A 55,278-nucleotide genomic window follows, 5' to 3' on the forward strand; every position below is an offset into this window, starting at 1 on the left:
CTTCTCGTCGCTCTTCCTAAAGATGAAGAAGAAGAAGTCGCGGCGGGTCATGTTCCCCAGTGGAGGGGGGCGCAGGGCCCCCGTCGTACAGGAACACAGCCGAGCAAAGATCTGCCTCTTCCTCCTCTGCACCATCCTCTTCTTCCAGGTAATGAGTGAATGTGTATGTGTGTGAGAGAGGTTCATCTTACATTTTAGTCATTTAGCAGACACTCTTATCCAGAGCGACTTACAGTTAGTGAGTGCATGCTATTTTTTTTATACTGGCCCCCCGTGGGAATCGAACCCGCAACCCTGGCGTTGCAAGCGCCATGCTCTACCAACTGAGCTACAGGAGGCCCGTTCATCATCATCCTCCTCTCTGTCAGTGTTTGTCTCATATTGTGTACTTTCTATCCTCCCTCACGCCAGGTGTATAATGCCATAGAGAACCTTGACGACCACGTCCTGAAGTATGACCTGGGGGGATTAGAGAAGACTCTGTGTAGGGAGGTGTTTGGCCAGCAGGGGGCGATGGATGCTCTGTTAGCCCAGCTCAGAGACTACCTCTCTACGTATGTCCACAGTAAACCCCTGGTCCTCTCCTTACACGGACCCATTGGCGTGGGGAAGAGCCACGTAGGACGACTCCTGGCTGGGCACTTCCGCTCGGTGGTGGGGGAGCCCCTGGTTCTACAGTACTTTGTGTTGCACCACTGCCCCCTGGAGGACGACGCCTGGCGCTGCGCCCGAGCCCTGTCGATCTTAGTGTCGGAGATAGCGCTGAGAGCAGAGGAGGAGGAGAAAATTCCTCTATTCATCTTTGACGAAGCAGAGCACCTTTACCCAGAGCTTCTTGATGCACTGAGTGACCTGGTCCGCTCAAACCGCTCCAACGAATACCTGAACGCAGTCTACCTGTTCCTTAGCAACCAAGGACACACCCACATCACCATGCACCTGCTGTACAACTCCTCCAGCGACTCCATGATGACCGCATCTGCACACCACGGCAAACTCGTCAAGGAGCTGAATCCGTTGTTGCGCAACACTCTGGTGAAGCTCCACCCACTGTGGGCGGAAGCTGAACTCTTACCAATGACCCTGCTGGAGAAAGGTCACGTGATGGAGTGCTTCCTGGATGAGATGACAAGGGAGGGGTTCTACCCGGACCGTACCAACGTTGAGAGGCTGGCGGGGGAGATAGAGTATTACCCTGTGGTAGGGGGCCGCGTGTACGCCCGGACAGGTTGTAAACAGGTGGTAGCTAGGGTCAACCTGCTATGAGAGACTTTGAACTGCAGGGGAATGTTGTGAATAGATGAGAGAGACATGTCTTCTGAGAAAAGACAGTTCTGGACAGTCAGTGGTGTTCCAAAAACTATTCGGGTCCATAGCCTTTGGTGTATCTTATGATCCATCAAGCAAACAAAGCCAACGTTGCTAGCCAGAACCATCATTGAAAAAACAAAAAAGTGTATGTCTGAAAATGAGGAGTATCTCCATGATGAAGGCTAATCATGTCTGATAATCATATTTTTTCTACATTCTGTAACTAAAACCTCCTAAACGAGCCCCTTGGTTACTGGATGAATAGATAATTACCATGTTGGTGAGGTTTGGATAATATCCTAGCCTGCAGAGTGAAGAGTCACAATCAGGAGTTGTAATGGTGAAACACCGCTGTGCCCATTCTCCCACGATGCTGTTAGTCAAACTACTGTCGGTAATCCACAGACCCACTCCCAATAGAGGATGAGAGAAGTGATTGGACCAGTGATTGGACCAAATGAGTCTGGCTGTGGCAATGATAACTGCAGGGCCAAGAGCAGCTCAGGAAAATGTGATGCAGTATTTTACATATTTGTAGTCCCTATCACAACTATTCTTACTTCAGTGTTAACAGACCATGAAAATATGCTCATGTCTTCTGAGAAACAAAAGACATGACATCATCAAGTCAATGTGTTTATTTATTAGAATTCCATTACTTGAGGTTGGAAAAAATTTGGTACTGTATCCAAACACACAAAATGAAAGAGATTCAGAATTATAATTCCAACAAATGGAAAGAAAACAAATATAAATAGATACCTGGTTAATGACTTGGTAAAGGAAAGGGGGACAGTTGAGTTCTACACAACGGCCTCTGACATGATCCCTTCAAGTGTTTTCTGACCATAGGAGTGTTGAAACTCAGAGGAGAATATGCATAATATGTACAGAGAGTGGGAATGACAGGGAGTGTTGATTGGCTCCCGACGGGACCAATGACAGCCAGGAAGGGGTGTAGGTCCAAAGCAACAACAACATTCTAGAATTGCGCCAAGATTCTCATTTTAGAACAGGCGCAAGATTCTCATTTTAGAACAGACTAAACGGAATCCCTGAACAGAAATTCTAACTTCGGAGTCGCTCAAAATCCTCTCAAATGGCATCATGTCAACGTCCCTCTTCATTTGACCACAGATCTTAACTAGATAGATGAAAGCAACACTGTAGAAATGCCACCTATTCTAACCTACTGGAAGATTCCACTATATTATTTTCACCTACCAGCTGGCATATACAGAAGCGTGGCAACAGAGCAAAGGAGAGGAAAATATTTTAGAGTTTTGGAACATAGAATGTAAAACTGCATTCAGCTGACAATACTCCTAACAGGTCCTTCGCTAAAATCTTCCTCAAACTCTTCTGCAGACTCCTCTATTGTTCAGTGCAGTTACAGTAACAGCAGACAGTAGTGGTGGTGAAATGGTTGATTCCGTCAAGGTTGGGCTCAATTAAATCTCAGTTCAGTCAAATTAGGAATTGAAATAGAAATTGGCTGAAATGAGATAGGTCTTACTCCAACCCTGTTTCTTCTGGCTTTAACCTGTCTCTTTCCACCCAGCCTGACCAAAACCAACTCAACGGTTTATGTCCGTGATATGAAAACATACAATTGAAGTCGTACATAATATCCAAAATCACTAAAACATCATAAATCACACCTGGTTTAACTGATACCATGGTCCACGACTGACAACAGCACAACAACAACAGTTGATACTTAAACCAATACAAAAGAAAGACAGACACTATTTTTTTACCAAGAGAACACTGGGCTTCAAATGCTTCCATTCTTACTAAGCCTTCTGTTCTACTCCCGATATTCATTCAGACATGTTTACAATGAATGACGAAGGGGAATATATACGTACATAAGCATACATGAGCTACAAGTTTACCAAAGACTACTCCGCCAACCTCCTACTGTGATATAACAAATAGTGACTCTTCAGTTACCAGTAAGGTGATAAAACTTAGCCACAGCGTTCCTGTACAACGTCAGTTAAAGGGGAGGTATCCATCTTCTGTGCCTGCCTTTCCCCTCTAAGACTGAAACACTTCCTTTAAAACAAGATGAACAGTAGTGGTATCTAACTATCTAAACCAGAGGACTAGAATATAACGGCCATGACATTACAGAATGTCTCTCTCGCCCTCTCTCAGTATTCATTCAGGTTATTTAGTTACTTTAGTCATGACGGACATGGCTGCCACGGGTTTGACTATTCCTGCCAAAACACTTAATGTGTGTTTTTCTGTGTGTGTGTGTGTAAAGGGGCTCCGGTGTGTGTGACAGAGAGGTGCAGGAATGGAGAGGCTACATGACGATGGTTTTGGATAAGGGCTGTGGTAGGATGTGGTTGGGAATGGGGGGGGTGATTGGTTCTGGGCTCTTCTCTTGGTTGGTGGGTCTTGTTCCTGCTCTATGCCTCCAGCTCGAAGCCCAGGCCAACCTTGTGACCGCCAGTGTTGAAGTTCTTCCCATCGATCAGGGCTGACAGAGTCACCTTCACACCTACACGCACAGAGGAGAATAATATTACTGGAGATGTAAAACACTACAGCTAGACCTAACATGATGGTTGTGCTTAGATCACAATATTGTCTGTTGTGATAGTTACTCACCTGGCCTGAGGCTCTGGGTGTAACCGACTCCAATCAGGCTGGCGTTGTTCACTTTGGCCTGCAGGGGGAGACACAGTTAGAGACAGCCAGAGAACGTGTGTTAGCGTGTAAATCTGAATGAATTGTAAAGGGCTGGCTGAAGTCCCGCCAGGGTGAAGGGCTGAAGTCCCGCCAGGGTGAAGGGCTGAAGTCCCGCCAGGGTGAAGGGCTGAAGTCCCGCCAGGGTGAAGGGCTGAAGTCCCGCCAGGGTGAAGGGCTGAAGTCCCGCCAGGGTGAAGGGCTGAAGTCCCGCCAGGGTGAAGGGCTGAAGTCCCGCCAGGGTGAAGGGCTGAAGTCCCGCCAGGGTGAAGGGCTGAAGTCCCGCCAGGGTGAAGGGCTGAAGTCCCGCCAGGGTGAAGGGCTGAAGTCCCGCCAGGGTGAAGGGCTGAAGTCCCGCCAGGGTGAAGGGCTGAAGTCCCGCCAGGGTGAAGGGCTGAAGTCCCGCCAGGGTAAAGGGCTGAAGTCCCGCCAGGGTAAAGGGCTGAAGTCCCGCCAGGGTAAAGGGCTGAAGTCCCGCCAGGGTGAAGGGCTGAAGTCCCGCCAGGGTGAAGGGCTGAAGTCCCGCCAGGGTGAAGGGCTGAAGTCCCGCTAGGGTAAAGGGCTGAAGTCCCGCTAGGGTAAAGGGCTGAAGTCCCGCCAGGGTAAAGGGCTGAAGTCCCGCTAGGGTAAAGGGCTGAAGTCCCGCTAGGGTAAAGGGCTGAAGTCCCGCTAGGGTAAAGGGCTGAAGTCCCGCTAGGGTAAAGGGCTGAAGTCCCGCTAGGGTAAAGTGTGTAAATGGAACGTGTGTGTAAACGTAAGTGTGTGTGTGTTACTCACAGACAGGGAAGCGTCTTTGTCCAGAGCGTATTTGGCTGCGATGCCGAAGCGTGTGTTGTTGCTGCCGGCCGTCCAGGCCAGAGTGACCGCCGTCTCCAGCTGGTCATCCACCTTCTGGTAGATAGAACCTCCAAACTCAGTCCCATCGTTACTGAGAGAGGAGAGAGAGTGGTTAACAGTTACAGACTTGCCCAAATCAACCCCTAGTTCATACTCCTAGACACCTTCTGGTGGGTGGAACCCCCTAACCTCTGTTCCGTCGTTACTGAAAGAGAGAGGGGGCAACAGAAACTCCTCCCTACTCTAACCTCTATACCATTACTACTGAGAGAGACACAGGGCAACGGCGGCCACGGTTCCCAAACTTTACCATCCAACACATTTCAACATATCTGATGACTCACTCAAAAACAAAACCAGTGTTTCTAGCCAAGATCCACTGCATTGAGATACTCACACATTGGTGTGGAGCTGGAAGTCTCCAGCCTTGTATCCCAGGGCGAAGTTGTTCTGGGCCAGTTTGGACTTGGCCGTGTCAAAGGCCATCTGGTACCCGGCCAGCCAGCCCTCATAGCCCACCACTGCGGCTGCGTGGATGATGGGACCCTCGAAGTCGACGTCACAGCCCACATTAAGGAAGTCACGCTTGTAGCCAGTCTTCAGCTTGCCACTCTTTTTGCTGAGGACAGATGGAGAAGAGACAGGAAAATTTGACATCCAACAAATATCCTTTCATATCTGATCCTTGATATTCCAAAAAAGGAAAGGTGATAACATATTCAATAAATAAATCCTAAATAATTTCATATTTTTTTTGTCAAAAGGAATAACTTGGTATGTAGTTAGTTAACAGTTTGATGTCCCTCTCTCACCCTGTGTTTGGTACGAAGGATGTGTCCAGAGCCACCTTGAGTCCCTGAGCAAGCTGGTCCTCCACAGTGACTTCTGTAGCCAGGGTGTTGTCAGTGTTCCACTTCTGGTTGAAGCTCAGGCCCAGCTCCTTCATCTTGTACTTGGTCTCCAGGTTACCAGCTGCCTTCCCCGTGTCTGTGTTACTGGAACCTGACGTGTTGAACTCCTAAGGGGGAGAGAAGAGAGGGAGGGAGAGAGTGAGAGAAAAAGAGAGAGTGGGAAAATGTGCGAGGCAAGAGATGGTGTGTGGCGGAGAGAAAGTTGTGGTCAAATAGTTTGAAAAGACTGAGGGAGTGAGTAAGAGGGAGAGAGAGAGGGATCTAGAAGAGCAGATTAGTGAAAAGGGCAGTTTTTTGCTGACTGCAGAAGAGGACACCCTGAATGATTAATGAACTATGTGAGAAGAAACATAGAAAACAGATTACAGGTAAGAGAGGATGAAAAGGTGCGGAGAAAGTGAGGGATGCAAGGTAAGGAGGGTGGAAAGGTGGGTAGGAGGAAGGATAGACAGAAACACTAGCAGATATATACACTGTATATACAAAAGTATGTGGACACCCCTTCAAATTAGTGGATCCGGCTATTTCAGCCATACCCGTTGCTGACAGGTGTATAAAATCGAGCACACAGCCATGCAATCTCAAAAGACAAACATTGGCAGTAGAATGGCCCATACTGAAGAGCTCAGTGACTTTCAACATGGCACTGTCATAGGATGCCACCTTTCCAACAAGTCAGTTTGTCAGATTTCTGCCCTACTAGAGCTGCCCCCGTCAAATAAGTGCTGTTATTATGAAGTGGAAACATCTAGGAGCAACAACGGCTCAGCCGCGAAGTGGTAGGCCACACAAGTACACAGAATGGGACCGGCGAGTGCTGAAGCGCGTAGTGCGCAAAAATAGTGTGTTCTCGGTTGCAACACTCACTACCGAGTTCCAAACGGTCTCTGGAAGCAACGTCAGCACAATAACTGTTCGTCGGGAGCTTAATGAAATGAGTTTCCATGGCTGAGCAGCCGCACACAAGCCTAAAATCACCATGTGCAATGCCAAGCGTTGGCTGGAGTGGTGAAAAGCTCGCCACCATTGGACTCTGGAGCAGTGGAAACGCATTCTCTGGAGTGATGAATCACGCTTCACCATCTGGCCGTCCGGTGGACGAATCTGGGTTTGGCTGATGCCAGGAGAACGCTACCTTCCCCAATGCATAGTGCCAACTGTAAAGTTTGGTGGAGGAGGAATAATGGTCTGGGGCTGTTTTTCATGGTTCGGGCTAGGCCCCTTAGTTCCAATGAAGGGAAATCTTTACGCTACAGCATACAATGACATTCTAGAAGATTCTGTGCTTCCAACTTTGTGTCAACAGTTTGGGGTAGGCCCTTTCCTGTTTCAGCATGACAATGGCCCCGTGCACAAAGCGCGGTCCATACAGAAATGGTTTGTTGAGATCGGTGTGGAAAAAACTTGACTGGCCTGCACAGAACCCTGACCTCAACCCCATCGAACACCTTTGGGATGAATTGGAACGCCGACTGCGAGCCAGTCCTAATCGCCCAAAATCAGTGCCCAACCTCACTAATGCTTGTGGCTGAATGGAAGCAAGTCCCCACAGCAATGTTCCAACAACTAATGGAAAGCCTTCCAAGAAGAGTGGAGGCTGTAATAGCAGCAAAGAGGGGATCAACTCCATATTAATGCCCATGATTTTGCAATGAGATGTTCGACGAGCAGGTGTCCACATACTTTTGGTCATGTAGTGTAGGTGCAGCAAAGCAGTGAGTGGCACAGTCAGTGGTTGAAGCTGGACAAAGAAATGGATGACAAAATTAAATTAGTTGAAGAGACAAGAATTAAAACATTATTTGGACCACAACATTGATGAAAATGTTATCACTGACACCAGTGAATTCAGATAGACAATGAAATGTGTGGTCCTCTGTAGCTCAGCTGGTAGAGCACGGCGCTTGTAACGCCAAGGTAGTGGGTTCGATCCCCGGGACCACCCATACACAAAAAAAAATGTATGCACGCATGACTGTAAGTCGCTTTGGATAAAAGCGTCTGCTAAATGGCATATTTTTATTTTTTATTTAAATGGATGTGAAATACATGTAAATTAGTTGGACGGAGACAAAAATGTTAAATAATTATAATATTCACTGGACAGTGATGAAGATGCAAACAGACTAACAGTACCATCCGCTGGATATAAGATTTAACAGTGAAATCAGAGTCTGTCGCTGCATCTTCCAGCACGTATCATGTTGTACATACAGAGACATCAGCACACTGTGGGAGGGAGTCTTACCATCTACAATAGAGAGCAGTCCAGGACGCAGCGGGGAGGCAGGGGGACATAGCAGGGGTTAGGATAGGCAGATATGGAGACAAACAGGCCCCCCCCACACACACACACAGTCTTACACACACACACACACACACACACACATACATACACACAGTCTTACACACACACACGGCCTGTCATATCTCTTTATCCTGAAGCATAAAGCCAAGCAGAGCCAGTAACATCACCTAGCAACCTGTGAACCTTAGAGCTCAGAATTACAGACAGTTAGAAGGGTCGTTATTACTGTACTATAGAGAGAGGGAGATAAGTTATTCATAAAATTACAGTCACAGAATCACAATCTACTTTTTCCTCAGAGAAAGAAAAATATATTCTACTAAGATGTTCTACTAAGCAAGAATTAATGTTCATGATTGATTATCATTAACATTAACAGAGAGAAATTGCAACCGAGGCAGAGCAGGTGGGAACGTGGAGGAGGGGGGAGAGAGAGGGAAGTACAAAGCGGGAGGACAGAAACAGAAGACTCACCACTCCGCTCTGAGACTTGGTCTTCAGGTCCAGCTTCACGATGCCGAAGCCTTGAGGGTTAAACAAGAGTTTGACGAGCTACGGGTACATTTGAGCAGACTCGTAGAGTCATAAAACAATGACAATTGGTTTATGATGCATTGAGTTACATCATCATCAGGGATGTGCATCTTTCCCTTTCAAGACGATTCGATACGTTTCTAGATACATGGGCTCCAACACGATAGAGGAACAATACGCTTTAGTTTGAAACGATTCAGTACGACTTCGGTTCCATGCGATTCGATGCACTAACATTTGTTGCATTTTATTTTTTTAAATTTTTTTGTTGCATAAACACACATTTACCCCACATTGGTAACACTTTATTTGAAGGGTCCATAATAAACCATTTATATAAAGCATTTATAAATTGGGTGTTCACCATTTATTAATCATTACTCCCACATTAATAAACAATTGACTAATCATTAGTAAAGTATTTTTGCAGTCCCTAATCTGAAGTGAGTGGTATTTATACTTTATATATGTTTTGAGTGACCAGTATAATTTCTCACAAAAAGATGAATGCTATTGGTAGACATTCCTGCAGTACCTGGTAAAAGAACAAATCACACAACACAGGATGTTTAAGGAAATATATATAAACGTGTGAATAACTAGCTTACTAACATTTACACATGTGAGTAATGATAAATAAATGGTGAGCAAACGGTTTGTAAATACCTTATAAATGCATTATAAATGGTCCATTATGGACCCTTAAAATAAAGTGTTAGCCATTAACTTTCCATTCTAAATTATATTCTGCTGCTGATGGAGCTCATAAAATGGACCTCTGAGCTCGATCTGTCTGAGCTGACTTCTGTGTGTGTGTGTAAATTATGCATGTCTATGATGTATGTCTATCAAATCAAATTTTATTTGTCACATGCGCCTAATACAACAGGTATAGATAGACCTTACCGTGAAATGATGTATGTAGTGTGTGTGTGTGTAAATTATGTATGTCTATGGTGTATGTACTATGGAGGCACCTGAGCTGAGCCATAAGGGAGACTCGACATCTACCACTATCAGATTGGGGGGGGGGGGGAGGGGGGGGGGCAATGTAGCATGTTTTTTGTCCCCTCACTTTGGTTCTGAAATCACAATCACCCACTAACGAACTTGTCATTTTTGCAGATTACGTGTTTGAGCTAGTAAAATCAATATACATTTGCTGACATTGCCAATGAATATATAGCATAACTTTGGATTTCACCCCCATCTCATTATCAAATGGTTTTGACTGTTTGGAAGTTTAGTGATCTTCTTTTCTCCTACCGCTTTGTCCATGCAGTGCAGTGGGGGGGGGGGGGGGGGGGGGGGGGGGTTGTTGGTATTAATTCGTGTCACATATCAGTTTGCAAACAATGTAAAAACAAATTTATTGAGTGAATAAAGCTGCATACAAACATGGTCTCTTTTTGCTTTCTTGAGTAAGGCAGCTCCAAAATGCAGGTGTTTCAGCCTAGCTCAGTGCTTTCTGTGGTGGAGGGGCAGCCAGATGAAAATACAGAGCGTAGGCGTTGGTAATCTTCTCTAGTTGCGCCGTGATTGGCTCAGTGTTCTGTCACTCATGGGGACACTATGAATTTACAGGGAGAGCTAGGCAGTTCAAGCCCCCTTGGGTGCTGCTATAGATTTACATTAGAAGTGCCTATCCAAGAAGGCTCAAGGTCATTGGCCACAGATAAAATGACATCAAATCACATTATATCTACCATAGCTTTGATTGGACTGATCATGTCAACATCATACTTTCAAAATCTTAGCTAGCAAGCAGTCATCATTAATCACGTCAACAATCTACTGGCAAATCCTTTTCAATCCTTGTCCTATGAAGAGAAATGATAGATAAAACGTATCGGTGCTCATTGGCCATAAACATTACACAACAAGACGGAAATCGCAAATTCAACAATGAGTGGTTTGGAAGGAATCCATGGCTAACTGCAAGCTTTGCAAAGCAATCCCTATTTTGCTTCCCCTGCCTGCTATTCGGTGGAGAGGGTGTGTGGTCCAAGTCTGGGTTTAAGGATTTAAAACATTGTCTGAAAAGGTCTCTTTTCCAAGCTTAAAAATATAAACATTCACACGCAACACCATGGGCCAGAAAAGGTTGAATACATTGGCCATGCTGTCAATCCAGCATGACTTCAGTGAGTTCAAGACAACTGGGAAGTCTGAAAAAAACGAGCTCCGACTGGGAAAATACGTTTTGAAAGGTCATCTAACTCGTAACTCCAAGTCAGAACTCGGGCCTTTATTTTAATTTTAATTCCCCCACCCCCAGAGTTCCCAGTTGTCTTGAAAGCAACATAAACCCAGAGAATGCCAGACTTTGATGACAAAATGTGCCCACAAGAAGGACTTCAAGTGAGCACAGTACAACAACAGTGAGCCTGTTTTAGAGAAATGTCATCGAATATTGTCAGAGCTTTCTTTGCCCCTTCATTTATCCTACAGTTCTGACTTGGTGTACAGGAAGAATACTGTAGAACGGCTCGGTTGGGTTGTGTTTCGGAGGACGCACGACTCTCGACCTTCGCCTCTCCCGTGTCCGTACGGGAGTTGCAGCGATGGGACAAGACTGTAACTACCAATTGGAAACCACGAAATTGGGGAGAAAAAGGGGGTAAAATTCAAAAAAAGAAAAACTGCCCATGTTCTGAATTCTGTCGCTATCCATTTCAAAAGTGTTGAACAAATAGTTATTGACTACATCCATCTTAGCTCGCTCATTAATGTCTTAATCGAAATTACGGATTGCCTCTTATCCGCTCATCGTTCCCTTATGCCATAGTTTGTCCATCTCAATTGTTATAGGCCTTTTGCTTATATAGGTCCATCTCATTCATCCTTTTAAGCAATGTTGGAATGATTTCATTGTTTTGCTTACTTTGTGTATTATAATTAGCTCATGTGCTTTTCTTGACGAGGAGGACATACTATATAAATGTTGTTGGGTCTGTAACCATGTTTGCCAGTGACAGTCTCTTCCAATTCAAATATATTTTTTTTCAACAAAAGGTTCAGTAATTACCCATGTAATACGGGCTGCGTCCGTAACGGGTCCGCGGTCAAACGACCACCCCTCATCACTGTCAAGCGCTCCCTAAAACACTTTAGCGAGCAGGCCTTCCTAATTGACCTGACCCAGGTATCCTGGATGGATATCGATCTCATTCCGTCAGTAGAGGATGCCTGGTTGTTCTTTAAAAGTGCTTTCCTCTCCATCTTAAATAAGCATGCCCCATTCAAAAAATTCAAAAGTAAGAACAGATATAGCCCCTGGTTCTCCTCAGACTTGACTGCCCTTGACCAGCACAAAAACATCCTGTGGCGTACTGCATTAGCATCAAATAGCCTCCGCGATATGCAACTTTTCAGGGAAGTTAGGAACCAATTTACACAAGCAGTTAGGAAAGCAAAGGCTAGCTTTTTCAAACAGAAATGTGCATCCTGTAGCACTAACTCCAAAAAGTGTTGGGACACTAAAGTCCATGGAGAATAAGAGCACCTCCTCCCAGCTGCCCACTGCACTGAGGCTAGGAAACACTATCACCACCGATAAATCTACAATAATCGAGAATTTCAACAAGCATTTTGTTACGGCTGGCCATGCTTTCCACCTGGCTACCACTACCCCGGCCACCAGCTCTGCACTCTCCGCTGCAACTTGCCCATGCCCCCCCCCACCCCCGCTTCTCCTTCACACAAATTCAGACAGCTGATGTTCTGAAAGCGCTGCAAAATCTGGACCCCTACAAATCATCTGGGCTAGACAATCTGGACCCTTTCTTTCTAAAATTAGCCGCCGAAATTGTCGCAACCCCTATTACTAGCCTGTTCAACCTCTCTTTCGTAACGTCTGAGATCCCCAGAGATTGGAAAGCTGCCGCGGTCATCCCCCTCTTCAAAGGGGGTGACACTCTAGATCCAAACTGTTACAGACCTATATCCATCCTGCCCTGCCTTTCGAAAGCCAAGTTAACAAACAGATCACCGACCATTTCGAATCCCACCGTACCTTCTGGCAGTCTCTATGGGGGTGCCACAAGGTTCAATTCTCGGGCCGACTCTTTTCTCTGTGTATATCAATGATGTCGCTCTTGCTGCTGGTGACTCTCAGATCCACCTCTACGCAGACGACACCATTTTGTATACATCTGGCCCTTCATTGGACACTGTGTTAACAAACCTCAAACCAGTTTCAATGCCATACAACACTCCTTCCGTAGCCTCCAACTCCGTCGCCAAACCCACTGGCTCCAGGTCATCTATAAATCACTGCTTGGCAAATCCCTGTCTTATCTTAGCTCACTGGTCACCATAGCAACACCCACCCCTAGTCTGCGCTCCAGCAGGTATATCTCACTGGTCATCCCCAAAGCCAACACCTCCTTTGGCCGCCATTCCTTCCAGTTCTCTGCTGCCAATGACTGGAACGAACTGCAAAAATCTCTGAAGCTGGAGACTCTTATCTCCCTCACTAACTTTAAGCGTCAGTTGTCAGAACAGCTTACCGATCACTGCACCTGCACGCAGCCATTCTGAAATTAGCCCATCCAACTACCTCATCCCCATATTGTTATTTATTTTGCACCCCAGTATCTCTATTTGCACATCATCTTTTGCACATCTATCATTCCAGTGTTAATACGAAATTGTAACTATTTTGCACTATGGCCTATTTATTGCCTTACCTCCATAATTTACAACATTCGCACACACTGTATATATATTTTCTGTTGTATTTTTTACTTTATGTTTTGTTTACCCCATATGTAACTCTGTGTTGTTGTTTTTAATCGCACTGCTTTGCTTTATCTTGGCCAGGTCGCAGTTGTAAATTAGAACTTGTTCTCAACTGGCTTACCTGGTTAAATAACGGTGAAATAAATAAAAAATTCCAGTTGATATTGCGAGGGTTGTTTTGTTTGCACAACGCGCTGTCTGTGCGTCAGTATATTGTATATAAAAGTGGATCCTCATGATTTTATTTTCCTTCCTTTTTAGACCACATGGGCCTAATAAGATACTTCAAATGGTAGGCTAACACAGTTACATGCTTAGTTCGACACTCAAGGAGAAGATGCATTAGGTGTCACAAAATATTAGGTATTTTCGGAAGGTAGAACGTAATATGAGCAAATATTTTGTGAATTAGCGATTCGTAACGTTTTAATTGATTTTCTGACCGATGCATGCTACGTTTTTATCCGTTTGGGGTCCGTGGACCAATGCAATCGCATCTTTAAAAAATGTCAATCAGGGACAAATGCATATCGGTGAATCGTTACATCCCTATTTGCTTTGCTTTCTAACAGTCCATAACCTCGCCAGCCAAGTGCAACTTAACATTTTTATGTATCACATTGGCTGATTCCCAGGTGACTTTGGTGTTTCAAATTCTAGCACGACCAGGCTATAAACAGTAACTTCATCTGTTATTTCATGCTTTGGCTAACTCCTCTGACTGTCATTCATTGTCATGTGTGGAATTTTGGCTTCTCCTAGGTAACCTAACTGTTCAGGTGGGCAAATGGTTTTACTATTTCGTAACCTATCATAGCCCTTGCTGAAGATATTTTAGTTAGTAACTTACCATAGCCCTTGCTGAAGATATCCTTGGCAGCCTTGCCCAGGTCTGAGTATGAAGGAGGAACAGCCATTGCACCTGGAGAGGAGGAGACAAGACAGGAAAGTCAACACATGCAAGCCATATACAGTTGCGGCCAAATATATTGGCTCCCTTGCACTTTTAAATAATTCCCTATTTCTTCTCTTATAAATGGAGAGAAAAAAAACGTCTCCTTACCGTGTTATTGGATTTTCAACATTGCAGAACCATTTTTATTTTTGTAAACTTAAGTTTACAATTTGAATTGAGAAAATAAAGACAAATGGCGTGGACAAAGTTATCGGCAGCCCATAGCTAGTACTTACACAGCCTTTGGCCAAGATAACTGCCAACAAATGTTTATTGTAGCCATCAATGAGCTTGCTGCACGTTTCTACTGGCAATTTGGCCCACTTTTTAGCAGCAAACTGCTCTAATTCTTCAATGTTTGAGGGGTGCCCTCCACCAACTGCTGTTGTTTTCAGCTCTCGCCGTAGGTTATGGATGTGATTCAGATCTGGATCGTCGCTGGCCACTCCAGAACAGTCCAGTGATATTTCTTGAACCATTTCAAGATGCTTTTGATGTATTTTTTGGGGTTATTAACTTGCTGGAAGACCCACAACCATCAACAGAGAGACAGTTTTTAGACACTGGGTTGAACATTGCACTCCAAAATACCTTGATAATCTGCTGGTTTCATGTCTTGCACACATTCAATGCCCCCAGTATCAGAGGTAGCAAAGCAACCCAAAAGCAAAATCCAATAACATTGTGTGGTGATCAAAGTTTTAGAAGAAATAGGGAATTATTTAAAAGTGCAAGGGAGCCAATATATTTGGCCGCAACTGTATGTCCCACTGCAATGCTTGACTCAGTGTGTGATGTTCTAGAATGTTGCATACAGCTGACATGATTTCCTCAGGACTGATTTGGAAGTTCTCACTAGAAATCTCAGAACTGTTAATTTCACAAAGCAGTCCAGAAGGACTGCAGTGAGCCAGTGACTGTTCTGCAGTGTTACTTTCCTGCAGCAGCCATTTTTCCCTAGTGAATCATCAGTGTAGAATAGATGCTCTGTCACATATCCTTGGCAACCAGAGTGCTGGGAGGCTGGGTACCTAGGTCATGTGACTGGTTTCCCAGTGAGTGAGCTCAGCTAGAGAACAGATTGTTTCTTCTTGGCAGGAAGCCACCTAGGCCTACACCAGCATCACACACAGTACTGGATTAGCCTATAGCTTTGATTGACCTACATAACCGTAAGGAGATGCTTTACATGCCATTCTAGGCAAGTTTCCAAACCTATCATCTCAAGGATAAACTGAAGTCAGAGGTGACATGTATTTTCTTGACTGCGGACAACAGGAGCTTGCAGAACAGGCTGCAGTATTTGCAAACCTAGGCCCTTGTGAGTTGACAGGAGTGGGCACAGGCACATATTGTAACACAATATTTGCAGTTATCACAATACCAAACTAAGAAAACAAGTTGCTAGTTGATTTTTACATAGAATTTTCTATTTTGAGTTACCTTGAAATGTCACAAAGCCTAAATATGTCAGGTTAGTAATAATAGATAGCTAGCTAGATGCATCTAATAATTAATACAAGTGTAATGTTATGCCATCATCCTTCCAACTAGCTAACAGTAGGACACTGGTTAATCCACTTGGCTGATTTGGGTGATTATCTCCCAATTTCAGCACGCAACGACAGCTAACGTTAGCTACGCTACTTATCTTAGCTAGATGAAAACACATTTTTCTGGATGAGTCTGTCTTGAAGGTGAGGGTCATAGCTATCAGTTACCAAGGTGAGGGTCATAACTATAAGATAACACCACCAGCACAAATAAAAGTACCTAGCTGGCTAGCTAGATAATAAATTTCAACAACTACATTTTCATTGTTCTATTGTTTGCAAGACGAGTGGCGGGCGAACATGTTTTGTGCACCGTCTATTTCTGGCAAAGGACGGCAGATGGGACAGTTTAGGAGAGTCAGAGTGGTGGTGGTTAGCCAGGTTAGCCAAACTGGCTAACGTTAGCCAGCTGAAATGTTGGATAGCGTACATAACGTTACATCTGCATGATGCGTTGGGATGACTGGCATCAGTAAGAGTTAATATAAGCCAAAAACGACAAATTGTACTATATATAACAGTTAAGAACTTAATTTGATAAATATTGCAGCTAGTTAGCCACATCCAAATTACGAAGCTAACGTTAGCTAGTTATCAGTAGCTAACAGTGGGAAAACCATGGTACACGCCCCCTATTTATTTGGAGAAAAAAAAACTGTTAGTCCTTTAAAACGTTAAATAAATAGTTTAATATCGTTAATTGCAACAAAACTCTACTTTGGATTAGACAGCACTTTGCCAAACAACATTATGTAATATTTGCTAGCTAGCAAGTGAACCACATTAGCTTCAACAGATGGACATTGGAATAGGCCCTTGTAGCGAGCTACCTAACATTAGCTAGTTGCCCAGTTGGTGCAGTGGCTAACCTTGGACAACCGCGCTAACTAGTGACATTTATTGTCAATTATTCATCCATGCGATGAATAGCATTATAAAAAATAAACATTCATGTTTGATATTAGCTACATCAACAGTAGATTGTTCATAGCTACCGATTTTATGTTGGGAGGCGAGATGGATATCTGCAAAGCGTCTGAGCACTGTTCCTTCTTCACCCTGTCAAAACTAGCGTACGTTAGCGCTCTCACAACTAGCATCTGCCGGCCTGGCAAAGGTAGGGCACAGTGAAGGAGACACAAGGAGCATGCGCAATTCACAGGGGCGACCGTATGAATGACTGCAGCAATATGCAATTTACCTACCGGTACATAATACACATTTGTTTAATTAATTCCAGCATTTTCTAATACAGTAGTAGATTCAATTAACTGACTGTAAATTGCATCTCAAATGGCAGGCCTTGGAACTCTGTGGCTCTTTTAGCAATTTACAGTCAGTTTGCTGCCTAGCGTACAATTTGTAACATCATTATATTTGGACGAATAGCATTTTTTAGTGGCAAATGATAAGATGAGAAAGATAAGTCATCATCACTGTACTATGAGCAAAATACGTTGGGCTGAAAAACGTTGGAAAGAGAATTGTGCTCACTGGGATAGGAAATGGGGAATGTAATGCTTACATAGGCCCCAATGGCTGTGTTAGTGTTAAAACTATAATTTGTGTGAGGGGCACGGTGGTGAAAAATGACAACAGCAATTGTGTTTACACCTGCACTTTAGGCCAGTGGCCACCCTAAGAAAGTTTACAGTAGGATGTTTGGAGAGGCAGCGTTGGGAGCTATTTTTACTGTCTGGTTGGGAGAACAAGAAGGGCCACCTGGGGCCCGTATGAATAACACTAGTCTACTGGCGGATATGTTACTTTAGAGGAGTCTGCAGTGTTTTGCAGTGCTTTGTTCTTTCTGAATATGTGTTATTCTGTATGTGACTTTAGAGGGGTCTGCAGTGCTTTGTTCTTTCTGAATATGTGTTATTCTGAACTAGGGGGCTAATAAAAGTCGGTGATTGAAAGTCCCGTTCCACCTTAAATCGGATTTGCGTTTGTGAAAAATATGGCGCTTTTATGAGGGTGAAAACCCAGCGCCCCGCCCTGAAAACACTGGCCACTATGGGCCGATACACTAGCCTACTGGCAATGGAGGAGTGAGGAAACTTCGCCTGTCAAAAGTGCAGAGGCAACATTACCTTTTGTACTGTGCCAAGTCCAATGATCAACACGGCCTTTGTAAGTGATCGCATAGCAATTCGTGCACAGAGCAGTAGAGTGCACGGAGGCTGACGATCGGGAGAGAGAACTAGTGTTGTCGTAGAATAGAACAAGTTCTAGGTTGTTTTTGGGGGGGCGATTGTTTCCAATATGTCCGGGAATCCCACATTTGTGAGTCCCTTCCACAGACCCCGCTGTTTGGCCGCCGCCGCGCCAGCAGGGAAAGCCAAACTCACCCACCCGGGCAAAGCCATTCTAGCAGGTAAGGATGAAGTCATTCATCTTTCCTTGTGTAGGCTACTGATACATTGTATCATAATTTCATACAGAGTTCATTCTACCGCCTTGCTACATTGTTACATTGCAAGTCATTGTCACTGTGACAATGCAGGGTATTCTACAGGGTTTTCCTGTTACTTTTGTCGAGTGGCAGTCTGTTACATTGTAGCAATATATTTAAACACAAGTGCCTGCCTATAGTGCTTGCTATGGGAGTGGTGAAGTGAGCTTTGTTAGTGTAGTGAGTTATTTGAGAGTCTACTAATCTATTCAGACCTTTTTTCTTCATTTAATCATGAACTACATGTCAATCAGTTGCTAGGGAGTAAGTAGCCCATTCATAGACGCTAACCACCTTTAGCGTCTATTCATGAAGGTATCTTCGAGAGTAAGGCTGATCACAATATAGAAACCCATTTCATGTGCTGTTCTTGACAGGGTGCTGCAATATGATAATTATTGAATGCATATGAGACTTAAGGAATACAATACAGTTTTTAATTGTTTGGAAATAAAACCTAAAATAAGAGTCTCCCATGTCTAAGCCTGGATTGTCTTTAAACTGTAGTAACCCCGAAGTGTTCAGTGCACTCCTCCTCACTTCGACTATGGTTCTGGCTGCATCTGTTCAACTGCTACTATCAATATGCCCTTTGAGCCTTTACTTCAAAGTGTGTGAGTGGTCTGTCTGTTCAAATCAAGGACACATGCTCTGCTCTGGCCGAAAGTTCCAGGGTGTGTAGAGTTAATTAGATGCATGTTGTGGTCAATTTCTCTGATAATTACTGACCCCATGATCCTACTGAAGCCCCCTCTCCTCAGTCCAGCAGAGCTTGGTTAACATGGCTTATGAATGGAAGTTAGGCAGGCTTTCCTCTCGCAGCAATGGGGGCTGAGTGGAGTGTGCCGAACACTAAAGTAACAGAGTTGTAGAATCTGGCAAACAGGGTTTGAGACACAAAAAATTTGCAAAGTTCCAATCTAGGAAAGGATTTGTTAGTATTTTATAGAACACTTGGTGCCAACACAGATAATGGTTGGCTGTTCTATCCCCTTGCTCAGAGTATACAGTAAACCTGGCTATGGCCTTGTGTTGCACAGCTGTGTAGAGATTTGTAGGCATAGTAAGGCTTATCAAGGTTTACATGCAAATCAAGTCAAAGTTTATTGGTTGCGTACACAATTTTTTGCAGGCGTTATCGCAGGGGCAGCAAAATACTTACGTATGCTTATGCAGCCTGAGGAGGAAGGTCCTTGGATGGAAACCTTGCTGCACATGCATCAGATAGAAAAATCAAGGAACCCTTGAATGCAGGTGCACTACTTGTTTTGTCTCTTTTAGGACAATACATGCTATAGCATAACTGAAGGCATTCATGGGTGATAACTGAGGGCATACATTCGTGCCTAACTGCCTATATTGCTTCTGTATCTTGGATGCAGAAACAATACTCCAAACCGCAGCTCCATATTACTTGTCAAAGATGGAGAACTGATACTATATACTCATTGTTGGGGTGGGATTGGTGTGAGGGTGTGGGGGTCTGTGTTTGGCTTTTGACCACTTCTTAGGACTCCTCATGTCTTACTCATTGTTAGCAAAACATTTCGCCCAAATCGGATGTTAGGTACTATAATCATTCACTATTAAACTACCGTTCAAAAGTTTGGGATCACTTAGAAATGTCCTTGTTTTCCATGAAAACATACATGAAATAAGTTTGAAATGGAAATATAGCAAAATGTATAGGAAATGTAGTCATTGACAAGGTTAGAAATAATGATTTTTAATTGAAATTATTGTGTCCTTCAAACTTAGCTTTTGTCAAAGAATCCTCCATTTGCAGCATTGCAGACCTTTGGCATTCTAGTTGTCATTTTGTTGAGGTAATCTGAAGAGATTTCACCCCATGCTTCCTGAAGCACCTCCCACAAGTTGGATTGGCTTGATGGGCACTTCTTACGTACCATACGGTCAAGCTGCTCACACAACAGCTCAATAGGGTTGAGATCCGGTGACTGTACTGGCCACTCCATTATAGACAGAATACCAGCTGACTGCTTCTTCCCTAAATAGTTCTTGCATAGTTTGGAGCTGTGCTTTGGGTCATTGTCCTGTTGTAGGAGGAAATTGGCTCCAATCAAGCACCGTCCACAGGGTATGGCATGGCGTTGCAAAATTGAGTGATAGCCTTCCTTCTTCAAGATCCCTTTTACCCTGTACAAATCTCCGACTTTACCACCACCAAAGCACCCCCAGACCATCACATTGCCTCCACCATGCTTGACAGATGGCATCAAGCACTCCTCCAGCATCTTTTCATTTGGTCTGCGTCTCACAAATGTTCTTCTTTGTGATCCGAACACCTCAAACTTCGATTCGTCTGTCCATAACACTTTTTTTCCAATCTTCCTCTGTCCAGTGTCTGTGTTATTTTGCCCATCTTCATCTTTTCTTTTTATTGGCCAGACTGAGATATGGCTTTTTCTTTGCAACTCTGCCTAGAAGGTCAGCATCCCGAAGTCGCCTCTTCACTGTTGACGTTGAGACTGGTGTTTTGCGGGTACTATTTAATGAAGCTGCCAGTTGAGGACCTGTGAGGTATCTGTTTCTCAAACTAGACACTCTAATGTATTTGTCCTCTTGCTCAGTTGTGCCCTGGGGCCTCCCACTCCTCTTTCTATTCTGGTTAGAGCCAGTTTACGCTGTTCTGTGAAGGGAGTAGTACACAGCGTTGTACGAGATCTTCAGTTTCTTGGCAATTTCTCGCATGGAATAGCCTTCATTTCTCAGAACAAGAATAGACTGACGAGTTTCAGAAGAAAGTTATTTGTTTCTGGTCATTTTGAGTCTGTAATCGAACCCACAATTGCTGATGCTCCAGATACTCAACTAGTCTCAAGAAGGCCAGTTTTATTGCTTCTTTAATCAGCACAACAGTTTTCAGCTGTGCTAACATAATTGCAAAAGGGTTTTCTAATGATCAATTAGCCTTTTAAAATTATAAACCTGGATTAGCAAACACAACGTGCCATTGGAACACAGGACTGATGGTTGCTGATAACGGGCCTCTGTACGCCTATGTAGATATTCCATTAAAAATCTGCCGTTTCCAGCTACAATAGCCATTTACAACATTAACAATGTCTACACTGTATTTCTGATCAATTTGATGTTATTTTAATGGACCAAAAAATTGATTTTCTTTCGAAAACAAGGACATTTCTAAGTGACCCCAAACTTTTTAACAGTAGTGTATATGAATCCTATAAATTAAAATTGCCAATTTGGGTGCAATCAATTAGCTTAATTTTTCAGAGATCAAATTATATTTCAACAAAATAATGTTTCCAGAATGCATATCTTATCTGTTTCTGACTACAGAAATGATTTCAGAACAAGTGAACACTGACCCTTTCCAATGCCTTGATAGACTGGAAATATCACTCTCTACTTTAGGTGATAGAAATAATTTGTCTGTCTCAGTTCTCTGGCACATTTTTCAGGCCTGTTTTTTTTTTTAGGTCTGTCTATCAGTCAGTCAACTACTATGCTTTCACCTGGAGTGAAACGTGAGCTATAGGGGCCCACTCATTTTAACACAGGATAGATGAGAGCAATATGATGGAAGTCTTCCAGGAAGTGCTTTCACAGTCAAACCGAATGAAGGAAAGTAAATGAAAGGAAGCCATCTTTACACTACCAGTGATATTCACCCAATAATGTGAGTGCTTGACAGGGGGCTGGGGTCTGCAGTGCAGTACAGTGCTGTGTTCCTAAATCCATGAGCCATGATGACACAGCATAAACTCCACACACTTCTGCAGTTCAGAGAGCACACACAGCACACGTGCAGTTGGATTACAACATCCTTTCACCAGACCAGCTCAGACCAGGGCCAGGGGCGCATGCTGAAGGTAGGGCTGTCCTGCGATTTTCTACTTTTTTATTTTTAGTGCACTTTTTGCACTTGATTACCCCCAAAGAATGCAAAGCACTCTGAGACCCAGTAAAAAGTGCCATTAATATAAATCAATTAATTGGGAATGTTGTTGATCATAACTATGGCACTTAACACCCTCATCTACCCAGATGACGTTATTTCTGGCTATGCAGTATTTTGGCTTGCTCCTTATCTTTAACTCCGGGCCCTTCTTTCTCAACATAGAGCATTGTAGGTCAGTTCTAAAATCAACTCATATTGAAGGTTCATTGTTGCACAATCAATTATTTGAGCGTGTTTTGCTTGCTCGGATGTTTCCCTCCCACCAGAGACCGGTCAGCAAAGCCGTCTAACTATCAGCCAAGAGATGATTACAATCTCAGTAGTCAGACCTGACAAACTGGTTGTCTTTCTCATATCCTGTTTTGAGGAAACGGTTAGACACGTCTAATTATAAATATCTAACTTTATGACGGAAGGTGCTGGGCACTGGGTAGAATTTCTAGCCTACTGTGTAATAACAAGATAATGAGCCTGTGTGTGTTTGTGGAGATTGAAGTGTTGCATGTCCATTCCTGTGTGGGACTGACTGCCCTGCATGTCTGTGTGTTGAGGTGAAATGCATGCTGGAGCCCAGAGCCTCAACAAATGTCTCTTTCAGAAGCAGCAGCATGTGGTTGAGGTTTAGGTTCAACCAGGACGTTTCCCCCACACACACACACAGGTCTAGGGTCAGCTTTCCCCACTCCAAATCTAACAGATTTTTCCATGGTGAGTGTTTAGCCTAGTTACAGCTGGTTAGAGATCAGTGGTTGAGAATGCTAAATTATCACATAACTTTTAGTTTGCTACCAGCAACAAACTCTATACGTCTGTGATGACTCTGTGTCAGTTTGTGTAGCTCTATCTCTGTGAGAGTGTGGTCGCGGTCCCCTGCTCAGACGTTGCATGCATCAAATCAAATTGTATTGGTCGCGTACACATATTTAGCAGATTTTTATCGCGTCTGTAGCTAAATGCTAATGTTCCTAGCCCCAACAGTGCAGTAATATCTGACGATACAAAACAATACAAGCAAATCCCCAAAAATACAAAATAAAGGAATTAAGAAATATATAAATATTAGAATGAGCAAGGTCAATCCGGAATATAAATATATATGTATATAATGGTTTGTATAGACATTATTGGCAGTAAATGAATAGAACAGGTGTGTACAGCAGTAGTTATATATGATAGACCTTGACTAGAATACAGTATATACATATGAAGTGGGTAAAACAGTATGTAAACGGTGTTTAATGACTATATACAGTACCAGTCAAAAGTTTGGACACACCTACTCATTCCAGGGTTTTTCTTTATTTTTACTATTTTCTACATTGTAGAATAACAGTGAAGATATCAAAACTATGAAATAACACATATAGAGGTGTGTTGGGTCATTGTCCTGTTGAAAAACAAATGATAGTCCCACTAAGCCCAAACCAGATGTGATGGCGTATCGCTGCAGAATGCTGTGGTAGCCATGCTGGTTAAGTGTGCCTTGAATTCTAAATAAATCACAGACAGTGTCACCAGCAAAGCACCCCCACACCATAACACCACCTCCTCCATGCTTTAGGGTGGGAACTACACATGCGGAGATCATCCGTTCACCCACACCGCGTCTCACAAAGACACGGCAGTTGGAACCAAAAATCTCCAATTTGGATACCAGACCAAAGGAGCATTTTCCACCGGTCTAATGTCCATTGCTCGTGTTTCTTGGCCCAAGAAGGTATCTTCTTCTTATTGGTGTCCTTTAGTAGTGGTTTCTTTGCAGCAATTCGACCATGAATGCCTGATTCACACAGTCCCCTCTGAACAGTTGATGTTGAGATGTGTCTGTTACTTGAACTCTGTGAAGCATTTATTTGGGCTGCAATTTCTGAGGCTAGTAACTAATGAACTCATCCTCTGCAGCAGAGGTAACTCTGGGTCTTCCATTCCTGTGGCAGTCCTCATGAGAGCCAGTTTCATCATAACGCTTGATGGTTTTTGCGACTGCACTTGAAATGTTCCATATTGACTGACCATCATGTCTTAAAGTAATGATGGACTGTCGTTTCTCTTTGCTTATTTGAGCTGTTCTTGCCATAATATGGACTTGGTCTTTTACCAAATAGGGCTATCTTCTGTATACCCCCCCCCTACCTTGTCACAACACAACTGATTGGCTCAAATGCATTAAGAAGGAAATAAATTCCACAAATTAACTTTTAAGAAGGCACACCTGTTAATTGAAATGCATTCCAGGTGACTACCTCATGAAGCTGGTTGAGAGAATGCCAAGACTGTGGAAAGCTGTCATCAAGGCAAAGGGTGGCTATTTGAAGAATCTCAAATATAAAATATATTTTGATTTGTTTAACACCTTTTTGGTTACTACATGATTCCATATGTGTTTTTTCATAGTTTTGATGTCTTCACTATTATTCTACAATGTAAAAATAAAGAAAAACCCTTGAATGAGTAGGTGTGTCCAAACTTTTGACTGGTAGTGTACAGGGTAGAGTACCAGGTGGTAGCCGGCTAGTAACAGTGACTAAAGTTCAGGGCACTGTACTGGGCGGAAGCTGGCTAGTGGTGACTATTTAACAGTCTGATGGCCTGGAGATAGAAGCTGTCTCTCAGTCCCTGCTTTGATGCACCTGTACTGTCTCCGCCTTCCAGATGGTAGCGGGGTGAACAGGCCGTGGTTCGGGTGGCTGAGATCCTTGATGATCTTCTTGGCCTTCCTATGACACCTTGTGCTGTAGATGTCCTGGAGGGCAGGCATTGTGCCCCCTGTTGATGCGTTGGGCTGACCGGAACACCCTCTGGAGAGCCCTGCAGTTGCGGACGGTGCAGTTGCCATACCAGGCGGTGATACAGCCCGACAGGATGCTCTCAATGGTGCATCTGTAGAAGTTTGTGAGGGTCTTAGGGCAAAGCCATATTTCTTCAGCCTCCTGAGGTAGAAGAAGCGCTGTTGCTGGTTGTGTGCCACGTCATCGACTGTGCCGTGGGCTCCAGATTGCTATAACATACAGTATGATGTGGTTAGCTGATATGTAAAATACCTATCCAGGCATTGTAAGATCTGGCATGCGTCACTAACGCCTGGGCAGAAGAACCTATGTGTGTACTACTTTCTCTGTTCCAGCAGTCACACCGGTTTCCACTAGTTACCACAGACACAAATTCAATATTGGCTATATTGTAAACATTTATGAAAACAAAAATGAGCTTTTTGGCTTTAATTTAAGGTTAGGGTTAGACATAAGGTTAGCAGTCTGGTTAAGGTTATTTTTAGGTTTAAAATCACATTTTAAGAAGAGAAATTGTAGAAATAGGCGGGGGTTATGACTTTGTGGCTGTGGTAACTAGTGAGGACCAGTCACGCCCCCACTGATCAGGAACAGCACAGAGGGGAGTATCCTATGGGCAGAATCCCAGCTCAACCAATCAGACCTTCTTTCTGTTTGCCATTCAACTGCAGATGTGTGGAGCTACTGCTGTTAAGGTGGAACCAGGAGGTTACTAATAAAAAGTCCTCATACACTGTTGATCTTTTTTAATTGTTCAGTTATTGAAACACTTTGATATAACTTTGATTCTTTATAATATTTGTACATATTTTATTTGTGAATGTAGTAATAACACATGCTATACATAAAAGGATGGCATCCACTCAGCTAGCAGAGAAGACCCATACAGTGCCTTCAGAAAGTATTCACACCCGTTTACTTTTTCTACATTTTGTTGTTACAGACTGAATTTAAAATAGATTACATTTAGTTTTTTTGTCACTGGCCTACACACAACACCCAATAATGTCAAAGGTGAAGTATGTTTTTCAAATGTTTACTAAATAATCCAAAATGAAAAGCTGAAATGTCTTGAGTCAATAAGTATTCAACCCCTTTGTTATGGCAAGCCTAAAGTTCAGGGGTAAAACAATTCTTAAAAAGTCACATAATAAGTTGCATGGACTCACTCTGTGCAATAATAGTGTTTACATGATTTTTGAATGACTACCTCATCTCTGTACCCCACACATACAATTATCTATCTGTAAGGTCCCTCAGTCGAGCAGTGAATTTCAAACACAGATTCAATCACAAAGACCATGGAGGTTTTGCAATGCCTTGCAAAGAAGGGCACCTATTGGTAGATGGGTAAAAAAATAAAACAGACATTGAATATCCCTTTGAGCATGGTGAAGTTATTAATTACACTTTGGGTGGTGTATCAGTACACCCACTCACTACAGAAATACAGGCGTCCTTCCTAACTCAGTTGCGGAGAGGAAGGAAAACCGCTCAGGGATTTCACCATGAGGCCAATGGTGACTTTAAAACAGTTAAGAGTTTAATGGCTGTGATATGAGAAAAGTGAGGATGGATCAACAACATTGTAGTTACTCCACAATATTAACCTAATTGACAGAGTGAAAAGAGATGAAGCCTGTACAGAATGCCATTTGACTTGAAGAATTTGGAAAATAATAATGGGAAATGTTGCACAATCCAGGTGTGGAAAGCTCTTAGAGACTTACCCAGAAAGACTCACAGCTGTAAAAGCTGTCAAAGGTGCTTCTATAAAAGTATTGACTCAGGGGTGTGAATACTTACGTAAATTAAATATTTATCTATTTCATTTTCAATACATTTGCAAAAATGTCTAAAAACATGTTTTCACTTTGTCATTATGGGGTATTGTGTGTAGATGGGTGAGAAAAAAATTATTTCATTGATTTTGAATTCAGGCTGTAACACAACAAAATGTGGAATAAGTCAAGGGATATTAATACTTTCTGGAGGCACTGTACCTTTAACTTAAAACTTGTCTGTTGTTTCAGATTCAGCATGGGGTATAGTGATCAGACCAAACAACACTCTTTCTCTGTCTCTCCCTCTCTCTCCAGGTGGTATTGCTGGAGGAATAGAGATCTGTATTACATTCCCTACAGAGTATGTGAAGACTCAGCTGCAGCTGGATGAGAAGGCCAACCCTCCCAGATATAAAGGCATTGGTGGGTATCTGTTCCAACAGTTTCTCCCAAACAGGAAAGGGAATTATTTGGTTTATTTGACATTATTTCCTATATTGTTACCAGTAATAGCTATAACACATTGAAACAGAGGTAGCTGTTTGCAGTAGGCCTTACAGTAGGCCTTACATGGCAGAATAATGAAAAGCCTTGAGCCAGGGATCTGTACTAAATGGGTCTACACTAGGTCTACACTTTCCTGAGCTGTGTGTGTGTGTGTGTGTGTGTGTGTGTGTGTGCCTAGCTGTGTTATCTGTGTGTTTAGAGTCATGTGGACTTTGGCCTGGAGTCGCTCTGAAACAACATGTTTGTCAGTCAGTACTGAGAGTTCAGCTCATGCACTGTTAACTGTAGCTGCTGCAAGTTGACATTTATTGTCATGAGTTTTACCCTGGAGGCAGAACTGATCGGCTTCTGCTAGATGGGCCAGCTTCAAAGTCAAAATTGGCTAAATCGTAAAAGTTAATGGGGAAAAAATTGCGTTTTGGTCTTAATTTAAAGTTAGGTTAGCAGTGTGGTTAAGGTTAAGTTTAAAATCAGATTTTCTGACTTTGTGGCTGTGCCAGCTAGTGACTACTCTGCAGAGCTGCCTCCAGTACACGAGTCATCCCAATAAATGCCAACCTGCTTCGCTGCTAGCACCATGACTGTCACTAACACTTTCCTATACCCATGCATTACTTTTTGTTAATACTATTGAATGTTCCACATGTAACGTGCACAAAACACCTCAAGCTGAGTTGAAATATCTGCAGTTGACTGTGTATGTTTGTCCTTTCTCACCCTGATTCTCTCCCTCTTCCTTTCCCTCCCTGTAGTTGACTGTGTGAAGCAGACGGTAGACGGTCATGGGGTGAGGGGTCTGTACAGAGGGCTCAGCTCACTGCTCTATGGCTCCATACCCAAAGCAGCTGTCAGGTACCACCACCCCACACACTGTTTATCTGTTTTCGGTAAATGTTTTACATGTCCCTGACAACTGCTCTCTCTATCAGGTTTGGTATGTTTGAGTTCCTCAGTAATAAGATGCGTGATGAGAACGGGAAGCTGGACAGTACCCGGGGTCTTCTCTGTGGTCTGGGGGCAGGAATGGCTGAGGCTGTGGTGGTGGTCTGCCCCATGGAGACGGTCAAGGTATGTGTGTCTTAAAATGTTTTAGGAACTCTCGAACCATTATTTGCATGTGTTGGTGTGCGATGTCAATAAAGATCAGCATTTAATTTTAATCCGTGTCGTCCTCTTGTGTCATTTCAGGTGAAGTTCATCCATGACCAGTCGTCAGCCAACCCGAAGTACCGGGGATTCTTCCATGGAGTCAGAGAGATCATCAGAACAGAAGGTAAGGACAGAAGGGAGACAGACAGAAACTTTGTGTGAGTTTACTGCCACCTGAACCGCAAGAAGAATAAATAGTGTAGTGTACAAACTCATAATGTAGCTGTTGAAAGCAATGACTGTATATATGAATGAACAAAGCCATCGATCACGTGACACCATTCATTCCTATGTGAAGACTCAATAGCACATTGAAGCCAAATGAAGTCGGTTAAGATTGCATCTCACGGAGACATAACATGCGCAGTTTGAGCTACTCCAGGGAGTGACGTTGCAGGCTAGCTCAGTGCTGCCACCTCTCATTGAGTAACTCAAGTTGAAGGCCAACCGGGGTTCTACTGCAGGCTGACATTATCAAATTAATTAGCCTTATAACTTTTTCTGTGTGGGATTTTAAAATAATCTGTTAAAGGAAATACATCTGCTGTATTAAACGCAATTATTGATACCATGATTGTCTTCTAAACATTTATTTTTTTACACGAAGATTGACCACGAAGATTGACATTTTTCCATTCACCTAATGGGGGATCTTGTTTTCTGTTAAAAATGCCTGCAGTACCGGCAAAGATTTTTATAACTAACCAGAGATAGACCACAGCCTGTTGTTTCCAATGGGAATAGTGGGCAGAACAAGCAAGGAGGAGTGCAGAGCCAAGCACGAGCTAGCGAGATCATATAGGCACGTTCTAGCATGAATTTGCATATTTCCATTAGGGAACGCCTACTCTGTGAAGTGCGGGTGTGCAATAACTAAATTTGCCCTTGCATTCCTTCTAAACAACATAAATTTTTTTTATTGGGCAAAGGGTAAAATCTACAAAACTTAGTCCACTCTGTTCGTAACAGATTCTGGTTTTGGGAACAGAAAACTGTATTGAAATCAAATGTTTCATTGATGACAATGTGCATAATGTCGGCCAAAATCCATCTCGCTCCATCTTCTCCCACTGCCGGCCACTGGGCTTCCTCTCATCACCATATTTGGTAGTGAGTGGAAACGCCAAGCGGATGCTTCACACTTATACATCCGGTGAAATATCTGGCTCATTGTTCTATCTGTGGTACCGCGGTTGGTCTTGAACTTCCTTGGCTTCAATGAGAGGGGATAGTCGTTCTCCCCTGGTTGAAAGAGACTAGGGAAGGGAAGATGGAGTAGTTACTGCCATCTGCTGGACAGTTATTTGTTCTGGTCTCACCATAACTGAAATGGCTGTTGGATGGTTATTTTATGGTTATTGGACGGAAGGTTGTGGGACAGTTGTTAGCTGGTTATTGGCTGTGTGTTGATGTGTTATGGTGTTGTGCTGTCTATGTCTCTTCCAGGCCTGAGGGGAACGTACCAGGGTCTGACAGCCACGGTACTGAAACAGGGATCCAACCAGGCCATCCGCTTCTACGTCATGACCTCTCTAAGGAACTGGTACAAAGGTGTGTGTGTGTGTGACCGACTGAGTTTGAATCCTTGTCTCCTGTGTGTATGTGTGTGTTGTTTACCTGTGTGTGTATCCAGAGAGTCTCACTGCTCTGTCTCTCCCTGTCTGTTTCCTAGGTGATGATGCTAACAAGGCCATTAACCCTTTGGTCACGGGAGCATTCGGAGCCTTCGCTGGAGCTGTCAGTGTGTTTGGAAACACTCCTCTTGATGTCATCAAAACCAGGCTGCAGGTAGACACCACCATGATTAATGACCTGGTCACATGCAGTGAATTATACCTCTTTCTCTATACATGTATTGTATCATATTGTTAGGTGAACCCCGTCTGTCTCTCCTCTAACAGGGTCTGGAGGCTCACAAGTACAAAAGCACCCTGGACTGTGCCGTCAAGATCATGAAGCATGAGGGACCTAAAGCGTAAGTATCTCTGTACACACTAACTTTGTGACCTCCTGTCTCATTTTCATCTATTGTTATCAGACAGATAATGGTATTGACCCTGTGTCTGCCCTTCGCCTCCTTCCTTCCTTCCTTCCTTATTTCCTCCCTCTCTCCCCAGGTTCTATAAGGGTACAGTCCCCAGGCTGGGCAGGGTGTGTATGGACGTAGCTATCGTCTTCATCATCTACGAGGAGGTGGTGAAGGTCCTCAACAAAGTCTGGAAGACGGACTAAGACCACATTTCTGTGACGACCAGCGGAGCAGAGAACAGCCGGGAAGACGGGGCTGGCCCGCTGACATCATAACTATGGCCTGATTCCAAACCCAATCCTTTCCTTAGGTTATCCATGACTAGCAACCTCCTCACAGATCTGACATGACTCTCTATATTTCATTCCAGAAAGTTGTTCTCTGTCCCCTACCCTTGTTTACTTTGGTAGTTGAGTGCACTTCACCTAAGGCGCTATAGGATTCTATTGGGGATACTACTATCATATTGTTTATACCTACTGTCTCTGATCTTCTTAAGATCCGCAAGGGGGAGTTAGCAAGGGCATAGGGGGTAGGGTGAGGGATTGGGCCTATGTGACTGAAATATGTGAACACTGTGTCATTCCAGAGAAGTGTCGTAGACCGACGGTGCTTCAGTTCACTAATGGCAATTATTAACATCTTATGTTGTACGTTAACATACTTGACTTAATCAAAAATGAAACGATACTTATAAACCCCCAAATAATGTGATGTAGATCAACAGAAAATACTTGAAATGAGAGAGGAGGAGGCTCACAGAGGCTTTTAACTCCAAAGGGCACGGTGTACATTTTAACAGGAGATGGTATTACCCAGGGAAATGGGTCTGGTAGAGATAATTGTTTTACCCTAATAGCAGTATAACAGACATGTATGTTTGTTCATGTGTCATATGGGTGTTATTGTCCAGGTTTAATGCAGGTGAAATGTTTTAGCTGCTTTACATACCTGAGTGCTATTACATCACAATGCCTTATAGATCATTATATTCAGAGATATCTTTATGGTAGAAAGCTATTATATGTAGTAACCATGATTGTTGTGACCATAGAATTAGAACTCTGTGTTTAATTGCTACTCATTCTACTAATTCTATACTGGTGAAGACCCTGTTTTTGGTGTCTGTCAAATACAGAGATGTACATGTCATACGGTATACTCAGACATTCTGCAGAATGCACCAACACTTTTTAAGTTAATTCCATAAAAACAATGACCAAGATTGAGATGATGGTGGTGAGGGTGATGGACTTTGCAGTTATATATTTACATAATGATTGTTTTTTTTTTGGGGGGGGTGAATGTTGTAGGAAAGTGCCTGCAAATGTATCTTATGATTGTTTTAGAAATCTGATATAAGATGTCTAGTGTTACTAATGTCTATAGTTGAAATGTTTAATGTTGTATGTCTTAGCTGGGTCAGTTCTTCATTACTGTCATACAGTATGACACAATAACACTTAATTGTTGTTTTTTATTTAATATAGACAGTAACACAGTGCAATGAGGCCTTGCTGAGATGTTTTTATTGCCAAATATGATCAGATCTACTGGGACTAGTTGGCAGTATAGCTTACCAGACATCATCGTAATGCAGCCTTGAGTAATTCAATGTGATGAGATTTTGTCTGGTAATGTTCCCTGGCAGTATTAGAGTAGTCTTTAATTTACAATTTATGCTTACATATTTTCTTGGTGGTGGACACTGATTTTTATTTAAAATGACTAGATTTATATTCAGGGTGGGCTCCAGGCATAAGCGACAAGCTCAGTCAGGGTGTCAACTTACTTTGGAGAGTTAAAATACACAAGGTGCAAGTTCGAAATTTGGTTGTGCATCAACAATTGTTCTATTATGTCAGTCACTAGCTAGGTTTCCATCCAATTGGCGACAGATTTTCATGCGAATATCCTAGAATCCGCATAAATAAAATATGTGCATTTTCCCACCAGTGGTATGTTTCCACCAAATGGACTTGTTGCAGATAAAAATCAGTGTGTGATGACGTAGTGCACACAAAATGTACCTTTTCACCTAAGTTTTCATGTACCGAATAAAAAGTTTGATTGTTTCCATAGCATTTTCAACTCTACAGATAGTTTTGTCACAAAAACTGTTGCATTATATGGAAAATGTGCCTACTCTGTTCTTGGCACCTGCGCTCTAGCCAACAGCTGGCAGATACAGTGCAGGTAGGCTGTGCAGGTTTTCGAGTTTAGTTTAGCCTAGTTTAGTTTATTAGGATCCCCATTAGCTACTGCAAATGCAGCAGCTACTCTTCCTGGGGTCCACATAAAACATACAAATACATGACAAAGTACAGAACAGTAATAGACAACATAAGATATAACAAAAGTTTGGGGTCACTTAGAAATGTCCTTGTTTTCGAAAGAAAAGCAATTTGTTTGTCCATTAAAATAACATCAAATTGATCACAAATACAGTGTAGACATTGTTAATGTTGTAAATTTACATTTACGTCACTTAGCAGACGCTCTTATCCAGAGCGACTTACAAATTGGTGCATTCAACTTATGATAGCCAGTGGGACAACCACTTTTTTTTTGTGGGGGAGTGGGGGGGGGGGGGGGTTGAAGGATTACTTTTATACTATTCCAGGTATTCCTTAAAGAGGTAGGGTTTCAAGTGTCTCCGGAAGGTGGTCAGTGACTCCACTGTCCTGGCGTCGTGGGGGAGCTTGTTCCACCATTGGGGTGCCAGAGCAGCGAATAGCTTTGACTGGGCTGAGCGGGAACTGTGCTTCCGTAGAGGTAGGGGGGCTAGCAGGCCAGAGGTGGATGAACGTAGTGCCCTCGTTTGGGTGTAGGGTCTGATCAGAGCCTGAAGGTAAGGAGGTGACGTTCCCCTCACAGCTCCGTAGGCAAGCACCATGGTCTTGTAGTAGATGCGAGCCTCAACTGGAAGCCAGTGGAGTGTGCGGAGGAGCGGGATGACATGAGAGAACTTGGGAAGGTTGAACACCAGACGGGCTGCAGCGTTCTGGATAAGTTGTAAATGGCTATTGCAGCTGGAAACGGCTGATTTTTAATGGAATATCTACATAGGCGTACAGAGGCCCGTTATCAGCAACCATCAGTCCTGTGTTCCAATGGCACGTTGTGTTTGCTAATCCAAGTTTATCATTTTAAAAGGCTAATTGATCATTAGAAAACCCTTTTGCAATTATGTTAGTACAGCTGAAAACTGTTGTGCTGATTAAAGAAGCAATAAAACTGGCCTTATTGAGACTAGTTGAGTATCTGGAGCATCAGCAATTGTGGGTTCGATTACAGGCTCAAAATGGCCAGAAACAAATAACTTTTTTCTGAAGCTCGTCAGTCTATTCTTGTTCTGAGAAATGAAGGCTATTCCATGCAAGAAATTGCCAAGAAACTGAAGATCTCGTACAACGCTGTCCCTTCACAAAACAGCGCAAACTGGCTCTAACCAGAATAGAAAGAGGAGTGGGAGGCCCCGGTGCACAACTGATCAAAAGGACAAATACATTAGAGTGTCTAGTTTGAGAAACAGACGCCTCACAGGTCCTCAACTGGCAGCTTAATTAAATAGTACCCGCAAAACACCAGTCTCCACGTCAACAGTGAAGAGGCGACTCCGGGATGCTGACCTTCTAGGCAGAGTTGCAAAGAAAAAGCCATATCTCAGACTGGCCAATGAAAATAAAAGATTAAGATGGGCAGAAGAACACAGACACTGGACAGAGGAAAAAAAGTGTTATGGACAGACGAATCGAAGTTTGAGGTGTTCGGATCACAAAGAACAACATTTGTGAGACGCAGACCAAATGAAAATATGCTGGAGGAGTGCTTGATACCATCTGTCAAACATGGTGGAGGCAATGCGATGGTCTGGGGGTGCTTTGGTGGTGGGAGATTTGTACAGGATAAAAGGGATCTTGAAGAAGGAAGGCTATCACTCCATTTTGCAACGCCATGCCATACCCTGTGGACAGCGCTTGATTGGAGCCAATTTCCTCCTATTCTTTGACGAAAGCAAAGTTTGAAGAACACAATTATTATTTATATTTAAAATAATTATTTCTAACCTTGTCAATGACTACATTTCCTATGCATTTTGCTATATTTCCTATTCAAACTAATTTCATGTATGTTTTCATGGAAAACAAGGACATTTCTAAGTGAGCCCAAACTTTTGAACGGTAGTGTATATATGAAAGACAAGAGACAACCAAAATACTATCTAGTATACTATAAAAATACTATCCAGTATAGTCTACAATACATTATGAGATTATTATGGATAAGAGCAAGAATATTTGTATTTGTCAAATGGCAGTCAAGCATCGATCATCATATCACCAGAATAAGACCCTCGATATTTATTGGAAAGCAGCACTTTCACCACCCTGTGATGGTCCCCCCCCCCCCTTGTAGAATTGCTGGAAATTTGCTGTAAACTGCTATTTTTTTCTCTCTGACCCATGGCAAAATATGTAGAACTGAAGAAAACTTTATTTAAAACTACATGTTATTTTATTTTTTTACTGAGTCAAGGTCTCAATTTACTGTTGAGTTAGATTAGTAGAATACACAAGGTGCAAGTTGGTTGTGCATCAGCAATTTCTCTCTTATGTCAGTCACTGGCAGTCACTCAATTAGCCCCAAAAGGCAGGAACCGGCCCTGTTTATATTTTGCAAAACATAATAGATTTTTTACATGAAACAAGACATTTGCCACTGTTACAGTGGCTTGCGAAAGTATTCACCCCCTTGGCATTTTTCCTATTTTGTTGCCTTAAAACCTGGAATTAAATTGGATTTTGGCGGGGTTTGTATCATTTTATTTACACAACATGCCTACCACTTTGAAGATGCAAAATATTTTTTGGGGTGAAACAAACAAGAAATAATACAAAAAAACTGAACTTGAGCGTGCATAACTATTCACCCCCCCCAAAGTCAATACTTTGTAGAGCCACCTTTTGCAGCAATTACAGCTGCAAGTCTCTTGGGGGTATGTCTCTATAAGCTTGGCACATCTAGCCACTGGGATTTTTGCCCATTCTTCAAGGCAAAACTGCTCCAGCTCCTTCAAGTTGGACAGGTTCTGCTGGTGTACAGCAATCTTTAAGTCATACCACAGATTCTCAATTGGATTGAGGTCTGGGCTTTGACTAGGCCATTCCAAGACATTTAAATGTTTCCCCTTAAACCACTCGAGTGTTGCTTTAGCAGTATGCTTAGGGTCATTGTCCTGCTGAAAGGTGAACCGCTGTCCCAGTCTCAAATCTCTGGAAGACTGAAACAGGTTTCCCTCAATAATTTCCCTCTATTTAGCGCCATCCATCATTCCTTCAATTCTGACCAGTTTCCCAGTCCCTGCCGATGAAAAACATCCTCACAGCATGATGCTGCCACCACCATGCTTCACTGTGGGGAAGGTGTTCTCGGGGTGATGAGAGGTGTTGGGTTTGCGCCAGACATAGCGTTTTCCTTGATGGCCAAAAAGCTCAATTTTAGTCTCATCAGACCAGGGTACCTTCTTCCATATGTTTGGGGAGTCTCTAACATGGCTTTTGGTGAACACCAAACGTGTTTGATTATTTTTTTCTTTAAGCAATGTTTTTTTCTGGCCACTCTTCCGTAAAGCCCAGCTCTGTGGAGTGTACGGCTTAAAGTGGTCCTATGGATAGATACTCCAATCTCTGCTGTGGAGCTTTTCAGCTCCTTCAGGGTTATCTTTGGTCTCTTTGTTGCATCTCTGATTAATGCCCTCCTTGCCTGGTCCGTGAGTTTTGGTGGGCGGCCCTCTGTTGGCAGGTTTGTTGCGGTGCCATATTCTTTCAATTTTTTTATAATGGATTTAATGGCGCTCCGTGGGATGTTCAAAGTTTCAGATATTTGTTTATAACCCAACCCTGATCTGTACTTCTCCACAACTTTGTCCCTGACCTGTTTGGAGAGCTCCTTGGTCTTCATGGTGCCGCTTGCTTGGTGGTGCCCCTTGCTTAGTGGTGTTGCAGACTCTGGGGCCTTTCAGAACAGGTGTAGATATACTGAGATCATGTGACAGATCATGAGACACTTAGATTGCACACAAGTGGACTTTATTTAACTAATTATGTGACTTCTGAAGGTAATTGGTTGCACCAGATCTTATTTAGGGGCTTCATAGCAAAGGAGGTGAATACATATGCACGCACCACTTTTCTGTTATTTATTTTTTAGAATTTTCTGAAACAAGTTATTTCTTTCATTTCACTTTGGACTATTTGGTGTATGTCCATTACATGAAATCCAAATAAATATCAATTTAATTTACAGGTTGTAATGCAACAAAATAGGAAAAACGGCAAGGGGGTTGAATACTTTTGCAAGGCACTGTATGTCTACCCAATGTAAAATACATATATTGTTGATGCCCTTAGACAAGATCTTGTGTAAGCATGTTTTATTGACAGATCATGCACACAGTCATTGCAGATTGTATTTGCCTGAAGAGAGACATTTGGAACATTTGCCTTTGGGATTGTGAATATGCCATGTGTGCATTAAAGACTGTAAAAGATTGTGAACAAGATGGGTCTGTTTAGCCTATTATGACAGGATTGGTTTCAAAGTGTGTCTACTCTGCATCTTATAACTGGAGCATCAGTTATCCTCTAGGTCCTACCAGCGGTATCTTCCCACCTCACCAGTACCTCCATTAATGTCTTACATTATAAAGATGCTTATGCCTTGATTCAGACCTATTGTTTACAATCCCCTAGCTGCTTTTAGCAATGCTATTATTTACACATCAACGTTGCTAGGAATTAGCTTGCAGAACAACGGAATAGTTCGCCGGACTTCAATTTCAACTTTCTCTGCCGATTGTCCGTAGAGTCGGTCCTTATGCAGGGGTGAAATTGAGAAAAAAAACATGTAGAACATAAATTAAACAGACTTTTCACGTGGGTCTGTTGTGGACCCACTTCCTCACCACTTCATGTCATACCTGCACTAAAAAAGCAAGAACTTGTGGGGGACTTTTATTTTGACATAAGGTAAGCAGAGAGAAACTGACCTCACTGAGGAACTGCATGGGTCTACAACAGACCCATGTTTGGAAATTCTGTTTAATTATACATTCCATTAGATGTTTTTTCTCAAATTCTCTGCTGCATAAGGACCTAGCTTCAGCGGACTATTCTGTTTTTTTGCAAGCTAATTCCCAGAAATGCTAGTGTGTACATACTAGCTTTGCTAAAAGCATCAAATAATCCCTCATAGTCAACAAACTGAAAAATATTCATTGTCAACGAACAGAAAAAAAGTTCTCAGCAGACATGATGTGCCATTCAGTTGAGTTCTCAAATTGTTTGAAGTCAAAACCTTGATAATGTTGACATACCATTAACAACAAATTTTTCTGATGACCTTGAACTCAGGTGCTCGCCGTAGTTGTTGGTGCCTGCTAAACTCACTCTGGATAAGAGCGTCTGCTAAATGACGTAAATGTAAATGTAAAATATAAATGCTTGGGAAGTCACTATTTACCACAGCCACAAAGTCAAAAAATCATGAAAACTATAATTAGCTTTTTGGTCTTCATTTAAGGCATAAGGTTAGCAGACTTAAGATTAGGGTAAAGTTTAAAATCTGATTTTAAGAAGAGAAATTGTAGAAATAGGGAGAGGGGTCCAGCTGCGACATCATCTCTCAGAGCAGTCATCGCTCAGGTTCTCTATGCTGCCACATATGGGTTGCACAAATGACATGTCTCAGTGCAATGCATCTTTCAGGAAAAGTGGGGCTTTCTAAAGGTGCCACTCAAGAAGTCGTTTGGGTTATCGGACGTTAGTCATGGTCTGCAGAGATGACAGGAAGGAATTTCAGTTATGCAAAAAAATAAGTATATTCACTCACTGTGAGCTGTGTCTTTGAACGATACCTACCGGTAGCCTTGTATGTAACGTTAAGTTTTTCGTAACTGTAAATGTTAGCTAATGTTAGATGAATAATTTTTTATCTGTGAATGTATTATCAATAAAGTGTTTCTTTGTGGGAGAAAGAAAAATATATTAAACAGACCAATGTACATTTCATTTCAACCTGTTAAAAAAATTTAAAATAACATTCACTAGCAGTTTGAGAGGAAAGTAACAATAACAGAAAACAAACAAAAGTAAACAACATAACCATATGCATAAACACAGCAACAGCACAGCCTCCACATACAGTGGGGAGAACAAGTATTTGATACACTGCCGATTTTGCAGGTTTTCCTACTTACAAAGCATGTAGAGGTCTGTAATTTTTATCATAGGTACACTTCAACTGTGAGAGACAGAATCTAAAACAAAAATCCAGAAAATCACATTGTATGATTTTTAAGTAATTAATTTGCATTTTATTGCATGACATAAGTATTTGATCACCTACCAACCAGTAAGAATTCCGGCTCTCACAGACCTGTTAGTTTTTCTTTAAGAAGCCCTCCTGTTCTCCACTCATTACCTGTATTAACTGCACCTGTTTGAACTCGTTACCTGTATAAAAGACACCTGTCCACACACTCAATCAAACAGACTCCAACCTATCCACAATGGCCAAGACCAGAGAGCTGTGTAAGGACATCAGGGATAAAATTGTAGACCTGCACAAGGCTGGGATGGGCTACAGGACAATAGGCAAGCAGCTTGGTGAGAAGGCAACAACTGTTGGCGCAATTATTAGAAAATGGAAGAAGTTCAAGATGACGGTCAATCACCCTCGGTCTGGGGCTCCATGCAAGATCTCACCTCGTGGGGCATCAATGATCATGAGGAAGGTGAGGGATCAGCCCAGAACTACACGGCAGGACCTGGTCAATGACCTGAAGAGAGCTGGGACCACAGTCTCAAAGAAAACCATTAGTAACACACTACGCCGTCATGGATTAAAATCCTGCAGCGCACGCAAGGTCCCCCTGCTCAAGCCAGTGCATGTCCAGGCCCGTCTGAAGTTTGCCAATGACCATCTGGATGATCCAGAGGAGGAATGGAGAAGGTCATGTGGTCTGATGAGACAAAAATAGATATTTTTGGTCTAAACTCCACTCGCCGTGTTTGGAGGAAGAAGAAGGATGAGTACAACCCCAAAAACACCATCCCAACCGTGAAGCATGGAGGTGGAAACATCATTCTTTGGGGATGCTTTTCTGCAAAGGGGACAGGACGACTGCACCGTATTGAGGGGAGGATGGGGCCATGTATCGCGAGATCTTGGCCAACAACCTCCTTCCCTCAGTAAGAGCATTGAAGATGGGTCGTGGCTGGGTCTTCCAGCATGACAACGACCCGAAACACACAGCCAGGGCAACTAAGGAGTGGCTCCATAAGAAGCATCTCAAGGTCCTGGAGTGGCCTAGCCAGTCTCCAGACCTGAACCCAATAGAAAATCTTTGGAGGGAGCTGAAAGTCCGTATTGCCCAGCGACAGCCCCGAAACCTGAAGGATCTGGAGAAGGTCTGTATGGAGGAGTGGGCCAAAATCCCTGCTGCAGTGTGTGCAAACCTGGTCAAGACCTACAGGAAACGTATGATCTCTGTAATTGCAAACAAAGGTTTCTGTACCAAATATTAAAGTTCTGCTTTTCTGATGTATCAAATACTTATGTTATGCAATAAAATGCAAATTAATTACTTAAAAATCATACAATGTGATTTTCTGGATTTTTAGATTCCGTCTCTCACAGTTGAAGTGTACCTATGATAAAAATGACAGACCTCTACATGCTTTGTAAGTAGGAAAACCTGCAAAATCGGCAGTGTATCAAATACTTGTTCTCCCCACTGTATCTGATAATATTACGCTGTTTATTTTAGAGCTCTCTTTACTTGCACGCAACATCTCTAGGGTGTCTCCTGCCAACACACTTTATAGCTCAGTTTTAAACTCTGATAGCGTAGGTGGAAGTTTCATCATATTGCCTTGAACCCACCTGTCCTTGACTTTTCCTAAATATGAGTATTTTACAGTCTAGCATTACTCTGAGATAAATATCATAAAAGACAAACACTTTCTGAACATTTCTACCTCAAAGCGCCATGACGGTCACCTTATGCATATTTAACAGTGGAATAGACAATATTGATTTGCAGCAGCCATCAGTCTGTATATCCATGTAGCCTAATATACACAATTCCAAAGAAATGCATTACTATTTCGTTTAGGAGGGTCATAAAAAAACATTATGATATTAAGACTATATATTTTTTTAAAAACACAATAGCATTTTTATAAAAACTTGTATTATCAATGCTTAGCAAGCATAGGCCTATACACTAAAAAAATTAGGGGTTCAACAAGGGTTCTTCTAAGATCCTCAAAGTTCTTTGAAGAACCTTAGGGTTCTTGGCACTGGAAATTGTACCCAAAAGGTTCTTCCAAGAACCCAATAGGAGGTGGGGTTCATAGAGGAACCTCATTAGTTGGTGGGGGTTCTTGCAGGAACCTAACTGCCCAACTTAAACATTTGGATTTGAATTTGAAAGGACCGCAGGTGCAGGCACTTCACTGAACAATGTAAAGATCTCCTCAATTTAAGGTAAGGTTTGTCCCTTATATGATCTAAATTGATATTGTTTTATGATGATACCATCTATATTTTCATATTTGTGCAAAACAGAAAATGGATACAATTCAATGGATATCACTCAACAAAGATGTAAGAATATGTATGCTATAATGCTTGCTCAGGCAGGCCGGAGTACTAGCTGCCACCGATCTATGTTTCTGTTCTACTGGTTCCCATTATGTCTATGATTTGTTTTCCTATTTAACCCTCTGGCTCCCACTGTGTTGTGTGCGTGTTTGCTCATGTTTGGTTGTCGTCTGGTGAGCGGGTTTGTTCCTCCCTGCGTGGAGGTTATGTTATTTACGTTACCTATGAGTAAAGTACGTTTTCGATTAGCTCTGTGTCCTGCGCCTGACTTCGTCCTACCGCATCACACTGACCGCCTGACAGAAACACGCACCATAAATGGAGTCAGCAGGTACATTCCTTTCGTCTGGATCAATGGAGGAACGTGTCCAACAGCAGGCGACCATGATCCAGAATATCGGCACCGCAATGGAGCGCGTGTTGAACACCATGGAGCGATGGGAGAGAGGTGGTTATCCTACACCTCCTCCAACTACAGAACCACCCACACCGCTGTCCACCCCTTCGTCACCTGGGTCCAGTGGGATTCGGCTCTCGCTCCCGAGGGCATACGATGGTACAGCTGCCGGGTGCCAGGGTTTTCTGCTCCAGGTAGAGCTCTACCTGGCTACCATCCACCCGGCTCCCTCGGGATACGAGAGCGTGTCCACCCTCATCTCCTGTCTGTCGGGGAGAGCGCTTGAGTGGGCCAACGCCGAGTGGGGAGGAATAGACGCAGCGTCAGTACGCTATGAGGATTTCACCCGCCGCTTTCGGGCGGTATTCGATCATCCACCTGAGGGGAGAGCGGCGGGGGAACGTCTATTCCACCTCAGACAGGGGAAGAGGAGCGCACAGGACTTTGCACTGGACTTCAGGACTCTGGCTGCCAGCGCAGGATGGAATGAGAGGGCCCTGATCGACCACTACCGATGCTGCCTACGGGAGGACGTTCGTCGGGAACTGGCCTGCAGGGACACCACCCTTACCCTGGACCAACTGGTGGATATGTCGATAAGGCTGGATAACCTGTTGGCGACCCGTGGACGTCCAGATCAGGGGCCATCCATTCCATCCCCCAGCACCTCCGACCCTACCCCTATGGAGCTCGGAGGTGCTGCTCTTAGGGAGACCGGAAGAAGGGCCATCTCCTGCACCAACTGTGGCCACAGAGGACACACTGCTGGTCGGTGCTGGGGAGGGTCTTTAGGGAGTCGAGGCAGTAGGCAGAGCACTGGTGGACCGTCTCAGGTGAGTAGGCACCCGACTCACCCAGAGCTCCCTGTTGCGCATATGTGCATTGATGTCGTATTTCCAGAGTTTTCCCCTCATTCCCAGCATAAGGCGCTCGTAGATTCAGGCGCAGCTGGGAATTTTATTGATCATCAGTTTTCTCGTAGTTTAGGGATTCCTAGTGTTCCTGTAGATGTGCTCTTCCCTGTACATGCATTAGATAGTCGCCCTTTAGGGTCAGGCCTGTTTAGGGAGGTCACAGCTCCACTCTGGATGAAGACGCAGGAGGGTCATGAGGAGAAAATTAGTCTATCTGATTGATTCTCCTGCGTTTCCAGTGGTGTTGGGGCTTCCCTGGTTAACTTCTCATGACCCCACGATTTCATGGCAACAGAGGGCTCTCAAGGGATGGTCAAGTCAGTGCTCGGGGAGGTGTGTAGGTGTTTCCATAGGGCCAACTACGGTGGAAAGTCCAAACCAGGTCTCCACCATGCACATTCCCCCCGAATATGCCGATTTGGCTCTCGCCTTCTGTAAAAAGAAGGCGACTCAATTACCACCCCATCGACAGGGGGATTGTGCGATAAATCTCCAGGTAGGCGCTGCACTTCCCCGGAGTCACGTGTATCCCGTCACAGGAAGAGACGGCGGCTATGGAAACATATGTCTCCGAATCTCTGGGGCAGGGATACATTCGGCCATCCACTTCACCTGTCTCCTTGAGTTTCTTTTTTGTGAAGAAGAAGGATGGAGGTTTAAGCCCGTGCATTGCCTACCGGGGTCTCAATCAGATCACTGTCAAGTACAGTTATCCACTACCGCTCATTGCTAGTATGACGGAGTCATTGCACGGGGCGCGCTTCTCCACAAAATTGGAGCTCAGGAGCGAGTACAACCTGGTGCGTATCCGGGAGGGAGATGAGTGGATGACGGCGTTTAGTACCACATCTGGGCACTATGAGTACCTCATCATGCCATACGGGTTGATGAACGCTCCATCAGTCTTCCAATCCTTTGTAGATTAGATTTTCAGGGACCTGCACGGACAGGGTGTAGTGGTGTATATAGATGATATTCTCATATACTCCGCTACATGAACGAGCATGTGTCCCTGGTGCGTAAGGTGCTTGGTCGACTGTTGGAACATGACCTGTACGTCAAGGCAAATAAATTTATGTTCTTTCAAAAGTCTGTCTCCTTCCTAAGACACCGCCTGTCCGCGTCAGGGGTGGAGATGGAGATTGACCGCATTTCGGCCGTGCGTAATTGGCCGACTCCAACCACGGTTAAGGAGGTGCAGCGATTCTTAGGGTTTGCCAACTACTACCGGAGGTTTATCCGGGGCTTTGGTCAGGTAGCGGCTCCCATTACCTCCTTGCTGAAGGGAGGACCGGTGCGACTGCAGTGGTCAGCCGAGGCGGACAGGGCGTTTGGTCACCTGAAGGACCTGTTTACCTCGGCTCCAGTGCTGGCTCATCCGGATCCCTCCTTAGAATTCATGGTAGAGGTAGACTCATCCGAGGCTGGGATAGGAGCTGTACTGTCTCAGCGCTCGGGTACGCCACCAAAACTCTGCCCCTGTGCTTTCTATTCGAAGAAGCTCAGCCCGGCGGAGCGCAACTATGATGTGGGGGACCGGGAGCTGTTAGCTGTGGTTAAAGCTCTGAAAGTGTGGAGGCATTGGCTTGAGGGGGCTAAACACCCTTTTCTTATTTTGACTGACCACCGCAATCTGGAGTACATCCGGGCGGCGAGGAGATTGAACCTTCGCCAGGCATGGTGGGCCATGTTTTTCACTCGTTTTGTGTTCACCCTTTCATACAGACCAGGTTCCCAGAACGCTAAGGCAGACGCCCTGTCCCGACTGTATGACACAGAGGAGAGGTCCATTGAGCCCACTCCCATACTTCCGGCGTCGTGTCTGGTGGCACCGGTGGTGTGGGAGGTTGACGCAGACATCGAGCGGGCGTTACAGAGCCCACTCCCCCCCCCCCCCCCCCCCCAGTGTCCAGAGGGTCGTATGTACGTGCCGTTAGAGGTCCGCGATCGATTTATCTATTGGGCTCACACGTAACCCTCCTCTGGTCATCCTGGCATCGGTCGGACAGTGCACTGTCTTAGTGGGAAATACTGGTGGCCCACTTTAGCCAAGGACGTGAGGGTTTATGTTTCCTCCTGCTTGGTGTGCGCTCAGTGTAAGGCACCTAGACACCTGCCCAGAGGGAAATTACAACCCCTACCCGTTCCACAACGGCCGTGGTCCCACCTATCGGTGGATTTTGTTACGGACCTTTCCCCGTCTCAAGGGAACACCACGTTCCTGGTCGTTGTGGATCGGTTTTCTAAGTCCTGCCGTCTCATTCCTATGCCCGGTCTCCCTACGGCCCTACAGACTGCGAAAGCCCTATTTACACACGTCTTCCGGCACTACGGGGTACCTGAGGATATAGTGTCTGATCGGGGTTCCCAGTTCACCTCAAGGGTCTGGAGGGCGTTCATGGAACGTCTGGGGGTCTCGGTCAGCCTTACCTCAGGGTTTCACCCCGAGAGTAATGGGCAGGTGGAAAGAGTAAACCAGGATGTGGGTAGGTTTCTGCGGTCCTATTGCCAGGACCGGCCGGGGGAGTGGTCGGTTTTCATCCCCTGGGCAGAGATGGCCCAAAACTCCCTTCGCCACTCCTCCACTAACCTTCCTTCATTTCAGTGTGTATTAGGTTATCAGCCGGTTCTGGCACCATGGCATCAGAGCCAGATCGAGGCACCTGCGGTGGATGAATGGTTTCGGCGCTCGGAGGAGACCTGGAACGCTGCCCATGTACGCCTGCAACGGGCCATCAGGCAGCACAAGGCGAGCGCCGACCGCTACCGCAGTGAGGCCCCGGTGTATGCACCGGGGGACCGGGTCTGGCTCTCGACCCGAAACCTGCCCCTTCGCCAGCCCTGCCGGAAGCTGGGTCGGCGGTTTGTGAGGCCATTTAAAGTCCTGAGGAGATTGAACAAGGTTTGTTATAGGTTACCGCTTCCTCCTGAGTATCGTATTAACCCCTCGTTCTATGTGTCTCTCCTCAGGCCGGTGGTAGCTGGTCCACTCCAGGAGTCTGAGATACGGGAGGTTCCTCCTGGATTCGAGGCGTCAGGTGGGGGGCCTGCAGTATCTCGTGGTGGGAGGGGTACGGTCCGGAGGAACGGTGCTGGGTCCCTAGGAGGGACATCCTCGATCCCTCCATGTTGAGGGATTTCCACCGTCGTCATCCGACTCGCCCTGCGCCGCGTCCTCCTGGCTGTCCCCGAGGCCGGTGTCAGTGTCAAGGGAGGGGGGTACTGTCACTGCTCCTCCTCCTTGCTCGGGCAGGCTTTGGCGTTCGTCGTCACCGGAGTACTAGCTGCCACCGATCGATGTTTCTGTGTTTTGTCTTCATTGTACACACCTGGTTCCCATTATGTCTATGATTTGTTTTCCTATTTAACCCTCTGGCTCCCACTGTGTTGTGTGCGTGTTTGCTCATGTTTGGTTGTCGTCTGGTGAGCGGGTTTGTTCCTCCCTGCGTGGAGGTTATGTTATTTACGTTACCTACGAGTAAAGTACATTTTCGATTAGCTCTGTGTCCTGCGCCTGACTTAGTCCTACCGCATCACACTGACCGCCTGACATAAGAATATGTTGAAGGCTAGCTGTATTGGGTGCAGATGACTGAACTGCTCACTTTTGTGTCTGTGCAGGTTTACAGACGAGGAGGCATACAAAGGTATGTCAATTGGTATTGGTATGTTATGCAGATCACATGTACCATCCTCTACCCTTACCTCTTCAATGAATATCCCATAGGCCTCTACATTATGGACAAGGTATGTGTATGAAAACCATTATCAAAATAGTTTTTTTCATTCACATTTACCACAAAAACCAAGGTATGAATACTGTTGTGTGCATGTTTTGTTAATCATCTGTATAATTACTATTTTTTGGATTCACAGACTTCACCCTCCCTACACCTCTGATGAAAATAACAGGAAACCTGTTCTATCACCATGCACTGCTGTTACGGATACAGGTATCCTGTGTCTTTTTGTGTTTTTCCTCTCCTTCTGCCCTAATCACAGGTGTCCTGTATGTTCCTGATTGATGGTCGTTGGGGTGTCTGCTGATTGCTGAGGTGGACCAATCAGTGGACATTCCTCTGCATTGCACCACCTGTTTCTGGTTTTTCAATTACACATCCCATTGTTTAAAAGCCGGTCAGTTGTGTTTGTAGAGAGAAGACTATTTTCCGTATGTGAGTATGGATACTGTGGTGTCCTGTGTACTCACTCATTTGCTGGTTACTCTGTTTGGTAACTTTGTTGTGTGTTTCTGGGAAAAGGGGAATTTAAGCAAGTTGCCCTTGAGCATACATTACCCGTAGGAAGAAAACTGTCTAAAAACACTAGTTAGACCTGAGCGGACCATCCACTGTAATTTTTTTATGATTAGCAGTAGCTTAGCGGTTCTTGAGGCAGGCAAGATCAGTTTAGGTTTTTTTTACACTATTGTTTCATTTCTTGGGTCCTGCTCAGCCCTTTTTCCCAAACCTTTACCGTGTGTTCAAAAATAAACATTTTATTTTTGACAGTAGTTTATGGTTGTCGTGTAGTTTTTGTTCTCACTGTTCCATGTCACGATTCTAAGTTGCATGAATTATGTTACGGGTCTCTTGTCCATCCCCCCTAGACGTTTAAAGCCACGGGGTTCGTAACATAATGTGGGGGGCTCGTCCGGGATCATTCTCATTGATACCCGTGTTACTCATGCAAATTAGTGTGGTGTCTGGTTCAGTGTTGAGCTTGGCAGCTGTAACTAACTGTTTTTTTGTTCAGTATTCGTCGGCTCGTGTTGCTAGTTTAGGATGGCTACTTTTGAGTTGGATGCATTTTTGGAAAACCCTACGTGGGAGGTTTTTGAGAATTGCCGTAGAGTGGATCTACAGGCTTTGGCTGACCACTTTTCTGTACCCATATCAAGGGTTTTAGTGAAAGCAGAAGTTAGGAAAATTGTGTTAGAGATATTGTTGAACGAGCGAGTGCTTGAGTTACCGCCACCTGAGTCCGCTGCTCCTGTAGGGGATGTGGCTGCTGCTCCTGTAAGCCCGTCGGTGTCTGAGGACGAGGCTAAGGCTCCAGCCACATTGCCCCGTTTTGACCCACTCTCCCCATCATTCTGGCTATGGATACGAAGAACATCAGCACATTAACATCAACATGCCAACATCACCATGCCAGAGGATATACCCATTGGACTTGGGGCTCTGCTGGGAGTTTACCTTATACACTCAAAAAATTAGGGGTTCAACAAGGGTTCTTCTAAGATCCTCAAAGTTCTTCAAAGAACCTTAGGGTTCTTGGCACTGAAAATTGCCCCCAAAAGGTTCTTCCAAGAACCCCATAGGAGGTGGGGTTCATCGAGGAACCTCCTTAGTTGGTGGGGGTTCTTGCAGGAACCTAACTGCCCAACTGAAACATTTGGATTTTAATTTCAAAGGACAGCAGGTGCAGGCACTTAACTGCAAAACGTAAAGATATCCTCAATTTAAGGTAAGGTTTGTCCCTTATATGTTCTAAATTGATATTGTTTTATGATGATACCATCTATCTTTTCATATTTGTGCAAATCTTTGTAAAACAGAAAATGGACAAAATTCAATGGATATCAATCAACAAAGAGGTAAGAATATGTATGCTCTAAGAATATGTTGAAGGCTAGCTGTATTGGGTGCAGATGACTGAACTGCTCACTTTTGTGTCTGTGTCTGCAGGTACAGTTGAAGTCGGAAGTTTACATACACTTAGGTTGGAGTCATTAAAACTCGTTTTTCAACCACTCCACAAATGTCTTGTTAACAAACTATAGTTTTGGCAGTCGGTTAGGACATCTACTTTGTGCATAACACAAGTAATTTTTACAACAATTGTTTACAGGCAGATTATTTCACTTATAATTCACTGTATCACAATTCCAGTGGGTCAGAAGTTTACACACACTAAATTGACTGTACCTTTAAACAGCTTGGAAAATTCCAGAAAATGATGTCATGGCTTTAAAAGCTTCTGATAGGCTAATTGACATCATTTGAGTCAATTGGAGGTGTACCTGTGGATGTATTTCAAGGCCTACCTTCAAACTCAGTGCGTCTTTGCTTGACATCATGGGAAAATCAAAAGAAATCGGCAAAGACCTCAGAAAAAACATTGTAGACCTCCACAAGTCTGGTTCATCCTTGGGAGCAATTTCCAAACGCCTGAAGGTACCAAGTTCATCTGTACAAACAATAGTACGCAAGTATAAACACCATGGGACCACGCAGCCGTCATACCACTCAGGAAGGAGACGCGTGCTGTCTCCTAGAGATGAACGTACTTTGGTGCGAAAAGTGCAAATCAATCCCAGAACAACAGCAAATGACCTTGTGAAGATGCTGGAGGAAACAGGTACAAAATTATCTATATCCACAGTAAAACAAGTCCTATATCAACATAACCTGAAAGGCCGCTCAGCAAGGAAGAAGCCAAAACCGACATAAAAAAGCCAGACTACGGTTTGCAACTGCACATGGGGACAAAGATCATACTTTTTGGAGAAATGTCCTCTGGTCTGATGAAACAAAAATAGAACTGTTTGGCCATAATGACCATCGTTATGTTTGGAGGAAAAAGGGGGTCGCTTGCAAGCCGAAGAACACCATCCCAACCGTGAAGCACGGGGGTGGCAGTATCATGCTTTGGGGGTGCTTTGCTGCAGGAGGGACTGGTGCACTTCACAAAATAGATGGCATCATGAGGAAGGAAAATTATGTGGATATATTGAAGCAACATCTCAAGACATCAGTCAGGAAGTTAAAGCTTGGTCGCAAATGGGTCTTCCAAATGGACAATGACCCCAAGCATACTTCCAAAGTTGTGGCGAAATGGCTTAAGGACAACAAAGTCAAGATATTGGAGTGGCCATCACAAAGCCCTGACCTCAATCCTATAGAAAATGTGTGGGCAGAACTGAAAAAGCGTGTCTGAGCAAGGAGGCCTACAAACCTGACTCAGTTACACCAGCTCTGTCAGGAGGAATGGGCCAAAATTCACCCAACTTATTGTGGGAAGCTTGTGGAGGACTACCCAAAACGTTTGACCCAAGTTAAACAATTTAAAGGCAATGCTACCAAATACTAATTGAGTGTATGTAAACGTCTGACCCACTGGGAATGTGATGAAAGTAATAAAAGCTGAAAGAAATCATTCTCTACTATTATTCTGTGGTCCTCTGTAGCTCAGCTGGTAGAGCACGGCGCTTGTAACGCCAAGGTAGTGGGTTCGATCCCCGGGACCACCCATACACAAAAATGTATGCACGCATGACTGTAAGTCGCTTTGGATAAAAGCGTCTGCTAAATGGCATATTATTATTATTATTCTGACATTTCACTTAAAATAAAGTGGTGATCCTAACTGACCGAAGAAAGGGAATGTTTACTAGGATTAAATGTCAGGAATTGTGAAAAACTGAGTTTAAATGTATTTGGTTAAGGTGTATGTAAACTTCTGACTTCAACTGTATACAGACAAGGAGGCATACATAGGTATGTCAATTGGTATGTTATGCAGATCACATGTACCATCCTCCTCACTTACCTCTTCAAAATTCCAAGGTATGAATACTGTTGTGTGCATGTTTTGTTAAACATCTGTATAATTACAATTTTTTGGATTCACAGACTTCACCCTCCCTACACATCTGATGAATATAACAGGAAACCTGTTCGATCACCATGCACTGCAAAATCATTATGGCTATGGATACGGAGAACATCAACACATTAACACGCCAGAGGATATACCCATTGGACTTGGGCCTTTGCTGGGAGTTTACCTCATATTTTTATTTTTTTATTCTGCTTTGCCACTAAAATCATAATAAACACTGACAACTAAAATATTGTGTTATTGGAGTTTTTGTTATGCGTATAATAATAATTATTAATAATAGGGGATGGGGGGTAGTAAATTAACCCCAAAAGGTTATTCAAAAAGTTCTTTGAGGATCCATTAAAAGGGGTTCTTTGAAGAACCCTTTTAAAGGGTTCTTCTAAGAACGTATAGGGGATCCCCCACAGTTTCAATTTGAACAACCCCTAAAGGATCCTCCAGGAACCTTTACTTTTTAGAGTGTAGGCTTGCACCACTAAAATGAAATCAACTCATTTAGCAGACATCAAACACACAGCTTATAGGCTACTCCCCTGCCCTAATGGAATATACAGTGAAGGAAAAAAGTATTTGATCCCCTGCTGATTTTGTACGTTTGCCCACTGACAAAGAAATGATCAGTCTATAATTTTAATGGTAGGTTTATTTGAACAGTGAGAGACAGAATAACAACAACAAAATCCAGAAAAACACATGTCAAAAATGTTATAAATTGATTTGCATTTTAATGAGGGAAATAAGTATTTGACCCCCTCTCAATCAGAAAGTTTTCTGGCTCCCAGGTGTCTTTTATACAGGTAACGAGCTGAGATTAGGAGCACACTCTTAAAGGGAGTCTCTATGGGGGTGCCACAGGGTTCAATTCTTGGGCCGACTCTTTTCTCCGTGTATATCAATGATGTCGCTCTTGCTGCTGGTGACTCTCAGATCCACCTCTACGCAGACGACACCATTTTGTATACATCTGGCCCTTCATTGGACACTGTGTTAACAAACCTCCAAACGAGCTTCAATGCCATACAAGACTGTAAACTCTCCAGACTCACATTAAGAATCTCCAATCCAAAGTTAAATCTAGAATCGGCTTCCTATTTCGCAACAAAGCCTCCTTCACTCATGCTGCCAAACATGCCCTCGAAAAACTGACTATCCTACCGATCCTTGACTTCGGCGATGTCATTTACAAAATAGCCTCCAACACTCTACTCAGCAAATTGGATGTAGTCTATCACAGTGCCATCCATTTTGTCACCAAAGCCCCATATACTACCCACCACTGTGACCTGTACGCTCTTGTTGGCTGGTCCTCACTACATATTCGTCGCCAAACCCACTGGCTCCAGGCCATCTATAAATCACTGCTAGGCAAATCCCCGCCTTATCTTAGCTCATTGGTCACCATAGCAACACCCACCCGTAGTATGCGCTCCAGCAGGTATATCTCACTGGTCATCCCCAAAGCCAACACCTCCTTTGGCCGCCATTCCTTCCAGTTCTATGCTGCCAATGACTGGAACGAATTGCAAAAATCTCTGAAGCTGGAGACTCTTATCTCCCTCACTAACTTTAAGCATCAGTTGTTAGAGCACCTTACCGATCACTGCACCTGTACACAGCCCATCTGAAATTAGCCCACCCAACTACCTCATCCCCATATTGTTATTTATTTTGCTCATTTGCACCCAAGTATCTCTATTTGCACATCATCTCTTGCACATCTATCATTCCAATGTTAATACTAATTGTAATTATTTTGCACTATAGCCTATTTATTGCCTTACCTCCATAACTTGCTACATTTGCAAACACTGTATATATATTTTCTGTTGTATTTTTGACTTTATGTTTTGTTTTACCCCATATGTAACTCTGTGTTGTTGTTTTTAATCGCACTGCTTTGCTTTATCTTGGCCAGGTCGCAGTTGTAAATGAGAACTTGTTCTCAACTGGCTTACCTGGTTAAATAACGGTGAAATAAATAAAAATAAATAAATAAAAGACACCTGTCCACAGAAGCAATCAATCAATCAGATTCCAAACTCTCCACCATGGCCAAGACCAAAGAGCTCTCCAAGGATGTCAGGGACAAGATTGCACAGTTGGTGCGATTATTCGCAAATGGAAGAAACACAAAATAACTGTCAATCTCCCTCGGCCTGGGGCTCCATGCAAGATCTCACCTCGTGGAGTTGCAATGATCATGAGAACGGTGAGGAATCAGCCCAGAACTACACGGGAGGATCTCGTCAATGATCTCAAGGCAGCTGGGACCATAGTCACCAAGAAAACAATTGGTAACACACTACGCCGTGAAGGACTGAAATCCTGCAGCGCCCGCAAGGTCCCCCTGCTCAAGAAAGCACATATACAGGCCCGTCTGAAGTTTGCCAATGAACATCTGAATGATTCAGAGGAGAACTGGGTGAAAGTGTTGTGGTCAGATGAGACCAAAATCGAGCTCTTTGGCATCAACTCAACTCGCCGTGTTTGGAGGAGGAGGAATGCTGCCTATGACCCCAAGAACACCATCCCCACCGTCAAACATGGAGGTGGAAACATTATGCTTTGGGGGTGTTTTTCTGCTAAGGGGACAGGACAACTTCACGCATCAAAGGGACGATGGACGGGGCCATGTACCATCAAATCTTGGGTGAGAACCTCCTTCCCTCAGCCAGGGCATTGAAAATGGGTCGTGGATGGGTATTCCAGCATGACAATGACCCAAAACACACGGCCATGGCAACAAAGGAGTGGCTCAAGAAGAAGCACATTAAGGTCCTGGAGTGGCCTAGCCAGTCTCCAGACCTTAATCCCATAGAAAATCTGTGGAGGGAGCTGAAGGTTCGAGTTGCCAAACGTCAGCCTCGAAACCTTAATGACTTGGAGAAGATCTGCAAAAAGGAGTGGAACAAAATCCCACCTGACGTGTGCAAACCTGGTGGCCAACTACAAGAAAAGTCTGACCTCTGTGATTGCCAACAAGGGTTTTGCCACCAAGTACTAAGTCATGTTTTGTAGAGGGGTCAAATACTTATATCCCTCATTAAAATGAAAATCAATTTACAACATTTTTGACATGCGTTTTTCTGGATTTTTTTGTTGTTATTCTGTCTCTCACTGTTCAAATAAACCTACCATTAGAATTATAGACTGATCATGTCTTTGTCAGTGGACAAACGTACAAAATCAGCAGGGGATCAAATACTTTTTTCCCTCACTGTAACCAGATAAAATAGAAAGGATATTTTTTCCAAATGGCCATTGCTGCATGTACTCACCTGAGGAACAAGTTGAGCCATGGTTATTCTATGAAAATTTGATTATTCTATTGAAAACTTATTTTGAAAAGGGGCCCATCTTCGCAATTTGGAGAGTTATTTGGCAAGAATAGGTTAATTAGAAGCATTTTAATCCACCATTTTCGATAGGATATAGTAATCAAAACGTCTGGCCTTCATGGCCCTTTTTATGATGACTTGAAGCTCAGCTTACATTGACAATCTTTCAATTTGACAATTGATAGCCTAGTCATGAGGTAGGCTAATTTAATCTTGTTTTGTATGTAGTCCCAAAGAAATACATTCATATTTTGTTTAAGAAGGTCATAAAAACAATATGATATTAAGACAATTTATTTCAAAAGAATATGATAGCATATGTGCTGCTTAGCCAGGCTATATACTGCACCATGCCAATGTAATCAACATGTTCATTTAGCAGACATCAAACACATATATTCCCCTGCCCTACCACAGTAAACACATAAGCCTACATATTTTACAGTTAGAATAATATAACCAAATAAAATAGAAAGGCTTTCACCCCCTAAATGGCCTGCCTGCATTGCAGCCCATACAGCCATACTCAGTGAGGAATGGGTTGTGCCGCATTATTCTCGGAGCACAATTCCGGATCAATCAATACATTTTCTGAATTATTACAATTTACATTTGGTGTCCTGAAGTTTGTTTTGACTTATTTTAACATAAAAATGCATTCAATTTAGAATGTATTATGTATTATTGATTATACAACGGGTGGGTCTAATCCTGGACACTGATTGGTTAAAACCACATTCCAGCTGGTGTCTATTCCTCAAGTTACCACCGGCTAAATCTATGACAAAATGCTTATTTACTCTGTTCCATCTCATCAGCCCAGCCAGGCAATGTATAAACTTGATCTCCACTATAAAAAGCATCTAGACATTTTCTCACATTTCTTTTAGACTAACATTTAGTTTTCAACAGCGGAGATTTGTATAAACCTTGCTGTCTGTCTCTCCAACATTTGCAACATTGTTTCAGTATTCAAATTTGATCTCCAGCTGTCACATAGTAATGAACCTGTCGGGAGTCGGGATGAGACAGACAGGCAGGCAGCTTTTCTCAGCCAGTCAAAATCATGAATCAGCATAATATTTATGGATATATGAAGAAATATCAATAGAAAACAGGTCAAACGAAATGAAGTGCAGCTAGTTTGCAGTCTTTCCAGCTTCAGTTTGAAGTGATCATGTTAGCTATGTTGTTGGCTAGATCCTCTGAACAACAGTGTCCTGATGAGAGAGCACATTTTCTATGCCAGGTGAAATTGCGCATCATTAACTAATTTTTATGGATGTATCCAAATAAATGTCACTAGAAAACAGCTTAAACAAATGCAAATGCAGCTACTTTGTTGTTTTTCTGGCTGCACTGTTTGACGTGACTGTAAGTTAGCCGTAGTTGGCTAGCAAGCGAGCAAGGTATAAGAACGTTGCCAGCCAGTATGGCAATAGAACATTTAAATGAACGACTGTATAGATACAGAACAAAAAGACTGGGTCATGTCTCTGGCAACCGAACCGATAGAACGAACGACCAGCCGGCTTGGGTAGCAACCCTAAATTTGTGTCGGGACTATGTCTTGTGGAAGGATGAAATAGTATGAATAAATTCATCAAAATAATGTTTTTAATGAAAATATGTAAATCATTATTTGAATATGTTGGTAACCGTTGTCTCGGGCCTTCGTCTCGGGCCTAACAACACCCGTGCCAATATATCCTCCAAACACTGGCTTCTCTGGCATTATCACTTACATTTTTGAAATTATATATAATTTAAATATCAAGTCATGGCAGTTCCACCATTTATGGAATTCCAGCGCTTCTA

At 43.5% G+C, this 55,278-nt stretch overlaps 3 protein-coding genes across 3 annotated transcripts; 2 read left to right on the forward strand and 1 right to left on the reverse strand.

The window, feature by feature from the left end:
* Positions 1-6: 6 nt before the first annotated feature.
* LOC311121946 (torsin-4A-like) lies at positions 7-1,551 on the forward strand. The gene is made up of 2 exons (XM_084196375.1): positions 7-148; positions 412-1,551. Exons 1-2 carry the CDS (start codon positions 23-25, stop codon positions 1,264-1,266), a joined length of 981 nt encoding a protein of 326 aa, XP_084052501.1. The 5' UTR covers positions 7-22; the 3' UTR covers positions 1,267-1,551.
* A 383-nt stretch (positions 1,552-1,934) lies between these two features.
* On the reverse strand, positions 1,935-16,960 carry LOC311121948 (non-selective voltage-gated ion channel VDAC2-like). Its single transcript, XM_084196377.1, has 8 exons — positions 16,851-16,960; positions 14,198-14,269; positions 8,545-8,594; positions 5,664-5,869; positions 5,249-5,470; positions 4,792-4,942; positions 3,937-3,994; positions 1,935-3,826 (listed from the first exon to the last, which is right to left on the reverse strand). Exons 2-8 carry the CDS (start codon positions 14,262-14,264, stop codon positions 3,735-3,737), a joined length of 846 nt encoding a protein of 281 aa, XP_084052503.1. The 5' UTR covers positions 14,265-14,269; positions 16,851-16,960; the 3' UTR covers positions 1,935-3,734.
* Positions 16,961-17,878: 918 nt separating this feature from the next.
* Positions 17,879-32,595, forward strand: LOC311121947 (tricarboxylate transport protein B, mitochondrial-like). The gene is made up of 9 exons (XM_084196376.1): positions 17,879-18,229; positions 27,142-27,249; positions 28,086-28,185; positions 28,263-28,401; positions 28,522-28,606; positions 29,929-30,033; positions 30,155-30,270; positions 30,384-30,457; positions 30,600-32,595. The coding sequence occupies exons 1-9, from the start codon at positions 18,118-18,120 to the stop codon at positions 30,712-30,714; spliced, it is 954 nt and encodes a 317-aa protein (XP_084052502.1). The 5' UTR covers positions 17,879-18,117; the 3' UTR covers positions 30,715-32,595.
* The last annotated feature ends 22,683 nt before the right edge of the window (positions 32,596-55,278 follow it).

The sequence above is a fragment of the Coregonus lavaretus genome, assembly GCF_964263955.1.
Source record: "Coregonus lavaretus genome assembly, contig: HAP1_SCAFFOLD_4002, whole genome shotgun sequence".
Lineage (NCBI taxonomy): Eukaryota > Metazoa > Chordata > Actinopteri > Salmoniformes > Salmonidae > Coregonus > Coregonus lavaretus.

Coding starts and splice junctions, on each gene's coding strand:
- LOC311121948 (XM_084196377.1), bottom strand. CDS start 14,264: ATGGCTGTTCCTCCTTCATACTCAGACCTGGGCAAGGCTGCCAAGGAT. Junction 5,870..8,544: donor CCAAGTCTCAGAGCGGAGTG/GTGAGTCTTCTG, acceptor TCTCCCCCTTAG/GAGTTCAACACGTCAGGTTC. Junction 4,943..5,248: donor TTCCAGCTCCACACCAATGT/GTGAGTATCTCA, acceptor CTCCTCTCTCAG/TAACGATGGGACTGAGTTTG.
- LOC311121947 (XM_084196376.1), top strand. CDS start 18,118: ATGTCCGGGAATCCCACATTTGTGAGTCCCTTCCACAGACCCCGCTGT. Junction 28,186..28,262: donor ATACCCAAAGCAGCTGTCAG/GTACCACCACCC, acceptor TCTCTCTATCAG/GTTTGGTATGTTTGAGTTCC. Junction 28,402..28,521: donor GCCCCATGGAGACGGTCAAG/GTATGTGTGTCT, acceptor GTGTCATTTCAG/GTGAAGTTCATCCATGACCA.
- LOC311121946 (XM_084196375.1), top strand. CDS start 23: ATGAAGAAGAAGAAGTCGCGGCGGGTCATGTTCCCCAGTGGAGGGGGG. Junction 149..411: donor GCACCATCCTCTTCTTCCAG/GTAATGAGTGAA, acceptor CCCTCACGCCAG/GTGTATAATGCCATAGAGAA.